Genomic DNA, 71,773 nt, shown 5'->3' with positions numbered 1-71,773 from the left:
TGAACCCGTACGCAACCTAGGCATCAGGTTCAACACCCAATTATCCTTCCTCCCCCACATCCGGTCCCTCACCAGCACCACTTTCTTCCACCTCCGACGTATCGCCCGTCTCTGCCAATACCTAACTCCAAAAGCCGCTGAAACTCTGGTCCAGGCCTTTGTCACCTCTCGGCTGGACTACTCTAATGCTCTCCTTGACCGACCTCCCCTCCACTACCATCCATAAAATCCAGATCATTCAAAACTCTGCCGCCCGCATTCTCACCCGCACCAAACTCCGCTCCCCGATCCCCCCAGTCCTGGCCCTCCCCCCCACACCCAAACCCCACTCCCTGATCCCCCCAGTCCTGGCCAGACTGCACTGGTTCCTGTCCCAGAGAGGATCCACTTCAAGATCCTCACCCTTGTCTTCAAATCCCTGCACTCCTCTGCACCTCTCTGACCTCCTCTCTCTTCAGCTCAGTACCCGTTGCCTTCGCTCCACCGGGTCTGGCCTCCTCCTCGTCCCCCGAGTCCTCCGCTCCCCCCTCAGTGGCTGTGCCTTCAGCCACTATGCCCCGAGGCTCTGGAACTCCCTTCCTCATCCCGTCGCCTCGCTCCCTCGCTTCCCACTTTCAGGTCTCTGCTGAAGACATTTCTTTTCGACCGCACCTTTGGTCACCTTCCTCCCCCTCCCCCTGGCTCCCCCCCTCCCCCTGGCTCAGTCCCGGGATCCGTTACTGTGAAGCTCTGAGATGCCGTCCGACATGGAGGGCGCTATATACATCCAAGTTGTTGTTGTTGTTGTTGTTGAAAGCGGTTTCTTCCTAAGGAAAAAGCACAGGCTTCGTTTCAGCCGCTGGACATTAATGTGCAGGACGCGGTAGAGTGTTACTGTGGAGTGAGATATAATATCTGGAAGCCCAGCTTGTCAATGGTCTAACTCACAGCTCATTGTCCGCAGCAATACTGACCATCAAAAACAACAACAGAAGCCACTGGGAACACTCAGCAGGTCAGGCAGCATCTATGGAGAACGGAAAGTGAGTCAATGTTTCGGGTCCACGACCCTTCGTCAGAACTGAGGTATGTTGGGAGCTATCAAGCTACCGGCCCATCTCCAACCTCCCCTTCCTATCCAAGGTCCTGGAACGAGTTGTGGCCTCCCAGCTGCGCTCTTTCCTCTCCAACCATTCACTATTCGAACCCCTTCAGTCGGGTTTCCGTGCTGCCCATAGCACAGAAACCACCCTGGTCAAGGTCACCAATGACATCCTGACCATCTGTGACCAGGGCTCCTTGTGCCTCCTCGTCCTCCTCGACCTATCGGCAGCATTCGATACAGTCGACCACGCTATCCTCCTCCACCGCTTGTCCTCCCACCTAAACCTTCAAGGCACTGTCCTTGAGTGGTTTCGGTTGTACCTCTCCCACCATCTTCACTTTGTCTCCACAAATAGTTTTTCCTCCACCCCCCGCACTGTCTCGTGCGGTGCCCCTCAAGGCTCTGTCCTCCGTCCCCTCCTCTTCACCCTCTATATGCTTCCCCTGTGGTGACATCATCCGCAGACATGAGGTTCACTCCCACATGTATGCAGATGACACCCAACTCTACCTTTCCTCCTCTACCCTCAACTCCACGACCCCCGATGTCCTGACAGCTGTCTGTCCGTCATCGAGTCCTGGACGAGAGACAACTTTCTTCAGCTCAACGTGCGCAAAACTGAGGCCCTCCTGATTGGCTCATGTCAGCGTCTCCGCACCTCAGGCGCTGACAGCATCAGCTCCGCACTCTCCACCTCTCAAAGCCAGTCAGGAACTTGGGGTTCTGTTCGACCCTGAGCTGTCCTTTCTCCCCCATATCCGCGCCACAACTGGCACCGCCTTCCATCACCTCCGGAATGTCGCCAGACTACGGCACTCCCTCACCCCTCACGCGGCTGAAACTCTGGTCCACGCCTTTATCACCACAAGGCTGGACTATGGGAACTCTCTCCTCGCCGGCCTTCCCGGCCCTCCCTCCACACTGCAGGTCATTCAGAACTCTGCAGCTCGTGTACTGTCCCGCACCAGACACCGCGACCACATCACTCCCACCCTCGCCCTCACCCTCGCTCGCCTCCACTGGCTCCCCATCCCCCAGAGGATCGAATTCAAGATCCTCACCCTCACCTACAAGGCCATTCCCGGCCTCGCTCCCTCCTACCTCTCCGACCTACTATCCCCCCACCTACCTGCCCGTACCCTCCGTTCCTCTGGCTCCGGTCTGCTCCACATCCCCCGCCCCAACCGCCCTACCATCGGTGGCCGGGCCTTCAGCCTCTCAGCCCCGAGGCTCTGGAACTCTATCCCCAGTGCCTTCGCCGCCTCCTCCCTTTCCTCCTTCAAGGCCGGTCTCAAGACCTTTCTCTTTGACCGTGCCTTCAGCTCTCCTCTCGACTCTCTACCCCCTCCTCGCTCCCTCCCTTCCCTCCCCTCACCCTGACCATTTCCCCGTTGCGCGGGTCCTGACCCAATTGTACAGCACCTTGGGACGTCCTCCCGACATGAAAGGCGCTCAATAAATGGAATCTTGTTGTTGTTGTTGTTGTTGTTGTTAACAGGAGCTGAGTGGAAAGACCTGTCTGGTTGAGGAACTGGATTACTGAAACTGCCACAGGACCTTCTTGAGTCCAAAATCGAGGGGATCCATTCAGTTGCCTCTGCCCTTTCTATTATTATCCACTCCCCACCTCCCCCTCATACTCCTGCTCCTAACAATCACTCCCTCCACACCTTTGACCATATTGCCCCCTCTTCTGTCACCTCCATCATGTCCAAAATGAATCCCACCACCTGAAACCTTACCTTACTCTCCTTACCTTCCAGCCCCACCTCCTTGCCGCTCTATTAACAGACATCATCAACCTCTCTTTGTCCACTGGTACCATTCCCACCCCCTTAAGAACAGTCATCCTCAAAAATGTTCCCTGAACTCATTCTTGCTCTCCAACTACCATCTGCATCTTTTCTTTCCAAAGTCCTGGAACTCATGCATGGTTTGATGAAAGGGGTTAGTGCTGGTATGGAAGGCACCAAGGGCAGGAGAACGAACAGCTACGTTTAAAGATAGAGAGACTCAAGTGAAAATTGAAGGAGGCTAAGGCAGTCTTGTGCATGTAGTGTAAAATGATGAAACAAGAACAGGAAGGTCGCACTGACCATTCCCAGTGTAGATAAACGATCAAACCGGCATTGATGACCGCCCCTGCTTTATTAAATCCGGATACATCACAACCATTGCAACTGCAGGTGCCGACACTGGGCAGCAGCACTGACGCAGACCCACCACAGTACTCCAATACTGGTGGCTTTCTCCTCTCGTAAATTGCAATACATTGAAAATGATTTCACCTATTCCCCGTGTGAAAAACATCTGCTTGTGGAATTTTGGGCCATAAAACACTATGCATACTTGGTGAGATTTAACCCTATCATATTACTCACTGACCACCTGTGGAGTTTCTTCTTTCAGGAAGAATTAAAGATGGAGCCCTTTCTAACCCCTGGATTGCCCACTAGTTAATGTTGTTGGCACATTGTGATATTCACATCACCACGTCAGGGCCATCAGCAGCGGCTCATGGATTGTTGTATGAGGGGGAATCACCATGAATGCCAGACTCCCATCATTCAGAGAGGGGAGTGCCTGGGCATACTGTCCAGTCTCGTGTTGATTTGGGAATGATTTATTAAAGAACCAAACACACCTTGTCCAGAATAGTAAAACCAGAGGACACGGCCTGCGATTGAAGGCAGGAAGGCAGGCAGCATCACCATCCATGGATGCACTCTACATCTGACTGAGGCAGTCTGATACCTTGGTGTCTTGTTTGACCCTCAACTGTTCTTTTGCAAGTTTCCTTATTCCATAACTAGCAGTAAGCAGGAACCAGGTACCAGTCAATTGGCGGATCACTTTTCCGGGGTAATAATCCCTTTAAAAAAAATGTAGTCACACAATATATTCTGTGAAATGCTGTGAGACATCTCAAGAAAGTGATAAAGCGCTATATCAAATGCAGGATTATTATTATATTATTATTCACGGAAAGAGTTCCTGAGAGTTAGGGATGAAGAAAAACCCATTCATCAGGGAACAAAAGATGGAGATGTGAAGCATGTATACTGGATACATTGGAGGTGTGTGGCTTGATCAGGAAGGATCGTGTTCTCATGAGGTGTATGTGGGGCATGTTGTATGAGATAATGGTTACATCGTAAGGGTCATGGAAAACCCACCTTACTGAATTCATCAATTGCTGAATTCATCAATTCAGTAAAGCTTGGTGTCTCGTGAAGCCCTCAGGATGAAATTGGAAACCATGAGAATACATGGCCAAAAGTTAGAGTTGCTCCAAGACGTATATCCGAGTTCCAAGATCCATATAAGGGTTGAGCATTTCAGTGTTCAGAAGTATAATAATGTGTTACTTAAAATGTTGGATAGTGTTTTCCAAAAATGTAATGTATTTCAGAATTCGCAACAAACAGCCTTGTCATCATTAATTTAGCCAAATAATTTGATCTCATAGTGATTAATAAAATTATACATTATTTAATAAACTTAAAATTTTACATAATTGTGAGAAAACTCATCTTCTTTAATCATACATTAAAATGGTGAAAATATGAAATGTGATTCAGTACTAATTAGTGATTTTAGCCACAACGCCCTAACTCTCTGCCTCGCCCTCTTCATCTATTTTAAAATCCACTTTAAGGCCTTCTCTTCAGCCCTCCCTCTCCCCAGCTCCCCCCACCCCCGGCACTGTGCAGGACTCCAAGACCCCATACAGTGTGAAGGGCGCTGTATCAATGCAACGTGTTATAACCTGACAGACCCGTACTCTTTCTTACAATAACTTTGTTATTGTTCAGTTTATATACAGATAAAGAATGGGATTACAATTGTAATTTGCATTTGCTTTTTGAGTTTACTGCTGTAATAAAGTGTATATTCCGTACTAAATTAATACACGACATATTAATCTTACTATAAGAATTGCAATTACATTAGCTATCAAATACATGAAAGCGTTTTTGAGTATCTGTCCGAGTACTTTCTGTTGTAGGATTCATCGATTTGCTTTTCTGCTGTAATTTACAATGTAATTTGCGGAGGCTGCAAGCTCTATGTACCTCGGTCCATAACTTGATCCGACATCAATAAATAGGCGGAGAAACTCTGGAAATCTGGGAATTTATAATTTTCTGCATCGCAATTATCTCTGCGGAAACTGGGACATTACGAGAGATCGAAGCCAAGATGACACTGGATCTATTTCTTGGGAGCGAAAATAACTATTTTTATAAGTTAAGGCAACCAAGAGCGCCTGTTGGTTACCTTGGATATACAGCAAGCAAATAAATAACTTATCATGGCCAACGGGCTTTTGCTTTTTTTAAAACTTAAAAGGAACATTTTTAAAAAATATCTAATTTAAGTTTGCAGATTAATGAAGTTCACCCTTGTGATTATCGCTTTGTCCATTTCAAATCTGACTGAAGTGATGGACATCTTGGCTTTGTCACAAGCTGCAGGGAGCCACAGTGTCCAGAGATGTCCTGGTTTGTATGGAGGGTGTCTACCTGCTCCTGACACTTTCTATTCTGATAGCGGTGCATAAAGAGACCAGAGTAATATTGTCGACGTGCACATACACCCGCGTGTTTCACCGTTCTTTACTTTAACAAAGTGAATGTGCAGCTAAACACACATTGTTTTAACGCAGCATGAAATTAAATATAAGCCTTTGTTACATGAGCAGAGAAAATATCCAAATTTTATTGTGATTCCATTTATTTCTGATCTATACTAAATGGATACAAATTAATTAATTTGATTGCACCAAAACACTGCCAATGATTTATTGTCAATCAGCAGCTCAGGTCCTTTTCCTTTTCCATACATATCATTTTCCTTCTGTTCAAATAATAGTCCCTTCCAGGATTTTTTGTCCCCATCTGTCTTTACATTTCTCCCTATTGAATTTCATCTGCCACCGATCTGTCCAATTCCCAAATATGTTCAAATCCTCCTGTAACCTATCTTGTTCAGCTTCACAATCTACCTCCTTCATTAGCTTGGTGTCATCTGCAAACTTAGTCACTGTGCTTGCGATTCCTGGTTCCAGATCATTTATAAAAATATCAAACAAAAGAGGTCCCAAAACAGACTCCACTGGTAAAATTTTCCCAGTGTCATGACATTCCCTGTAACACCACCCTCTGGGTTCTTCCAGTCAACCAATTGCGTATCCATTGATTCCCGCTTTCTTTACTTTCAGTAAAGAAGAAGAACTGTATCAGAGGCCTTACTGAAATCCAAATATACAACATCCACTGAAGGAGAATTTGATGGAGGTATTTAAGATTATGAAGGTTTTAGGAAATTTCAATTGAGATAATTTTTCTGTCATGGACAAAATTCAAAATAGCTTTAAAATAAAAACAAAAAATCGGAAATGTGTTTTATTTAACAAAAAAGATGGTAGTATGGAAAAAAGTTCAACAAAGGAGGTAGAACTACAACAACAACAACAACAACAACAAGATTAAATTTGCATAGTGCCTTTCACGTCTGGAGGACATCCCAAGGCGCTCAAATAGGAATAGGGGATAGACCAAATGAGCTTGGGAAATGAGGGCCACCCCGCTGTTGGTTGGGGTGGGAGATGTGGTCAAATGGGTAGCCAGGAGGGGAGGCTTCAACAGGCGGATGGGGTCACTGGGGAGAGCCAGGTTTCTGTAAGACCAAGAATATCAATGTGCTCATCGAGGATGAGGTTGTGGATAGTAAGGGCTTTATTGGAAAGGGAGTGGACATTTTGGAGGAAAATGCTGATAGGTTTGCTGGTGGGGGAGAGAGTGGCATAGAGAGGATTTGGGGTCGTGGAGAGAAACGACCGAGGAGTTTGAGGAGCAGGCACTGTTGTAGAGAGTATGGGTGAGGGAGAGGGAAGGGGGTGTTTGCCTTTCGGAGGCGGTTGGTGTGGAGAATGAGCGATGGGACAGTTGTAGTCAATGTTATTTAACATTTCATATAACAAGAAGATCACAAAAAAAAGATAATATCCCATTTTAAATTTACTACAAGGAACTTCAATGGGTCTCGAAAGGAAACTGAACAGGTTCTTGTGAACAAATGACTGCAGTTCATTAGATATAAAGATGGATATATGGAAGGAAGCATGCAGGGTTAGGCATAATTGTTTTTTCAGGCTTCCACCTTGGCACTGGGCTGGAGTGGCGCAGCAAAACGGCATCTTTCTATATTTACGTTTCCTACATTTACGGAGTTCCATCCAAATTAATTTCTGTCATGTTTAGATACAATCACATTTCCAGTCAGTACAAATTCCACACTATCTGTTCTCGTACCAACATCATAACTTAACACTTTATTAAACTGTAAGGTATTAAACTGCATCTGCCACCTTTTGTGGCATCCCATTTTCTCCAAAATACTTCTGTACATAGTTTTGTTTCCCATTTACCTGTTTCAGTTTCAATTTAGTCACTCAATTCACGACTGTTTGTGGGACACTGCTGTGCACAATTGGCTGCCACGTTTCGCCCAAATATACAGTCACTACACTGTATGTGTATGTTGTGAAGCACTTTGAGACGTCTCAAAGAGGTGAGAAGATGCTATGTCAAATGTAAGGAGTGTCAATCTTTGTAACACACCACCAGCAACTCAATACATCCCCAATATGTTGTGCCAAGAATACTCAAACACTTAACTCATTAAATAGGTTATAAATATATTTCCGAACTGACTGTAACAAATTATAACCTTAAGATTGCACATGTTTTATCATACTGCAGGTGACTTTGCTCCACAACAGCGTTACCTGTCAGTGAATGGACCCACTCCGGTTTCTGCATTAAGAGCCAAGCTCAATTACTAAATTATTAAATAATTGGTATTCTGATATTTTTCTGGTGTTTTTCTGATTTTTTTCGGATATTTAATTCTCCTATCCAATTGCGATCAGCTATCCTGCAATAAACTGTCTAAACATTCAGGGTTCTTTTCAATATGTATTCATGAAGTAAGTTACAAAACATTTAAGTTAATTCGAATCAATATTGATGTAATTTTATAATCTGAGTTTCCACAATGAAGCGGTACAGCCTTTGTGCAATGTTAAGTATCGGAATGTAAGTACAGTATTGTTGGCTGAAAACATCAAAGTATATATTGCCAAACTGTGTTCTCGGTCAGCAGCGCTCACACTGCAAACGGACCACCGTCCGCTGCTGACCGAGAACACAGTTTGGCAATATATACTTTGATGTTTTCAGCCAAGAATAAAGATAACCGGGTGTTTTAAAATAACGTTTGTGAAAAGATATACCGGACAGAGCATTGGTCAGTGGTTGTGGTTTAGACACCGTTTCACATCGCTGTGGTGTTGTCCGTGTGATGGCGTCACATTAAACAGCAGATCCTGAGACCAGTGTTGGCACTTGTCATGAGCGGCGACGTCACCTCCTCACCGCCCATCACCCGAACAGCAGCAGCGGAGCTCTGCGATGGATCGCAGTAGTTGTGGGCGTTCCTGTGAGTTCCTCGGTGTGGGGGGTCTCGGTGTGGGGGGGTCTCGGTGTGGGGGGTCTCGGTGTGGGGTGTCTCGGTGTGGGGGGTCTCGGTGTGGGGGGTCTCGGTGTGGGGAGTCTCGGTGTGGGGAGGTCTCGGTGTGGGGGGGTTTCGGTGTGGGGGGTCTCGGTGTGGGGGGGATCTCGGTGTGGGGGGGTCTCGGTGTGGGGGGTCTCGGTGTGGGGGTTCTCGGTGTGGGGAGTCTCGTTGTGGGGGGGTCTCGGTGTGAGGGTTCTCGGTGTGGGGGGGTCTCGGTGTGGGGGGTTTTCGGTGTGGGGGGGCCTCGGTGTTGGGAGGTCTCGGTGTGGGGGGGGCCTCGGTGCTGTGTTTTGCTGATGGGGACTATTGTATTAGTAACTGATGTGATGTTGAGATGTTTGGATGGATATTCCTCTTCCGTTTTCCTTTTTTACATTTTTATAAATTATTGTGCATTTTGGCGCTTTCACAATGTCTTCTCCTGATCCCATGTCCCCGGGAGGGGAGCGCTGTCTGGGGGAATATTCCCTTTCACAGGTGTGATCTTTGTCAGTGACTCCTGTGTCCCTGGAGGTGTGCAACGGTACGAAGGCAACTCTTGACTGCGCAGATGGCATTCTGGATGCCCCACGGGGCCGGGGGGGCCGGGGGGGCCGGGGGGGGGGGGGGGCCGGGGGGGGGAGATGGAGACGGCACAATCTTAGATGCAAACGCAGACACCAGGAAACAGTTTGACCTGGGGGGTGTGTGTTTGACCTGGGGGGGGTGTTTGACCTGGGGGGTGTGTGTTTGACCTGGGGGGGGGTGTTTGACCTGGGGGGTGTGTGTTTGACCTGGGGGAGTGTGTTTGAACTGGGGATGTGTGTTTGACCTGGGGGGTGTGTGTTTGACCTGGGGGGGGGGTGTTTGACCTGGGGGGGGTGTTTGACCTGGGGGGGGGGGGTGTTTGACCTGGGGGGTGTGTTTGACCTGGGGGGGGGTGTTTGACCTGGGGGGTGTGTGTTTGACCTGGTGGGGGTGTGTTTGACCTGGGGGGGGGGTGTTTGACCTGGGGGGTGTGTTTGACCTGGGGGGGGGGTGTTTGACCTGGGGGGTGTGTGTTTGACCTGGGGGGGTGTGTTTGACCTGGGGGTGTGTGTTTGACCTGGGGGGGTGTGTTTGACCTGGGGGGGTGTGTTTGACCTGGGGGGTGTGTGTTTGACCTGGTGAGGTGTGTTTGACCTGGGGGTGTGTGTTTGACCTGGGGGGGGTGTGTTTGACCTGGGGGGTGTGTGTTTGACCTGGTGGGGTGTGTTTGACCTGGGGGGTGTGTTTGACCTGGGGGGGTGTGTGTTTGACCTGGGGGGGGGGGTGTTTGACCTGGGGGGTGTGTGTTTGACCTGGGGGGGGGTGTTTGACCTGGGGGGGTGTGTTTGACCTGGGGGGGGGGTGTTTGACCTGGGGGGGGTGTGTTTGACCTGGGGGGGTGTGTGTTTGACCTGGGGGGTGTGTGTTTGACCTGGGGGGTGTGTGTTTGACCTGGAGGTGCCAGAGTGGCACTCGGGAGGGGGGCACTGACCGGTTCCCAGGCGGCAGTGCCGGTGAGTGGCGGAGTGCGGGTCTGGACGGCATTAGTTCAATCTATCAAAACAAAAGCTACCCCGAAGTTTATATTGAAATATATCTGAACTGTAATTTTGTGAAATTACATTGTGCTCTTGTATGTTAGACTCACAATAATTGTATAAGAATAATCTTTGCATTTGAAACGTAGTGATAAGTGTTTGGATGGTGTAGTGTCCACAGGACCCCCTGAGCTGCCGCAGGGACGAGGGTGTGCTGTGTTCCCGCCCATATCCGAGGTGGTTGTTTATCTGACACTCTGTATAACCAGCAAATCCGGATTAGTCACAATTCAGTTTAAAGTAGCAACACTTGTAATTATTTAGAGTTTGTATTCTTCAGCGAGTACTAACGAGAACTACATGGTTGTATGTTACCCCTAACCTTTGTGATTGACATAAAATTGCCATTGTCATTTTATTTTGAAACAACTGAAATCAATCTGTAAATTACACACATCCACAACCACTGAGTTGCTGTTCAGCAGAGAGGCGCCGCTGTGCTTTTCTGATGTTCAGATGACACCGGTTTCCAGGTGTCCCCCACACCGGCGGTGTGTGGAGCTGATCGCCCCCCGTGACGGGACCAGGCCCTGCGTTGTGGGGAGTCACCGGGTTTGGTTCTGTCACTTTCTCCTGAACTTGGGAACATTATTTGTGGCTTTTCATAATTGTTGCTGGATGTTGAGGGAACATGTCTTAGTGAACATTTTCAAATAATTATTTTTTAATCAGCCATCATATGACGTGATATTTAGAGGCAGAAATCTTTGAAATACACATCTCAATCAACACCTGGAACAGAAAGGGTGGGGGCGATATCCAGCTCCCCAGCTTCAGCTTCTCAGACTATTTATCTTAAATCTTAAAATCCCACAGAATTGTGAAAATTCTTAAACTTAGCTTTAATCTTAAAGTGTGCTTTAGAAAGCATACAGACCAGCCCCAGCAGCCTGGCCGGGCTTGAGAATGTTCACAATTCAATCTGATGTTAAATGTTTAAAGGGATGGTTTAACTGTGTGCCACTCCTGGGGACAGAGAGAAGATCGGAGGGACCTTCATCAGAGACTACACTGAACACTGAATTTCCAGCCATCATAAAGTCTCCAACAATAACATTTCTTTCCCCCTTATGTGTGGAGTGCAAGTAATGCCGCATTCATAACCGCCTGTCCAGTGCAGTGCTGCCCTGCGTGAGTGGCGCCGGGTAAATCACACTTGGTGTGATGGTACGTTGTCCCCCGAGTCCTCCGCTCCCCCCCCCCAGAGGCCGCGCCTTCAGCCCCTGCGCCCCGAGGCTCTGGACCTGACTTCCTCACTCCCCTCCCCTCGCCCCTCCCTTCCTATTCTCAGGTCTCTGCCGAAGACCTTTCTTTTCAACCGCGCCTTTGGTCACCTTCCCCCTCCCCCTGGTTCCCACCATTATTATTATTGTTGTTCATATATTATTAATACTATTAATTAATTACTATTATTATTAATATTATTAATAGTAATTAATCATAATTAATGCACTGTCCCTGGCACTGAGACAGGTAAATGCCAATTGCTTGCTTTTCCCATTTTAAGGTGTGTGTGAGATCCCCGAATAAAAAATCAGAGCAAACCCTTCATTGTCCATTGAGTCGTGGTGTCCTCCCGACGTGAAAGGCGCTTTATAAATGTATTCTGTTGTTGTTGACTGGGTAGCTCAGGGAAGAGGGAACTAACTCACACTGACATAGGCACTGACTCTGTATCTGTAATGTGTGTGACTCTAAACCAGAGCAGCTTCAATATTAATTGTATCTACAACTTGTTCCTTTTTCTTCAAACTCCGTTCTTGTATTTAGACTGCTTTATTAAAATCGTTTAGAAAGAACTAAAGAACACAAAAATGGCTGAATAATTATTCTGAATTACCAGCTCTGAGATTAAAACAATCTTTATTTTAAAGTGATTGTAAAGTATAATTTCTTGATATCATCAGATATGATTCAATCAAAGCAAAAAATTGTTTCCTTCTAACCAGCTCTGGGAAATAGTTAATCCGTTACTGAACAGTGTATCACCATTTCAGTTCAAATGGATTGTCATGAATTAATATGCATTAATTATGATTAATTACTATTAATAATATATGAACAATAATGCATAATAATGCATTATCAACAATAATTAATTAATAAACTATTATTGTTATGTATTATTGTTTATTAATTTAATGATGTTCATAAAAGCAAATATAAATGCCATTTCACTGATTTGAAAACCCTGCATTATTGTCACTGCATAATATTGGCACCTTTCGAAATGATTATCTTTCATCAACATTATCTTTGATCATCATAAAGTTATTGATGTTGATAAATTATTTTCTCTTTCCAGTTTGAGTTTATCACAAAATAATCCTTGAATTTCAAAACACCTCAGTGTTTAGAACCACAGGAGTAAGAAATTTATCGAACAGAAGGAGGACATTCGTCCCATTGAGTCTGCATCAGCTTTCAGAGCAAAATGTCTGTTCAATCCCAATGCCCCGCTCTAATTTAAGGCTAACCGGCCTGTCGTTCCCCAACTTGTCCTTTATACCCTTTTTGAACACCTCTGCCTCCCCCCAATTATCTAGAAACCTACGAGTTCCAATGATGATTGGAAAATCATGTCCAATGGTTTCCCTCAAGAATCTTGGATGAATCTTATCATGGCACTGTGACTTCTCAATTTTTCTGTTCTCCTAACTAACTGTAGTTTCAGTTTGAATCTTTATCCCAAATAGTTGTTCCATATTCTCTTCCTTTAATTCTACCTTGCTTCACCAAGTTTTTCTGTAAAGTGTAGTAACTGTTTATTTGGCAGTGGTGTATTTGTAGGTGATGACTAAAGCATTCATTGACCTTGCCTCAATGTGTATTTATATATTAAATATACCAAGTTTATGGATTAATAATTTATCTTTCAGGGGTTCATTACATCTTTGGTAATCTCTTCCGATTTTGGTTTCGGCTGTTCTTGTGTTTACCAATAATCCCGATGCTAGTGCTAATTAATGTGGATCATTTCTTCAGAGGTGAGATAATATACACTCCCAACACTTTTACCATACCATTTTATATACTTGTCTACTTCCCTCTTGGAAACTTTCAGGTGTAAGTCACAGTGCTCATATAAACTATCATGAGATGAAAGGCCTTTCTTGTAATTTATCATCATATTTGGGTCTAACTTGTACTATTTCACAAGAAATATAGAACACAAAAGAATGGAGTTTCCACAAGTCAGTGTGACCTACAATCCTTATAATAGATGTGTTGATAAATCACGTTAGCCAATAAAAGAAACATTCACAAATATTAATTATTATTTTCTGTTATCATGTTGTTACATGACATGATCTATTCACAATATACTTGTTGAAGATAATAGAACCCATAATATTCCACTATTTTGAAGTCAAACCTATCATCATTCACCTGCACAATACCTTCACTTCAGTTTACAGAAATCTTCTCAGTATTGTACGCACTGCATCAAATGTAAGGATAATTATTATCAGAAATTTACCTCACTTTCTTCCATGTGTCAGATGTCCCTTCCACTTACAAATCTTAAAAAACTCAAGCTTAATGTGCTCTAACCAATAACTTATTGATTTCTCTCCATTCTTCTACCCTTTAACCTTTAGCAGAGGTGCATTGTGGTCTTTCATATAGAATATTCAACTAAAAAACAAAGGGGTTAGAAAAAGCTGGATAGCTCACTTTTACTCATGTGTGAATTAAACCTACAACACACCCTCTATGAATACAACTTCCTGGAACATCTAAATACTAATTTTCAAATAACTCATGAGAATTATATTTATATTGTCCTGAATTCACATAATTTGATCCTTTCTCACCTTTCTCTTTTTGAATAGTGCCATGGGATCTTTAATATTCACCTGAACAGGTAGAAGGGGCCTCAGTTTTACATCTCCATCCAAACCACTGCACCTCCAAAATGCGAAGCTCCGCTATCACTGCATTTGAGTGTCAGCCTTTAGTTTAATTATCCTTCTGCCTCCTTCCATTAATGTGCTGATATGGAACAAAAGTCCTGATGGAATGATACATCTGTATTTTGAGTTGCTTTATTGAGTTTTATTTTCAATTTAATTGTCCATCGTCATGAATTCACCTCCATGGAACATGTTCCTGAAAATCTTTCCTGAGATGAATGTTATCAGCTTTACATTGAATTATGTTGTGCTCCGTCAAAGACAAGTGGCCTGGGATGCTATCCTATATAAATGCAAGTTGTTATTGTTGAATTACACAGAATCTACAGCGTTAAAACAGAAGGAATGGGTGTTAGTGTTGAAGAAATTTGTTACAGTTAAAGTTCCTAATGATTCTAAAACATCTAAACTATTATTGTGTTAAAGTTTGTGGTCCAGAGAGAACATCCACTGTGCTCAAACATGAGGAAGGTAGAGGTCATGGGGTATTATAAGCTCTTGTTATGATTTAAATTAACCCTAACTAAATGTTGAAAAATATTTTACCAACTTTTTAAAATCAAGAGCAGCCAAAATCCATAATAAAAATAGAAAACAACAATAAATTGAAGTAGTGGCCATCTGACATTCTGCTGGATGTTCCAAGTTAATTGAATCATCAACAACAATAACAATTTATATTAGTGTAGAGTATTCCACAACTGTTTGGCTCAAAGGGTGGCTGGAAATATGGGAGAAGTGATAGGTCCTAAGCAGGGCCAAAATAAACGTGAAGTGGGCCCAAATTATTATAATTTTGGGGCCCCTCTTTGCACGTTCAATTCCTTCCCCATAAGGTATACCACCACCAATGCCCATGGTGATGCCAAACACTTGTTAATTTACCTTGGTTATTTCACTTCTGTGTTTTTAAGTGTGACATAACAATTGTGTAGCAGAATCAAAATTAAAACGAACAAAATCATATTAATTTCAGCACAAACTTGTAGTACTACTCCACTTAGTGATGGTAAAGGTAAAATCAAACAAGGGCATTAAATTAGAACAGCTATTAATCCAGTTTCTTCCTATTCTTCATGGATGAAACATCTTCAACAATGTCACTGAAATCCAGCTGGCCTAGCAAGTCACACTCAATTGACATTAATGTCAAATTACTCAATCTTGGCTGATCCATGGTTGAGCTGAGTCGATGATTGATCAGTGCCAGTTTTGAAAATGAGCGTTGGCCTCCAACATGAATTACTGTCAGTGTGAAAAACATTTGTAAAGCAATGTCTACATACAAATAGCTGACTTTTTTGGCGTAAAAGGTGAAGCAGACTCCTCGTCTGCTGCCCCTTCTCTCTGTCTCACACTCACACACTCTTCACTCTGTTACGCTCTGTTTTCTGTGCCTGTCTGTTGTTTAGAATGTGCTCTGTAGGGTTTGTGTGTTCACTGGGAGCACTGGCCAGTCTGAGTGGCCCTTTTGTGTATTTAAAGTTGTTTGTGATGCTTCGTGTGCCATCAAGTCTGACTATCTATAACTGCCATAAATGGATAGGAAGGTGCACTGTTTCCCTATTGGGCTGCTTACATCTTTTTCGCATTTAAAGTGGTTTGTGATACTTGTGTATCACCAATTACTTGATGTAATTGGTGCAATACAATTACGATTTGGTACCCTAATTCAGAAAAGAACAAGTGCCATGTGCTTGTGGTCACCATTTTCTACCTGATAACATCAAAAGGTATGTGCCCTGACTGTTGATGAGTAGCAGTCAGAGATTAGTGTTTTGTGCACTTTACATTGACTTAATTACAAGTGGCTGCTAGTGTATTTAGTTTAAGTGTGATTAGAGTTTGTTATTTCATACTTGTGTTTGTTGATATTTATTGTGTCATTTAAGATTTAATGCCGAGGGTTGTGGATTTCATAAAAACTACAATAAAATTCCATTGAGTTTACTTAACCATGCTTTCAAGAGCTTTCTGTATAAATCAAAGAAAGAGGGAATACAACAAAAACAACAAAATAATAATAATTGTTATTATTAAAAACAACAAAATGACATTTATAGAGCGCCTTTCACATCGGGAGGACGTCCCAAAGTGCTAACAGTCAGATGTTGGGGCCTGAGCATGGGGGAGGGGTGGTTTAGGGGTGAGGGAAAGCAGAGAGGTGAGAGGGAGACCAAAGGCACAGTTGAAAAGAAAGGTCTTGAGACTGGCCTTGAAGGAGGCAAGGGAGGAAGCGAGGCGAAGGGACCATGGGATGGAGTTCCAGAGTGTAGGGACAGAGAGGCTGAAGGCCCAGCCACCGATGGTAGGGTGGGTCGGGCGGGAGACATGGAGCAGGCCAGAGCCCGCTGAACGAAGGGAGTGGGCAGGTTGGTAGGGAGTCAACAGGTCAGAGAGGTAGGAGGGGGCGAGGCCATGGATGGCCTTGAAAGTGAGGATGAAGATCTTAAATTCGATCCTCTGGGGGATGGGGAGCCAGTGGAGTCGGGCGAGGGTGGGGGTGATGGGGTCATGGAGCCTGGTGCGTGAGAGGACACAAGCTGCAGAGTGAAGATGATCTTCAGCTTGTGAAGGGAAGAGTTAGGAAGGCCGATGAGGCCGATGAACACACAAATAAGTTGAGCCTGCATCACAGTCTATTTAGAATAAAAGACTCAGCATGGAAGCTTCCCAATTCGCTTTAATTTAAATAGCAATTGGTAGTACCTGTTCTCGAGGAAGAACTCATTAGTCAAGTTACACCTTGTTATAGGGACTTGGATTCATCAGTGAGGATTGAACACAGAAGCCACCCAGTACACTCTGCAAGGGGTAACGAGCCATATCATGGGTGTTCATATAGGGGTGTAGAACCTTCTCAGCTCCTTGTTGCCAGAACCAACAGAAATTTGGGAAATATTTCCCCAAAATTGGGCGTAGTTGACTGGTGCTATTGAGAGGAACAGTTTACTGCTGACTTACATTTTTTCACTTTATTGACAAAAATAAACATAAAGAAATAACATTTCATAGATTGGTCCATAAAAAGACTATTTACTAATGTATTCTTTAACAAAAACTGTATGGCGCATTTGGGGAAAAAAGCACCAGTGCAGGCCCAAAGAGCCAAATTTCCATGCTGCCCTACATTTGAAGGCCTGGAGAACAGCATTTGTCACAAAGCTCGCCAGTGTCCAACCTACGGGACTCCAAGAGATCACCACCTCCTGCCTCTCGGGGTTTCCACGGCACACAGATATCCAGAGACACAAAGACACACAGAGAGAAACACACACACTCAGACACATATATGCACAGGCCGCCATGGGGGTCCTCCGGTCATGGTCACGCATCAGGAGCGAAGCCCATTTCCCGCTCATGCCCCACTGCCACTATCCCAGCACCCCCCGTGCCGTGATTGTCTGTTGGCACAGCCTGTCAGTGTTACTCATACGTGGGAAGTGAAACTGAGGCTTCGTCGGCATGCTATCTCTCTGGAGGTCAAAGGTTACAGAGCCTGTGCGGAGCTTGAGTGGCTCCCGGTACTGAAGGCTATCAACCATATATACTGTACAATTATTGAGGGCACTGTCCTGAGGTATGTTAATGTGTCAGCATGGCTCAATTTAGAGCGTCAGACTCGCTCAATGGGTAATCTAGCCTCTGAGTCAGAAGGTTTGGGTTCAAGCAGCACATCTAAACTTTGAACTCATGTAATCTCATTTGTTAATACTCCAATTCAGCACTTCTTAAACCCCTACATTAATCCAGCCCTGCTCCTAAGGCAGGTTTTGAGGCAGAAATGGGGGATTGCAAGATGGAGGGACTCAGAAACATTTTATAGAGAGGGCAGAATGGTTGAAGGTTTGCAAACCCGTAGTTGAGAAGCAGGCTGGGATTTGCTGAGCAGTGAGCTGGGAAGGCAATAGAGTCATAGAAGGTCACAGAATGAAATGGGGCAAGACCAAGGAGGCATTTGAAAGTGAGATGTAGGATGATAGAATTGGTTCAGGAGAGAATCCTATTAGTCATAACAAAAGCTTGAAACAAATAATGTGATCTTGCCTGGCAGGTATGTTGGAGAGGAATGTCAATGAAGGAGAATAGAATTTTGCCGCATCAAACACATAGGTTTGACGAGGCACAGAGAGATCCAGTCATAGAATGATTCCACTTATATAATGCCCTCCATGCAAGGTAGCGTCTCAGAGCACTTAACAGTGGCGGAGCCTGACTCAGCTATGGGGGGTTGGGGGTAAGGTGGCCGTAGATACGGCCGAAGAGGAAGGTTTTCAGGTGGGACAACAGCTCGCGGAACTGCCACAATCCATCACTACTCCCACTGGAGAAAGCCCTCCCTCCTTACAGTCCTCAATACTCCTCCTCTTTCATTTTTAATGGTCACTTTCTTACTGGAGATAAATTCCCTCACCCCTGTATATATAAATATAGTAGAATTGATATCGATCCCACTGGGAAGCTGACCCTCTGCACAACTCCAACTATTTCAAAGTTACATTTTTTTTCGCGTGTTTCTAACTCCACCTCCCCTGGTCACAGAGATAGCCCCCACCCTTCGCAGCTGCTTTGCAGAGAGAGAGAGATATGGACAACTTCCGGGCAGCCCTCCACAGCTGCTTGTTTCTCAGCCTTGAGATAGGCAGGGGTCTGGGGCTGTAGCCTTTTCTTTCTGTGGTCCATTGTTCTTATATCTAAGCTCAAGGATAATGCTCATTATCTCAGAGGAGTGCACATCTTCCCAGAAAAATATGAAATGTAATCAGAAGCTAACCTCAGCCCATCCAGCAAAACTACTTCTAACCATTATCAAACCTTCTGGAACATTTGGTTGCTATTTGAAATATACCAAGGCACCCTGAGTTGATTGTCAGTACATTTCAACAAGGGGCTTGAGGGAGTGCACAGAGGAGGTGATGGACGGTGGAAAACAGTGTCTTTGGACTGTTGTTTGCCTCCGGGATTACTTTGGAGTAAAGTCAGTTGTGGCTTGTGAAAGAGAGAGGTGGTGGGTGTGGAGGTGCTCGAGCCACGGTTGGTGGTGAATCGCGAGGCTGGATTTCTGCCATCTGTGCTCGAGCGTCTGTGTTTGTGTTTTGAGTGAGCGGAGATGACTGTTGTACCAGGGGAAGTGGACGGGTTTCAAAACAACCCTGGATTTCAGGGGAGCCGGGAATTGAAGGTTGTGGAGAGATGATCATGGAGGAGGGCTTGGAAGAGGGGAGAGGGGTGCGGAAGAAAAGGCAGGTGAGGAAGTGGTCTGAGATGGCTTTGTCTGTGCTAGGCAGGTCAGAAATGTCAAGGCCACATGTGATGGTCGAGGGAGCGGCCATGATTGTGGGTCGGCAAGTTGATGTGGAGGGTGAAGTTTAGGGAGGAGGAGGGCAGTGAAATCCGAGGAGGTGGTGCACAGAGAGTTTAGGTGGAGGGGCGGTGACGGGGAGAGAGGTATAGAGAGGATTTGGGGTCGTGGGGGAGAAGTGACCATGGAGTTTGAGGAGCAAACAGAGTTGAGGATGATATGGATGAGGGAGGGGGAAGGGATGTTTGCCATTCGGAGGTGGTTGGTGAGGAGAGTGTGAGCGGTGGGACAGTTGGAGTGACTGCTCTGGGACAACCAATGCCGGGAGCCATGATGGGCCTGGCAGAGGATGCCCAGGCTGAGAAGAGGGAGATAATGGTGGAAGTCCAAGAGCGAGAGAAGGCAAGGAGGGCGATAGGAGAGAAGGACAGAGTAGGAGTAGCGGAATGTGAGAGGTGGGAGCAGGAACATTTTCAGAGGGAGCAGCCTTTTTTCTTGAGTGATTATTATCAGGGTGTGAAGTAAGGAAACTTGCCCAAGGGTTTGGGAATCAAACCCAGGTCTGTTGCTTGCGAGGCGAATGCTCTAACCACTGAGCTACAGGACTCCACAAAATGGAGCTACAGGAAATGGCATCTCCGCGACTGGAGCAGCCGAACCTTCACCACCGCTCGTTCGCTCACCCGTGGCCTCGGCGGTTCCTCGCATTCGTTATACAGGCGGGGGTTTGAAATTTCTCCCCCTGACAGTGCCCTCCCACGGCCAACCTCGCCCGGCTTTCGGCAACCAAAACCTTCAAGCCTCGCTGCTCGCGTCTCCCCCTTGGTTTAGGTTTCCCGAGGCCCCCGCCGATCGCTGACTTGCCAATTAATGATCAGGGGTGTCTACATGCTGTGGGTATTTTAGAGGATTTAGGGTGTCAAAGGGAGAGGTGAAAGCCTAGTTACACGGTTGACAAAACGCTACAGTATCTAAAGAGAGAATAAGTTAGAAATAGAACGATAGTTTGAGTAGGTGAAAAGTGGATTTGTTTTAGGGAGGAGAAAAATTGAGGAGGAAAAGAGGTTGAGGATATCGGTTGGTATGGCCCAAAAGAGGTGGTAGAAGTTCAAGGGAGGAGATGGTTGGCTTCATTTGAGAGATGAACTTAATGACAAATGAGGAAGAAAAAAATATGTTTTTGCAGGGTTGGGGCAGAGGAAGTTGAAGGGGTATTGTGGAGACGATAAGTGGAGGATGAAGAGGTAAGTGAAAGGTGTCACCCACCAACATGTCCCACCAGTTGGCCCAGTGTTCAAGATGGAGGGTCCGGTGCATTTTTTTCACAGTAACATGATAATACAGCTAATTAATTTTTTATGGTTCGCAACAATACCGGTGCCATCAAATTGGTAACATTTTCACCTGTTGAAACATTGTCCCATGGCCTACTGTTGCTGTGACAAATGCCAAAGTAGTCACCTGGAGCTAGTCCGGAATCCTATTTGAAATTACCTATCAATCTAGGAAAACATAACAACAACAAGATTACATTTGTATAGCGTCTTTCATGTCGGGAGGACGTCCCAAGGCGCTGGATAGTGTACAGCATTTCAGACCCGAGCTGGGGTCAAGGAGGGAGAAGGGAGGGGGGGGAAGGGGCATGGCCAATGGCATGGTTGAAGAGGAGGGTTTTGAGGCGGGACTTGGAGGAGGCTAAGGAGGGGTCGTGGCGGAGTGATTGAGGGATGGAATTCCAGAGGTTGGGGGCAGAGTGGCTGAAGGCTCTCACGCCAGTGATGGGGCGAGTGGGTCGTGGGACGTGGAGCAGGCCAGAGACGGCTGAGCGGAGGGAGCAGGCGGGTTGGTAGTGGCCTAGGAGGTGACAGAGATAGGGTGGGGCGAGGCCATGGAGGACTTTGTAGGTGAGGACTAGGATCTTTAACTGGATCCTCTGAAGAGGCAATGGAGCCAATGGAGTCGGGCGAGAATGGGGGAGATGGGGTCATTTAATATATATTAAAGTTTCACATGAGAATCCCTGGTTCAACGTGTTATTATGTAAGTGACATATAATTGGTCACCCAGAGTCTGACACACCCAGAAACTCAGCCTATGTTGTACCTGGTTCAGTTGGTAGCGCTTGACAGGGGAGGAGTCTGACATGGAACCAGGGGGAAAGGGAGTGACCATAAGCACAATCAAAAAGGAAGGTCTTTTGGCGGGATTTGAAAGTGAAAGGGGAGCAAGGTGGAGGGATTGAGGTAGAGAGTTCCAGAGTTTCAGGGCCTAGCGGCTGAAGGCATGGCCACTGACGGTGGAGCAAAGGGGATGAGGGACAAACAGGAGGCTGGAATTAGCCGAATGGAGGCAGCAGGTGGTGGAGTAGAGGGTAAGCGAATTGGATAGATGGGAGTTACAAGGGCAATGAAGGGATTTGAAAATCAGTGAGAGGATCTTGAAATCAATCCATTCAGTAATAGGGAGCCAGTGGAGCTTGGCAAGGACTAGCGTGATGGGGGTATGGAGTTTTGTGCGGGTGAGTATCTTGTCAATGGAATTTGGGATTAATTGGATTTTGTGTATGGTGGAGCTGGGGAGACCAATGATGAGGGCCTGGAATAGTCCAATGAAGTGATGAACGCGTGGATGAGGATTTTGACTGCATTAGTTGTGTGGTACGGATAAAGGCAGGCAATGTTACAAAAGTGGAAAAATGTGGCCCTGATCAGGGACCAGATGTGGAGTAGAAAAGAAAGCTGGAAACTGAACCTGACGCCTAAATTGTGCACAGGTTGGGTGAGTCTGAGGGAGAGTCCCCGGGAGGCTAAGGAGTTCACATCCACAGGAGAGAAGAATATGGCTTCCGTCTTACTAATATTCAACTGCAGGAAATTTGTGCTCATCCAAGTCTTGATGTCTGTCAAACAAGCTGACATGACATCAGCAGACTGGGAGTCACAGCTGGAGGAGTAGAGGTAGATTTGGGTGTCATCTGCATATATGTGAAAGTTGTCCCTATGTAAAGCTCCTTTCATGTCGGGAGGATGTCCCAAGGCGGGGAAAGGAATCAGGACAGAGCGGAGGCTGAGGTAAGCTACTGTCAGAGCGACAAAAAAAAGAAAAAGTTTTTCAACAGCAGAACCAGGGACAAACATCGACAAACAAGGAACTGTCAGAAACTACAACACTGACGGCAAATTAAAACAAAAAAACAAAAAGAAAAAATATATATATTGAAAACACTGTGTGAGAAGATGATGGCAAGTGAAATGCAAGGACTGTGACATGTGGGAGTTAATGAGGGCCCTGAGCCCGGGCAACTTCATCTGCAGCGAGTGTATCCAAATCAAGTGTACTCACCTGCCTCAAATCTGGCCTAACGGTCCACCGACAAATCTGGCTGGACCTCCTCAAAACCTACCGCTCCACTCTAGCCTCGGCCAAGTCGTCCTTCTACTCCAGGATAATCCTGGAGGCGAAGAACAACCCCAGGCTTCTGTTTTCTACCACGTCCCGACTCCTCCGTCCCCCCCGCCACCCCGCGCAGGTCATCTCCTCCAACCTTCACTGCGAGGAGATGCTGGATTTCCTTGAATCCCAAATCAAGGGAATCCGCTCCGCGGTCACTGCCCCTCCAACTTCCACCCACCCCCCACCCCCTCCCTCCCACACTCCGACTCCTACCCATCCTCCCCTGCACACCTTTGTACCCATTTCCCCACCCTCTGTCACCAAATCATCCTGTCCCTGAAGCCCACCACCTGCTCCCTGGACGCCAGCCCCACTCCACTCCTTATCTCCCAGCTCCACCTCCTTGCCCCACATATCACAGACATCATCAACCTGTCCCTCTCCTCTGGCTCTGTTCCCATTCCCCTCAAAACTGCCACCATCACTCCCTTGATGCGTCGCAGCTATCAATCTCCGGCCCATCTCCAACCTCCCCTTCCTGTCCAAGGTCCTTGAAAGAGTTGTCGCCTCCCAGCTGCACTCTTTCCTCTCCACTCATTCATTATTCGAACCCCTTCGTGGAGTCCTGTAGCTCAGTGGTTAGAGCACTCGCTTTGCAAGTGAGAGACCTGAGTTCAATTCCAGGCAGAGGGCGAAACCTTGGGCAAGTTTCCTTACTCCACACAGAGCCTAATAATAATCCCTCCAAAACCAAAAACAATAATAAATTGGTCATTTTCAATCTACGACTGTTTGTGGGACATTGTTGTGCGCAATTGGCTGCCGCGTTCGCCCACAAATATACAGTCAATTCACTTTACAGTGTGTTCTGTGAAGCGCTTTGGGATGTCCTCCCGACATGAAAAGCGCTATATCAAATGCGAGGATTATTATTATTATTATTCAGTCGGGTTTCCGTGCTGCCCATAGCACAGAAACCGCCCTCGTCAAGGTCACCAATGACATCCTGACCATAAGGGACCAGGGATCCCTCTGCCTCCTCGTTCTCCTCGACCTATCGGCAGCATTTGATATGGTCGACCACGCTATCCTCCTCCACCGCTTGTCCTCCCACCTCAACCTTCAAGGCCCTGTCCTTGGGTGGTTTAGGTCGTACCTCTCCCACTTGCCATGTGTCTGCCCATTCGACTGTCTGCCACGTTCGACCCTGAGCTGTCCTTTCTTCCTCACATCCGCGCCACAACTGGCACCACCTTCCATCACCTCCGGAACATCGCCAGACTACAGCACTACCTCAGCCCACACTCTGCTGAAACTCTGGTCCACGTCTTTATCACCTCGAGGCTGGACTAAAGGAATTCTCTCCTCGCCGGCCTTCCCGGCATCTCCCTCCACAAGCTGTAGGTCACTCAGAACTCTGCAGCTCGTGTACTGTCCCGCACCAGGCTTCACGACCACATCACTCCCACCCTCGCTCGACTCCACTGGCTCCCCATCCCCCAGAGGATCGAATTCAAGATCCTCATCCTCACCTACAAGGCCATTCACGGCCTCGCTCCCTCCTACCTCTCCAACCTACTATCCCCCTACTTACCTGCCCGAACCCTTCGTTCCTCTGGCTCTGGTCTGATCCACATCCCCCGCCCCAACGGCCCTACCATCGGTGGCCTTCAGCCTCTCAGCCCCGAGGCTCTGGAACTCCATCCCCCAGTGCTTTCGCCACCTCCTCCCTTTCCTCCTTCAAGGCCGGTCTCAAGACCTTTCTCTTTGACCGTGCCTTCAGCTCCCCTCTCAACTCTCCACCCCCTCCTCGCCCCCTCCCTTCCCTCCCCTCACCCTGACAATTTCCCCCCTCCTCGCTCCCTCCCTTTCCTCCCCTCACCCTGACCATTTCCCCCCTGTTCAACGCTTTGGGACGTCCTCCCGACGTGAAAGGTGCTCTATAAATGAAATGTTGTTGTTGTTGTTGATACTCAACTGGAAGAGGGCTAATTTCAGTGAGTTAAAATGGGCCTAGTCAAGGTGGACTGGAAAGAAAGATTGGCAGGTAAACTAAAGAGCAGTAAGAAGTCTTCAAGGATGAGAGAGCTCGGGGACAGAATAAATACATTCCCACAAAAGGGAAAAGTATGGCTTCCAAACCTCCCCGGATGACGAAGGTAATTGTATCTAGAATGAAGCAGAAAAAGGAGGCGTATGACAAATGTCAAACCCAAGATACAGAAGACAACCAAATAGAATATAGGAAGTGCAGAACAGGTTTGAAAAAGGAAATAAGAGGCGTTAAAAGATTATATGAAAAAAGGTTAGCGGGTAACATTAAAGGGAATTCTAAAATATTTTACAAACATATCAAGAAAAAAAGGTTAGTCAAAGGTAGGGTGGGGCTGATTAAGGACCAAGGGGGCAATCTTATTGTGGAGGCAGAGGCCATGGCTGATGTGCTGAATGAGGACTTTGCATCTGTCTTCACAAAAGAAGTGGATGCACCAAATGCCGCAGTATCGGAGGAGAGGGCAGAGGAAATGGATAGGATAAGTATAAACAGAGAGGAAGTACTGAAAAGGTTGACTGGGCTGAAGGTGATAAGTCGCCCGGTCCGGACGGGATGCAGCCAAGGTTACCAGGGGAGGGACGGGTACAAATAGCAGAGGCTTTGGCCACAATTTTTCAATCTTCGTTGGACACAGGAGTGGTGCTCGAGGACTGGAGAGTGGCCAATGTGACTCCTTGTACAAAACGGGGCAGAAGGACAAACCTGGGAACTCCAGGCCAGAAAGCAGAGAGTTGTGGTGAACGGCTGCTTTTCTGACTGGAGAGAAGTGTACAGTGGCATTCCCCAGGGATCGGTATAAGGACCACTGTTAAGGCATTGAAAAGGGTACAGAGGGGATTTACGAGGATGGTACCAGGAATGAGGGGCCGTGATGATGAGGAAAGGCTGGAGAGGTTAGGATTATTCTCATTGGAGCAGAGAAGGTGACGAGGACCTAATAGAGCTCTTCAAAATCATGAGAGGATTTGATAGGTTAGAAAGGGAAAAACTGTTCCCACTGGTGGGTGCGTCGGTGACTCGAGGTCACAGATTCCAAATAGTCTCTAAAAGAAGCCGAGGGGAGGGGAGAAGAAATTTTTTCACGCAGCGAGTTGTTGGAATCTGGAACGCATTGTCTGAAAGGGCGGTCGAGGCCGATTCGATAACTACTTTTAAAAACGCGGTGGACGGGTATTTGAGGAGGACGGGTTTGCAGGTTATGGGGAAAGGGCCGGGGAGTGGGATTGACATTACATTGCTCTATTCAAAGAGCCGCACAGACTTGATGGGCCGAATGGCCTCTTTTTGTGCTGTACGATTCTATGATTCTATGTCTGCAGATGACATCACTGAGAGTGAGCATGTAGATGAGGAAACCAAGGTGGCCAAAGATGGCGCCTTGGGCTACCCTACAGGTGATTGGGCGGGGGCGGGAGGAAACACCATTTGCCAAGATGTATTGTTGGTGGTTTGTTAAATAGGACTCGAACCATGCAAGTGCGGTCCCACTAAGGTGAATCAGGGAGTAGAGGCAGTGGAGGAGGATGGCGTGACATGGTGGAGAAGGTCCAAGAGAACAAGGAAGCAGATGGAGCCCTGGTCGCAGAGAGAGTGGAAGTAATTTGTTATTTGATGAGCGCTGTCTCTGTGCTGTGAGCAGGGCGACTGGAAGGGTTCAAGTAGGCAGTGGAGGGCAAGGTGTGAAAGAAGTTGATTTGCAACCATGCATTTCAAAACTTTGGCCAGGAAGGGCAGGTGAGATAGGTCTGAAGTTTGTGAAGTTGGAGGCATCAAGGGTAGGTTCTTTTAGGAGAGGACTGATGACAGCAGTTTTGATGGGGAGTGGGACAGAGCCTGAGGAGAGGGACTGGTTGTTTGTTTCAACAGTGGGCAGAGGAGGGGGAGTTAAGTCAACAGAAGATGGGTGGGGAGGAAATCGAGGCAGCACGGGGGTAAAGGAACATAGGGTGGGGGCCGTGCTAGTAGCCGCGTTGGAGGAGAGGTTGATGAAGGATGCATGGAGGGTAGCCAAGGGAGGAGACAGCCAGGCGGATGTTGTATCACCTCTGAGGCAGAAGGTTGTGGATTCAAGAACACATTCTGTTGACCAAAAATAAGTTTCAAAACCTTATCCAAACATATACACTGTAGCATTGCAGAATTGGTTTATTACTTGTACATCAATGCAGTTTGTTAATTAATAATACAGTAGTAAAACTCGCAGGAGTCTGATCCGGATAAATCATATAATGGCCTAACTTATACATCCACGAAGTCGCATTGAATTTCCTATTAAATCCACTTTAATTTATCTGTGCTAGTCATATTAACAATCATATTAACAAGTTGTGTATATATATATATATATATATATATATGGAGTCCTGTAGCTCAGTGGTTAGAGCACTCACTTTGCAAGTGAGAGACCTAGGTTTGATTTCTAGCAGGGCGAAACCTTGGGCAAGTTTCCTAACTCCACACACCTGATAATAAACCCTCAAAAAAACATAATAATTTGGTCATTTCAATCCACGACTGTTTGTGGGACACTGCTGTGCGCAATTGGCTGCCGCAGTTTGCCGACAAATATACAGTCAATTCACTTTACTTTGTAAACCATGCCATCGGCCAACCCCCTTCCCCTCCGCTCCCTTACCCCCCCATTTCAGCTCGGGTCTGAAATCTTGTTGTTGCTGTTGTTTACAGTCTATTCTGTGAAGCGCTTGGAGATGTCTAGAAGATGTGAAAAGCGCTATATCAAATACAAGGATTATTATTATTATTAATCGCACAACTCGTAACGCCTCTGCCACACTTGTTAATCCAGAATTTACCGGCTGCCAGGTCAAAACTTTGTTTCTCACATCTACCGCCCATGGAACACCACACATACGCGCCCCCTCCCCACTGCGTCCCGCGTCCCGGCTCTGGGCGCAGAATATCAATGTACAGCAGACGAGGTTTTCAGCAGTCATGGCCTCAAGCAATGCCATCGTATATCGTTTTATGATTAAAAATCCCAACAAAGCAATCAAGGACTATTACATAATAATATAATAATAATCGTGACATTTGATACTGTCTTATGTAAACTATATGATATATTTATTAAAAAAATTTCACCGAAGGAAAACTCTTACCTCAGGGTAGTTAATGGTAGGTTTGTAATTCTCCACTGAGACACACAAATACACACAGAGGAAATGATAATAATAATAATAATAATCCTTGCATTTGATATAGCGCTTTTCGCCTCGGGAGGACGTCCCAAAGCGCTTTACAGAACACACTGTAAATTTAAAGTGGGTTGACTGTATATGTGTGGGCGAACGCGGCGGCCGATTGCGCACAGCAATGTCCCACAAACAGTCGCAGATTGAAAATGACCAATTTATTATTGTTTTTGGTTTTGGAGGGATTATTATGGGCGCCACATGTACACCAAGGCGAGCACCGAGCACAGGCGTGTAACATTGTTTAGTCACAACTCGATAAGAGATTTCTGTTTAAACTTCTTGTTTGAGTAAACTTTGGAACTCGCTGTCATCTTATGCTTCAAATGAAAATATTAGTATATATTTTTGCTCCATAGTATCAAAAACATTTGCTTTGAATCCTTGTATTTAACTTGGTATTTAAATTGGTTTTGCTTTGCATATTGTCCCCGTAGGTGACGCTGTGGAAACTCACCCTGTTATTTAGACTGCGATTTGTATTTATATTCAGATCAGTTTACTTGCACATTGGTCTTTTGGAAACTGTCATGAGCTCTCTGTTTGCCTAATGCAGCTGCCAATCACTATGTTGTCCCCTTTAACTGGTATCAGATCAGATATTCTTCACCTGAAGTTGTGAAGATGTTCAGGCAAAATGAGAAACCCAGCAATTTCGTACCATTCAATATATTTAAAGACAATCGCAACTGCACGTTGACACCGCACTGCACATTGCCAATGCACAGAAAGTGACCACAGATGCGTAATCTTTGAATCTCACTAAATCTCTGAACCCGCGACTGTGGGGTTTGCAAACCAACCACCGGCGCAGCACTGTGGGGAATGGGTTCAATTTACAAACTAGATTTTCGAAAAATACTGCGGGGAAGTCATTTGCCCCAAATCTCACACATTTACACGATAGCAGAACAATTTAATTCCCATTTGGCACCAGGAAATCTGGTTATACTTTCCCAGCAGCGGCCTGAAGATTATTTATGTCCGAATCAGTAGGAACCTCGGGAGCACAGGGGGAGCTGCGGGTGGCAATGAGCACAGCTCAGTCACACTCAATATGTGAGGCGCAGTGCGAGGAGCCCCGACCCTGAGAGGGTACCTGGTGGGCAAACAGCGCGGGGGGTGGGGGCACTGACAGGGAATACAGCAGTGCAGGGAATCGTTCAGTAACACGATGTGTATGTGCCCCGAGTGCCGCTGTGGCAATTTAACCCAAACACTCCCAATAGATCGAGAGGAAAATAGTCTCAAAGAAATAAACGAGAGGGGTTTGTGGGAGAGGGTTGAGAATGAGACTTCAGAAGCTTTTGGTTTCCTGAGTCCAGTTACCAACTCAGCACTCAAACACAGTCCCAGTTTCTGAGCTAACACACAACACGGGACATATGTGACATTTATAATGTCAGAGTTTACTATCAACATCATCCTCACATGAACTCCACAACTAACAGAGCAGTATAGCGAGTGGGTCCATCCACACAGCAGCACACCAGGCGCTCCTCAGCCACACAGTTGGGAAGTGTGAGCTCCTATTGCCCATCGCTGCTGAGTTGGCTGTTTCTGGTCGGGATTTGGGGGGAGAAGAAAATGAGCCTCAGTTCCCGCTCTGGTCAGGTTTGAAATGTTTGAAATGTGCTTTCCACTTGGGAGAAAGTCTCCGAGGCGTCAGAGTGTGTTTGCTGTTTGTGGAGTGAGGGCGCGCTGTGGGCGAGGTGAAGGCAGATCAATGTGGCAGCACATGGCTCCTGGTCACACACCAGCCATTGGCCTTGGGCCGGCGGCCAAGGCTTGGGAACCCTCCCGTCAATGGGGAACACGTTGTCTTCGCTCTAATTCATGTGAGTCTTTCCAACAATGTCAATGTGCAGCACACGAGGCGCCGTTACACACTGTCACAGCACAGCTTGAGATACCCATAGCCCACTCCACACTGTAGCTGTGTTTGTGGCTGTAGCGGACGGTACCAGCGCTCAGTGTGGTGTGAGCTCTTACAGTAAGTGCTCCCATCAGTTCAGAAGAGTTAGATTAGCGACTGACCACAGACATTGTGGTTGGATTTTCGAAGATTGAATAGGCACAACGAAAGTGCAAATTGACACCAACAGTTAGTCCAAAGATTCGGCAGGATTTCTCCCTATTTCAGGAAGCCTCATCTCTGCCTCTGTCTCTGAGCTGTCCATTCCCCAATTTTTATCCTGGGCACATCCAACAGGCCTGATCTGTCCCCACTGCAGCTCCCTGTCCTGTCCAGCCGGGCAGGTCCTTCCCACATCTCACTTCTCCGTATCTGCTGAAAGATAACCTCAGCAAATCATATCTTCTCACACGGACATGTAATAAGACCACCATCGGTTATGGAATCATAGAATTATACAGCACAGAAGGATGCCATCCTCTTCTGATCATCCTCTCTGTGTAAAGGTCTATCCCATGTGCTGTTATACACAACTCTGCAGCTAGTATCCTCTCCCACACTGAGCTCCGTGACCCCATCATTCCCCATTCTCGCCCGGCTCCACTGGCTCCCCGTTCCCCAGAGGGTAGCGTTTAAGATTCTCATCCTCACCTCTAAAGCCTTCCACGGTCTTTCTCCTTCCAACCTCTGTGACCTACTAAACATTACTGACCTGTCTGCTCCCTCCGCTCGGTGGTCTCTGACCGGACCACCCCATCATCAGTGGTCAGGCCTTGAGACATTCTGCCCCTGCACTTTAACCCACCCACCCTCTCCCTCCCTCCCTTACCTCCTTCAAAGTCCGTCTCAAGAGCTTCCTCTTCGACAGCACCTTCAGTCATCTTTCCACCCCCTTGCCCTCCACCGCACTTGACTTCAACCCCCAGCTTGGACTGTCCAACGCTGTGGGACATCCTCGCAATGTGAAAGGCGCTGTATAACCGCAATGTGTTGTTGCGCTCTCATATGAAAGTAAGTTGTTGTTGTTGAAACTCAAGTGTCGGCACGTGATGCTGAACGTCATTGTCCGTTTCCAATTGCTCTGGTGCTAACTCCAATCCCTAATCTGCCCCCAGGTCCCTGACACAGCTCCCCATGGCTGCCACATGTGTCCCTCACTGCCTGTTGCTGCTGGGGGCTATTCACACAGGTAATCTGCTCATTCCTCACTCACACCATTGCTGCTCATTTCTCCCCAGCCCTGTAGTCGGTGTTGAATGTCGCTCTCTGTTTCCCGCACGTGTTTGGTTGAGCTTATAGCAGTTGTTTGGTCTTTGGTCGCTTGTGTTGCACACACATGGTTTTCTGTTTTGGCAACGGCTGGCGGGACCTCACTGACTGTGGGTCAAAACCCTCGGGTCGCCACAGTGAGCAGAGGCGGAGAAGTTACCATTTACTGCTTTTGGCCACTCTATAAAGATCAGAAACCAGCAAAGGTGGACTGGTGGCGAGAAGGAGAAAATCGTTCCCTGGAGGACGGCAGAGATGGAAGGATCCAGATTTATTTCCTAAACAGAGCAAGTTGTGCATTGCAGCTGTTCTCAGCCAGACTGCAGGACGCGGGAGTGTACCGCTGCCGAGTGAGACACAGAAGCGGAGCGCAGGGCCCTGGCACACGGCTGCTGGTGTTCGGTGAGTAGCCGCAGTGACAGTCGAGGCGGCGGGTTAGGTTTTTTTCGGGTTTTAATAAAGTTATAATAAAATATATTTTGTATTTTGCAACTTTCACCCAAACAATGTTCTTATATTTGGTTACAATTGTCCGTTATACATTTTGCTACATACAAACAATTATTATTGCGAAGTAAAATGGGACCAAATTCCCGTTTAAACACTATGGAAATGTTACAGAAATAAGTATGTTTCAATGGACACCAATCACACAGCTCATGCAATCCTCTAACATGAACTTTAAATGACTGAGAGCCTATCGCTGTGTGACCAGAGAGCCAGCTTCGGGTGGTGAGCCAGCTTTGTATGAGTCTCATCGTAAAAGAAAGAACTAATATAGTTTATATTGCTGGTTAATGTGAATAACTGTTCTGTCTGTCTTACACATCTTCTTTGTAAGGGGTTGGTTCCAAAATAATGAGAGCCCTGTTGTCGATTCATATTTAGATATGCTTAACATGTAAATACTTTATTGACTGTGACATATCATGAAGCAATAACCATAAGCTTTTCTGAAGGCTTGTTCTCACCCTCAATTGTTTTATCAATTCAGTACGTGACCAACGTGGTTCACATTCAAACAGTAAGAGATGAAGACAACGAGCATAGTTGTGGGTTTAGATAATTACTGGCCGGCAATACTCCAAATAAAATTGCTCTTTCGTGGCTGTTTGTGGAACATTGCTGGGGCGATTAGTTGCCACTTTCACCTACAAAACACAGTCACTGCACTTTAAAGTGAATCGTGTGAAGCACTTTGAGGCGTTCTCCCAATGCCAAAGATGCTTTATCAGATACAAGGATTACTATTTATTATAAATTATTTAGTTATAGATTCTCTATTATTGGAATGCAGTAAATAGAGGATATACTGTAGAATGCAGTGTTGCTCATACATTGACCAAACGAATGACCTATTTGGGGGGATTGTTGGCCAGGACACCAGAGAGAGAAACTCTCGTCTCATTTTGATGGGATCTTTAACATCCACCCGAAAGTCCGATAGGACCTTGGTTTAATGTCTCATCTGAAGGACAGTCCTCCGACCGTGTAGCACTCCCCCAGCGCTTCATTTGAGTGTCAGTTTAGACGATGTGAGTTCAAGACGTGGGGCTTGAACCCACAACCTTCAGAGGCGAGAGCGCTACCACTGGGCTAGGCTGACATGACGGACTTGGGTCCTGGACGGATGCCTTGGAATCCTCACATTCCTCCAAAGTAAATCGAAGGAGTCGATTAGTATTAATGAATGTCTGAGAAAATAAAAATGTAATTTAGCCAGAAGTTAATGTTCATTGGTGTCGAGCTTTCATTAAAATTTCCAGTATTTGGTTGTTTTAATCTTAGAGGGAAGGGAAGTGTGTCAGCCTGTATCAGCAAACTGGTAGCACTGCTGTATAATATTAATCCTTGCACTTGTTGTAGCACGTTTCATGACGGGAAGAAATCCCAAAGTGCTTCTCAGGGTATAATGATAACAATATTGCATTTGATATAGCTCCTGATCACGTCGTTGAGACGTCTCAACGCACTTCATTGTAAAGTGGGGTAACTTTGTGTTTTTTAGGCAAACGTGGCAGTCAGTTTGCACACAGCAATGTCTCACAAACAGTACGAAGTGGGGGGCAATTTTTATGAAGTGATTGTTGTCCAGGACACCGGGAGAGATAAAACACCCTCTCCTTTTCGAGTTGTGCCGCGGGATCGATCAGAGCATTAATGAGCGTCTGTAACAAACAGTCAGTGTCCAGGTTCCGCTCTGATCTTTCCTTTGGCGGTGATGAAGGAACACATGTCAATGTTGCACGTGGCTTGTTCTCCCCCCAATGTACTACTGTTCCCCGGGTTTGAATGTTGCATCTTGTAAATTCTGCACAAAGTGATGTTGAGAATTGCTGATGAATATCTAACATTTTGAACATTTTTAATCGTATAAAATTGGACGGTAAATTGGCGACAGTTTAAAACAATGAAATCCAAGGTTCTTTATGTGGGCCATTCAATAAAAAACAAATAGGTAATTCTAAAATAATGTAAATCATTTATTAGGCCACAGGTATGTGTCCAGTTAGGAACTATGTCAGGGTATAGAGAAGTATAGGACAGACCAGGGAAGTAATGTTCAACTGGAACAGGAAGCTGAGAGAAGCTGTTCAGAACTCTTAAGGTGTTTGAGAAGTTAAATAGGGAGAAACTATTTCCACTGGTTATTTCTATTAATTCTTCCAAATGAACGCTGCCTCCCCCCACCCCTGCCCTCGGAAATCCATCCTGGAGTCCTCTGTTCTCCCTCGGTGCACTGCATTTTGCCCAGCCGGGTGTCTGACACATGCAGAAACCCATAACTAAGCTTAAAAGTGTCCAAACCAAACGGAGAATTCCGTGCATCCCACCTACATATGGAGATTTACACGTATTGGTGTCGAAAGCTCTCTCTCTCTTTGTGGGATGTAACCTGTTTACCAACTTGCAGTAGTATTTTGTCAGGTGTGGGCTGATTAAAGCCAATGTCGGAATCTTGATTGTGAGTTGCGATGCTGCTGGAGTCTAACCAGCTAAACCCACACAGCTCGCCATTGATATCACTGTCTGACAAGCTTTCCTGCTGCTTATCCAGCTAGAACCACCCTACCTACCCGTTAGGGCTTTGGCTGCAGCATTAACGGGCTGAGTGGGATAACTTCCTGCCCCCAGTGACTATTTGGCCCTTCCAAGCCGTGCCAATGAGCCAGGCCGGGCTGTGCTGTCATCACCAATGCCCTGGAATACTGCAGACCCGCCTGGCTCAGGAACAGGACTACAGCCCTCCACGGAGGTTTGGCTTGAATTTGACATTTCGCTGCCAAACATGTCACCTTGGAGCCAGTTCAGCCCCAGGAAGACCCCGCTTACCCCTGCTTCAGAACAGCCTATATCAATAGATATATTGTTGGATTTGTAAAATACAGTGTTTACTTTCCAGGGTGAACAGAGTATTTCCCTTTATCCGTTATTTAGGGCGGCAACAAATATACCAAGTACAAGAGGGTGAAGTTGCACAATAATAGTTGCAGATATTTACAGGGATTTACTGAGTGGATCTGAGCCCTGGGATGGGGAGGGGGGAGAACATGGGGCCTGATACTGATAAGCAATGCTGATATTTCAAGATGAAACATATAACATAATTTTAGGAGTTTTTCATTTAAAACGCACACATTGTGCAAACGTTTAAAGTATATTCAGGATTGAGGGTAACAATATCACCTGGTTTGCAGCAGTAACTAGTTCGATGTGATTATTAAATCACAGGAGGCTGGGTTTACTCTGCTTTTACAGAGTCAATCTTATCTAACTTTCAGGACTCGCATTATAAACTTGGGTTATATTTATATATTGCCACCTGTGTAAATGCAACATGTGTTTCTGTTTCTATCCCAAGTGCCCCCGACCCCCCTGGAGATGGTGGTCTCACGGTCCGGGAGCGGAGCTGCGGCTTCTCTGACCCTCGTGTGTAAAACGGCGGCCTTTTACCCGGAGGATGTGAATATCACTTGGTGTAAAAATGGATCAGAAATTGTAAGTGGAACAAATACAAACAGGAACCTCGCGGGGCTGTATGAAGCTTCCAGTTTATTGATCGAGACAGAGGCGGTGCAGAGCGGAGCTGTTTATACCTGTCACGTATCTCACCTGTCCCTCCCCACTGCCGCCAACATCAGCTACACTGTCCCTGGCACTGAGACAGGTAAGATAACTGCGGACACAGCTTTGAGGACGGATGATATATTAAACAAATATGGCCTGGTAGCTATTGTAACTTTGGTTTCATTTACACCAAACATAAGCTAAAAATAAGTTAGCTTATTATTAATAAGTTAGCAAACATAAGTTAAAAATAAGAATTTAACAATTATGTTAAATTCGATGGAATAGAAAATGATGAAGATTATAAAGATGAGATTAAACATGTGTAATAATAATATAACACATAGTGCAATGTTATAATTCTTCAAAGTATGCTTTATCCCATTAGAATTAGTCATTTGGAACATTGTTTGAAAATGTATTCTTGTTCATTTTTTTAAAAATCTTGAAAGAGCTGTAAATGTACCATAATGTATCAAATGCCAAGATTATTGTTATCAATTGTTAGTAGAATTACAGCTGATGATCATGTCGGATCCTTGGCTGAAAAGGAACCTTTATCCTCGGAGCTTAGTTTGGGGATTTTCAAAGTGTATACTCTACTAGTCAATGTTTCATTTCCATTTACATTGGAGGGACTTCCCTCTTATATTCACTTGTGACAATCTTTAAATTCTGTCTGATATTGTCATGTTACCGAGAAGCTGATACACAACACACAACCAATACACACAAACACACATTCAAACACAACACACAGAGCACTTATATACACAACAGAACCAACACATAGTACACAAATGGATACCTTCTAACCCATATATCCAATACAAATACAATACAAAGTAGACACATACACACAACCAACACACACAACACGCGAACAAATATACGCACCCATATACAGAATACACACACATATACATAGTCATTATATTATTTGATGCCTGACTACATCTTATTCTCTGAATTTTAAACTTAAGTCACAGTCACTGTGTCATATTGTGTGTAAATGGACAGTGAACCTTTATTTGTGATAATTTTGCAGATCACTTAGTGCTCATCTGTTCGGTTGTGGGACTGATCAATTCACTGGGGATAATTATCATCATGTTATGTGTTAAAGTAAAACAATCAAAAGGTGAAATTTACCCGTATTTGTAATAGAACCTTCATTTAAAAAGTTTATATTCTGGTACTGGTTTTTAAGTCTAAAATGTTCACAATATTGAGGTTCCTCATTTCCATCATTTTGAAGCTAGTTTGCTTAACAATTTGATTACATGATTGTTGGCAGACCTGATCCAGTTTCAGTATTCATAAATTACCTAACATTCTTTAAGTAACCAACTGAGAATAACTGAATAATATACAATTTGTGGTTTGTTAGTGTAAATCTACACCTTTGAATAACTCATATCTTATTTATATGTAAATAAATGGGGATGAAATGACTGACCAAATTGATTGAGGGAAGTCACATAACGTAGCAAGTGGGGGCTTCCAAAAGTATCTTAACAGATTCCTTCACAATCTGATGCCACATGGTATCAACAACAACAACAACAAGATTGCATTTATAGAGTGCCTTTCACGTCGGGAGGACGTCCCAAGGCGCTTGACAGTTGGGTCGGGACCCAGGGGATGCAACAGGACAGTGGAACAAGATAACACAGGTTTAGTGTTGCAAAAGGCAATTATGTGACCAACAGCAAGAAGTTCTCCTTTTAGCCAGAGGGGAATTAACGACTGGAATTAATAGTTTTTCCAAGAAGGGTGTTGAGGTCAGGACGCTGGACTCATATAAAAAACCTTGATGCTATGGTGGGTGTAAGCTATAATGAATGTGTTTCAAAATAACATTTCAGATTTCTATTCAATTACAAGTGAGATACTTGGGATTTGGAATGTCATTACACTGTAATTGTTGACCTGGTCAAAGAGAGAATAGTTCCCAGGAACATTCTGACTATTTATTGCTGTGCTTCTCTGCAGCTACCGAAGGGAATATTCAGGGCGAACAGCAGGTATACGCTTTATCGTACTGCACAATTTAACAGACACATTATTTGATTGTAAAATGAGAACAGTTTGATATGTATAAATCTATTTAACTCCATTGTTGAAGTTGGATTATGATGGGATGGAATATATGGTAATTGGCTTAGTTAGTAAACCCTGTAAACATGGGATTAACTTTCACATAATAATATTTGCATTTGAGATAACACCTGTCACATCAGGAGGGCATCACAAAGTGCTTCACAGAATTTACTGTAAAGTGTGGCAACTGTGTATTTTGCAGGCGAATGTGGTAGTCAATTTGAATACAGCAATGTCCCAAAGATAGCCATGACATGAATAACCAATCCTATTTGGGAATTGTTAGACAGGACACCAGTTTTCAAAAATTGCCATGGGATCTTTAATATCTGCCTGAACAGGTGCAAAAGATGAAAGTTTCATCCAAGGAACATCAACTCCACAATGCAGTGCTACCTTAGCTCTGGTTGGAGCATCAGCCTTTATCTCAAGTGGTTCCATTCTGTTATCACATTTCCATGTTTTTTAAAAATTGGGTCCTTTTTTTAATTCTACATCTTGAGGGAAGGCAGAGAGGTGGGAGGGAGACCAAGGACATGGTCAAAGAGAAGGGTCTTGAGACCGGCCTTGAAGGAGGTGAGGGAGGAAGCGAGGTGAAGAGACGGTGGGATGGAGTTCCAGAGTATGGGGGCAGAGAGGCTGAAAGCCCGGCCACCGATGGTAGGTGGGGGTCGGGCGGGAGACATGGAGCAGGTCAGAGCCCGATGAATGGAGGGAGTGGGCAGTTGGTAGGGAGTCAACAGGTCAGAGAGGTAGGAGGGGGCAAGGCTATGGATGGCCTCAGGAGCTGGCAGTATTAGCCTCCACAACTGCATATTCAACCTCACCAAGGCAGTCAGGAACCCGGGTGTCTTGTTCGACCCCGAACTGTCCTTTCTCCCCCACATCCGCGCCATGACCGGCACTGCCTACCACCATCTCCGCAATATTGCCAGAGTCCACCACTGCCTCACCCCTCAGGCTGCGAGAGACCTGGATTCGAATCCCGGCAGGGAGAAACACAGGGCAAGTTTCCTTACTCCACGCACCTATGTTTACCAAGCAGTAAGTAGGAACCAGGTTGTTAGTCGATTGCTGGACGCTATTCCGGGGATAATAATTCCTTAAGAGAGTGGGAAGTGGGGTTGATCAGGGCTATGGGGAGAGAGTGGGGGAGTGGGGTTGATCAGGGCTATGGGGAGAGCGCGGGGGAGTGGGGTTGATCAACAACAACAACAACAACAAGATTCCATTTATAAAGCGCCTTTCACGTCAGGAGGACGTCCCAAGGCGCTGCACAGTTGGGTCATGAGCAGGGGGAAATGGTTAGGGTGAGGGGAGGGAAGGGAGGGAGCGAGGAGGGGGGAAATGGTCAGGGTGAGGGGAGGGAAGAGAGAGAGCAAGGAGGGGGGGAAAGGTCAGGGTGAGGGGAGGGAAGGGAGGGAGCGAGGAGGGGGTAGAGAGTCGAGAGGGGAGCTGAAGGCTCGGTCAAAGAGAAAGGTTTTGAGACCGGCCTTGAAGGAGGAAAGGGAGGAAGCGGCGAAGGCACTGGGGGATAGAGTTCCAGAGCCTCGGGGCTGAGAGGCTGAAGGCCCGACCACCGATGGTAGGGCGGTTGGGGCGGGGGACGTGGAGCAGACCGGAGCCAGAGGAACGGGCAGGTAGATAGGGGGATAGTAGGTTGGAGAGGTAGGAGGGAGCGAGGCCGTGAATGGTCTTTTAGGTGAGGATGAGGATCTTGAAATCAATCCTCTGGGGGATGGGGAGCCAGTGGAGGCGAGCGAGGGCGAGGGTGGGAGTGATGTGGGCGCGAGGCCTGGTGCGGGACAGTACACGAGCTGCAGAGTTCTGAATGACTTGCAGTGTGGAGGGAGGTGCCGGGAAGGCCGACGAGGAGAGAGTTCCCGTAGTCCAGCCTTGAGGTGACAAAGGCGTGAACCAGGGTTTCAGCAGCGTGAGGGGTGAGGTAATGGCGTAGTCTGGCGATGTTCCGGAGGTGATGGAAGGCGGTGCCAGTTGTGGTGCGGATGTGAGGGAGAAAGGACAGCTCAGGGTCGAACAGAACCCCGAGGTTCCTGACTGGCTTTGAGAGGTGGAGAGTGCAGCCTTGGAGCTGATGGTGTCGGCGCCTGAGGTGCAGAGGCGCTGACGTGAGCCAATCAGGAGGGCCTCGGTTTTTCGCACGTTGAGCTGAAGAAAGTTGTCTCTTGTCCAGGACTCGATGTCGGACAGACAGCTGTCAGGACATCGGTGGTCGTGGAGTTGAGACACATGAGACAGTGCGGGGGGTGGAGGAGAAGCCATTCGTTGAGACAAAGTGAAGACGGTGAGAAAGGTATGACCTAAACCATTCAAGGACAGTGCCTTGAAGGTTGAGGTGGGAGGACAAGCGGTGGAGTAGGATAGCGTGGTCGACCGTATCGAATGCTGCCGATAGGTCGAGGAGGACGAGGAGGCAGAGGGAGCCCTGGTCACAGATGGTCAGGATATCATTGGTGACCTTGACCAGGGCAGTTTCTGTGCTATGGGCAGCACGGAAACCTGACTGAAGGGGTTCGAAAAGTGAATGGGTGGAAAGGAAAGAGCGCAGTTGGGAGGCGACAACTCTTTCCAGGACCTTGGAGAGAAAGGGGAGGTTGGAGATGGGCCGGTAGCTTGATAGCTGCGACGCATCAAGGGAGGGTTTTTTCAGGGTGGGCGTGATGGTGGCAGTTTTTAAGGGAATGGGGACAGAGCCAGAGGAGAGGGACAGGTTGATGATGTCGGTGATATGTGGGGCAAGAAAGTGGAGCTGGGAGATAAGGAGTGGAGTGGGGATGGGGTCAAGGGAGCAGGTGGTTGGTTTTAGGGATAGGATGAGTTTGGTGACAGAGGGTGGGGAAACGGGTACGAAGGTGTGTAGGGGAGGATGGGTAGGAGTCGGAGTGTGGGAGTGAGGGGGTGGGGGGTTGGTGGAAGTTGGAGGGGAAGTGACCGCGGAGCGGATTCCCTTGATCTTGGATTCAAGGAAATCCAGCATCTCCTCGCAGTGAAGGTTGGAGGAGATGACCTGCGCGGGGTGGCGGGGGGGACGGAGGAGTCGGGTTGTGGTGGAAAACAGTAGCCTGGGGTTGTTCTTCGCCTCCAGGATTATCCTGGAGTAGAAGGACGACTTGGCCGAGGCTAGAGTGGAGCGGTAAATTTTGAGGAGGTCCAGCCAGATTTGTCGGTGGACCGTTAGGCCAGATTTGACACAGGTGCGTTCAGCAGCCCGCACCTGGCTTTTCAGTGAGCGGAGGTGGGTGGTGTACCAGGGGGAGGAGCGGGAGTAGGAGACAGTGCGGGAAGTGATGGGGGCAAGAGTATCGAGTGTGGAGGAGAGGGTATTGTGGAGGAGGGAGAGAGGAGAAGAGGGGTCGGTGAGGGTTGAAGGCCAGAGGGAGAGGAGTTCAGAGGACTCCAAGGCATCGGTTAGGGATTGTGGGGGTAACTTCTTCCAAGGGCGGTAGAAGATGGTGGTGGGTCTGGTGGAGGTGGGGAGGGGGGTGGAGGTGGTGAAGGAGATGAAGTAGTGGTCAGAGATGGCCTTGTCGGTAATAGTGACATCCGAGACACTGAGGCCCCGGGTGATCACCAAATCGAGTGGGTGGCCGTGACTGTGAGTGGGGGAGTTTATGTGTAGGGAGAGGTTGAGTGAGGAGAGCAGGGAAGAGAAGTCTGTGGAGATGGAGCAGGAGGGTGTGAAGTGTAGGTTAAAGTCGCCCAGGATGATGAGGCGATCGGAGCAGAGGCAAAGAGATGTGAGGAGTGTTGAAATGTCAGAGATGAAGGTGGGAGAGGTTTTAGGGGGCCGGTAGAGGAGGAGGATTTTAAGGGAGAGGAATGAGGGGTGGGAGAGGGTGAGGTGCTCAAAGGAGGGGAAAGAGCCAGAGGAGTAGGGGGATAGGGCAAGTGGTGTCCTTGAGATAAGGGCAACACCACCGCCACGGCGGTTGGGGCGGGGGATGTGGTGGGAGGTGTAGCCGGGTGGTGTGGCCTCCGTGAGGGGGAAGGTGTCGCCTGGGGTGAGCCAGGTTTCTGTTAAGGCCATGATATCAACGTTCTCATCAAGGATGAGATCGTTGATGACCAGGGCCTTGTTGCAGAGGGAGCGGACATTTTGCAGTCCGATGTGGAGGGAGCGGTTGACAGAAGGGTGTGTGGGAGGGGAGGGGGGTCCAGGTTGTGAGGCAGGGATGAGGGAGGAGAGGTTGACTCCCCGGGTCTGTGTCCGGGGTGGGTGGCGAGTGTGGTGGGGAATGGGGCAGTCGGTGTGGCTGCTGCTGGACAGCCAATGCCGAGTGCCGCGGTGAGCCCGGCGGAGGATTCCCAGACTGGAGCAGAGGGAGGTTGTGGGAGGGTCAAGTGGGGATAGAAGACGAGAGGGACGGAGAGAGAGGAGGAGAGAGCGGGAGAGATGCAGAGGGGGGAGGGTTTGGGGGAGAGAGGAGGGGGGCGGGAGGGAGGGGGTGAGGGGGCTCGGGTCAAAGCGGCAGCCATAGTGCGCACGCGGGGACCGGGAGCGAGCGGTCAGGTGGATGGCATTATCCCGTAGATTGGGGCAGCGAACCCAACAGGACCATAGTGGGCTCTGATTTTTTGTTGCGCGCACACGTACCTGAAAACTAATCTATGACGTCAGCGGTTCCCCCGCTCCGCCCCCCGGGGCTGAACTCGCTCCGGCGTCGAGTTTAAGTACCTGGGTCAGTAGGCCCAGGCTCCTCCCCGCGCTGTCCTGCCGCCGCTCCCCGACTCTGGGGAGCTGGGGAGTGGGGTTGTGGGGAGAGAGTGGGTGAGTGGGGTTGTGGGGAGAGAGTGGGGGAGTGGGGTTGTGGGAGAGAGTGGGGGAGTGGGGTTGTGGGGAGAGAGTGGGGGAGTGGGGTTGTGGGGAGAGAGTGGGGGAGTGGGGTTGTGGGGAGAGAGTGGGGGAGTGGGGTTGTGGGGAGAGAGTGGGGGAGTGGGGTTGTGGGGAGAGAGTGGGGAGTGGGGTTGTGGGGAGAGAGTGGGGGAGTGGGGTTGTGGGGAGAGAGTGGGGGAGTGGGGTTGATCAGGGCTATGGGGAGAGCGCAGTGAGTGAGATTGATTTGGAAGCTCTTTTCAGGGAGCGGCACAGACAGATGGGCCAAATGGCCTCGTTCTGTGCTGTATAATTCTGATTCCATGATTAAATGTCCTGCTCTGTATATCCCAGAGGAAGAGTTTTTCTTGAGCTGCCAAGTGAACCTGGAATTTAATGTTCCTGAGTAGATAAACCTTGAAACAGCATTCCTAACAACAACAACAACTTGGATTTATACAGCTCCCCCCACGCCGGATTGTGTCTCAGAGCTTCACAGTAACGGATCCCGGGGCCGAGCCAGGGGTAGGGGGAGGAGCCAGGGGTAGGGGGAGGAGCCAGGGGCAGGGGGAGGAGCCAGGGGCAGGGGGAGGAGCCGGGGGAGGGGAGGAGCCGGGGGAGGAGCCGTGGGGGGAGGAGCCGGAGGGGGAGGAGCCGGGGGGAGGAGCCGGGAGGAGGAGCCCGGGGGGAGGAGCCCGGGGGGAGGAGCCGGGGGGAGGAGCCGGGGGAGGAGCCGGGGGGGTGGGGGAGGAGCCGGGGGGGTGGGGGGAGGAGCCGGGGGGGAGGAGCCGGGGGGGCGTAGTGGGGGGGAGCGGGGGGGGGAGGAGCCGGGGGGGGGGGGTGGGGGGAGGAGCCGGGGGGGGAGGAGCCGGGGGGGTGGGGGGAGGAGCCGGGGGGGAGGAGCCGGGGGGGGAGGAGCCGGGGGGGGTGGGGGGAGGAGCCGGGGGGGGTGGGGGGAGGAGCCGGGGGGGAGGAGCCGGGGGGGGGGTAGTGGGGGGGAGGAGCGGGGGGGGGAGGAGCCGGGGGGTAGTGGGGGGGAGGAGCCGGGGGGGAGGAGCCGGGGGGGGTTAGTGGGGGGGAGGAGCCAGGGGTAGGGGGAGGAGCCAGGGGCAGGGGGAGGAGCCAGGGGCAGGGGGAGGAGCCGGGGGAGGAGCCGTGGGGGGGAGGAGCCGGAGGGGGAGGAGCCGGGGGGAGGAGCCGGGGGGAGGAGCCCGGGGGGAGGAGCCGGGGGGAGGAGCCGGGGGGGGGTGGGGGGAGGAGCCGGGGGGTGGGGGGAGGAGCCGGGGGGGGAGGAGCCGGGGGGCGTAGTGGGGGGGGGAGCGGGGGGGGGAGGAGCCGGGGGGGGGGGTGGGGGGGAGGAGCCGGGGGGAGGAGCCGGGGGGGTGGGGGGGAGGAGCCGGCGGGGGAGGAGCCGGGGGGAGGAGCCAGGGGGAGGAGCCGGGGGGGGGTGGGGGGAGGAGCCGGGGGGGGTGGGGGGAGGAGCCGGGGGGGAGGAGCCGGGGGGTAGTGGGGGGAGGAGCCGGGGGGGGAGGAGCCGGGGGGGGGTTAGTGGGGGGGAGGAGCGGGGGGGGGGGAGGAGCCGGGGGGGAGGAGCCGGGGGGGGTGGGGGGGAGGAGCCGGGGGGTGGGGGGAGGAGCCGGGGGGGTGGGGGGGAGGAGCCAGGGGGGTGGGGGGAGGAGCCAGGGGGGTGGGGGGGAGGAGCCAGGGGGGTGGGGGGGAGGAGCCAGGGGGGGTGGGGGGGAGGAGCCAGGGGGGTGGGGGGAGGAGCCAGGGGGGGTGGGGGGGAGGAGCCAGGGGGGGGTGGGGGGAAGGAAGGTGACCAAAGGTGCGGTCGAAGAGAAAGGTCTTTAGCTGAGACCTGAAAGTGGGAAGAGAGGGGGTGAGGTGAAAGGAGTGAGGAAGGGAGTTCCAGAGCCTCGGGGCATAGTGGCTGAAGGCACAGCCACTGAGGGTGGAGCGGAGGACTCGGGGGACGAGGAGGAGGCCAGACCCGGAGGAACGAACAATGAGGGCTGGAGGATTCCTTCTCCTTTACCAAGTCTGTCTTTCAGCCTTTGTTATCACTGCTTGTCCCAATGTAGATTGACGTGATTTTCAAACCCAAGAGTTGATTTTGGGTCGGGTACATCGGGAGGGATCAGGAGGTGTTTGGTGTGAGGGTATTTGTATGTGAGGGTGAGTTGGTGAGATTGACCCTTTCGGAAGCAGAGAGCCAGTGGAGCCTGGTCAGGATTGGGATGATGGGAGTGCCAAGTTTGCTGGGGGTGAGAATGCGGGTGGCAGAGTTTGGGGTGAACTGGACTGTGTAATTTGTGGAACTGGGGAGACCGGGGAAAGTTTTGAGATATCAAAGTGGGATTCCAATAGCAACAATGAATGTCGTTGTTGTACAGCGGGGAAAGAACAGACGTGTGTTTGTGTGAGGGGGAGTTAACTTATTTTTACCAATGTTAAATACTTCATATTAATCTTAAGCTTCAATACTCACTTTAATCCATTGGTTTTGCCGCTTTACAGATTATTGGGGGTAACTGTGACATTGTTTTCCAGGTGCAGACGGGAACAGATGAGAACAGGTTAAATTACGCTGTTCTGAATCTGCCTCATTCAAAAAAATAGTGGAAACCCAAAGGGATGGAAGAGACCACCGAATAGGGACAAACAGAGGCCAGATGCTGATGTGATGTAAACAGAGGCAGAAGTTCAGTGACGAACACTCAGTGTACAGATATGTTTGTAGTTTCTGTAACCTTGATAAAACAATGCATCTTATTATATTATACAACTAATGTTTTAGTTATTTTTTTCTTTTTTTTTCCAATTGGAACAAATTGTGGATTATAGTTGGGAAAGATTAACAATGCACATGTGTGGAAAGAATTGCAATATAATGTAATACCTTACTTGTTTATGCACATGTTGATCCATAGGTTTGAAATTGTTTCATGATTTACTTGGTAACTATATTAAGAACAGTTTAGATCACTCAGAGGACAGATCCTTTCAATCCCTTCACTTGGTGACCAATGAAAAAACTTTCATTTGAAAACAATACCTGTCACAGGTGGTGGAGGGGATGATCCGCTCCTGATCGGACATGAAGAGATAAATGGTGCAGTGCCTTACAGGTACAGAGAGGGTCACCGCGATTGTGAATGTCCTGAGTCCAGGACACGTGTATGTTGTGTAACTGTAGTTGGTTTCATTTCAGCAGCACATGGACGTGAACTTTAGGGTCTCTAATGTCTTGGTTTGTGCAGCTGCACATGTCCTGGTTAGACAGGGTGTGTGCACACTGGAGGGTGTGACTGTCACTGGGAATGGGCTTTGCTGGTGGAGGAGCTGAAGACTCTCAGGTCAGTGCTGAGCGGTTTCCACACTGTTGGATGCAGTGGTTGACCGAAGCTGCTCCTGAGTTCATTTACTCCATTTATTTTTTACCGTCAGTGAGGTTCAGCAAAGCTGTAATTCAGACATTCATGTAATTCATGTAATTCATGTGTCCTCCTGACGTGAAAGGCGCTACACAAACAATTTGTTGTTGTTGTTCAGATATTCAGTGTCCAGAGCCTCAGAGAACTGATTTGCCAAGAACACAAGGACAGCACATGTATTTTGTATTGAGGTTCGTCAACCTTCCAAAATTGAACATCGTGGATATTTTTGTTTGTATTGATTTAAATAAAATATTGTTGGATGTAGGACAGAATGTACAATAGTAAGGGGTAACAAAGTAAATTCATAAAGTACTGCTTGGTGGCTTTACTTTACTGTTTAACTGTACATGTCAATTAGCTGTCAATATTTTATCATAACAGGTTTACATTTGTACATGATATCTGTTTATCTGTTTCATGGGATGAGGCATTGTTAATATTTGGTAAATGTTTTTAGATTGTGTAGAGAAAAATGCAACAAAATGTAATAATGTAATCATTTACCCATGTTTATCCATACGTTTGGAATTGTTGAAATTGACTGACAGATTAGGCAGAATAGTCTGCTTCCGAGTCTTATTACCCTGTTAAAATTTTTAAAGGAAATTGGGGATTCTAATCGTATCCAGAATTTGACGGAACTGGATTTAAATATAATCTTTGCATCAGTGTTTCTTGGAATTAAAATGAATTATAAGACTTCCCTTCTCCACCGTGCCTGTTGTCAGCTCCCCTTTCCCCCAGCTCAACCCACACTATTGCTAAACGCTCCGAGATGTTGCCCCGCATGAAGGGCGCCATAGAAATGAAAGTTTTTCTTGTTGATATCACCGGGGCAAGAAGCGATTCGGAATGATTCTGACCGTATAATATACACTGAGACACCAGGAAGCCGGGGTGGGGTCAAACCCTGAGCCCGACCTGGGTTAGCAGCTTTCAGCAACTCGATCGCGAACAATAGAAGAACCTTTCCTCATGCTTTACCCTTCGGGTGTGAGATATCATAATCCCTGTACATCTTTCTGTATCGTACAGCCTCTAATTATAGACATTTCAAAAATGACAGAGGAGGGCAATTAATGTGTACATAAGATCACAAGAATGAAGAAGACCCTTCAGCCCATATGATCTCATTCATCCACCATCGAGAATCTGAGACTACAAATGCACGGTTTATTATTATATGCTGGATTCAAAAAAAGGATAATCACACAATCTACTTCCTTCTTAGCCTCACAGGGCTAGAAGATATTTGGTAAGTAACAGCCTTGACATTTGNAAAAAATATTGTGTTTATAAAAATCAGCGGATTTCGCCTCATGCCCTCACTTCCTTAATAGCGATTGGTTATACAGCGACACGACAGGTTATTGCACAGAAGCTCTAATTACTTGGTAAAAAAGGGAAATTCTAACAGTAACTTTAAATGCCTTTTGTCATTTGGTGTTGCTAAAAAGATATTGATTGTTATCAGCGCAGATTGATGACAGAATCAAAATGTATTCTCTATTTTAACTTTGATGTGAAATGATATCTCCACAAGTCCATAATCACAGAGTGTGATTTAACAATGAACAGCTCTTTGGAGTGATTATAGCAAAGATTGGTGTACAGTTCACACACAGCCGTGATGATCTTTCCCGGATACATGTCTAGATTCTGTTCCAATGTTCTCTTCTTTATCTCTTTGGTTCCTCGTCTTTACCTCAGCGTACTGTGTACATTTTTCATCTTTAAATTTGGCAGTTTTCTGGGAGTTGGTCAAATTCAGAGCCGTGTAAGTCAGTGTGATCTCAGCCGCTGCTCCCTGGGTCTGCGAAGGGGAGAAGAGGGAATGGTTAAAATGCTTGTCCACCGGATGTTAAATATCAAATGGCACTATTAAAAAAAGGGAGTTTCTCCAGGTGATCCATACCAATAAGAAACACTCATTGCATTTGGTTTAGCAGTTAATTATATAGGGAGGCCGTCTCAAAGCGCTTCACAGCATATTCGTGAAATGGAGTGACTGAATTTGTAGGCGAACACAACAGTCCACTTGCGCATAGCAGCGTCCTACAAATATTTGGGGGGATTGTTGGCCAGGACACCGAGAGAGAGAAACTCTCTTCTCATCTTTAACATTCACCCAAACAGGCAGACAGGACCTCGATTTAACAGCTCATCTGAAGGTCAGTATCTCTAATAATGCAACACACCCCAGCACTGCATTGGAGCATCAGTTTAACCTGTGTAAATCGAAGTCCCGATGCAAGATTTAAACACAAAACCTTCTGACTCAGAGTCAAGTCTTTATTCTTATCTTGACCGTGGTTCTCAAACATTCCATTCTTTATTATCCGGAACTGCTTGTTCCCTCAGTCGTCTTCCTTAATCTCCGGTGCCTAGCTCTCCTTTATCCCGTGATCTCTGCGGACCTTGAGATGTCCACAAATAGCTTTTAGGACTGATTAGTTTAGTGTGTTCTTCCTCTTTTACTGTTTCGATCATTGATGTGTTTATTCCTACTGGTGCCATCTGACTGCTCATCCCTGCTGACTCGGCCCGTCTCTGTGACCTTGTGACATTCCCTTGTTTTAACTCTTTCCGCACTTTCACTTCACTCATACCGTAATACAACATTTCCAAAGTTATACACTTTATACAGGAAATTTATACTCATGATTGGGCCATCTTAACACCCTGGGCAACAACAGCAGCAACAAAAATTAACCTCCTTTGTTCTAAGGAGCATAATCCATGACTTCCCACCAAAGCTAAATCTTTAAAACCAGTCTAATAAACAGACACTGAAACATCCACCAAGGCTAATTAATATATTATTCCCAAAATTTGGTGTCCAAAGTGAAAACACTTCAACTGAGGCCAATGCTCTAAATAACTGAATAATCACCTGTACTTCACGTCTGTTGTTAATAAAAGCTCCTGAAGCTGATTTCACTCAATGTCCACTTAAACCAAATTATAAGTAGTTGGGATCAGGACAGCAATAGTCTCCTTTGCCACTCCCTAACTGCCTGCAGAGTCAGCTATCGCAACAAAGACCAGGCAATATGCCTGAAATCCTGAACTCTGGAGAGCTTAGTTAGTAATATGGAGCCTATAGAGTGCTCACCTCACAAACGAGAGGACCCGCGTTTAATTCCCGGACAGGGCAAAACTTTAAATGCATTTGCTTACTTCACAAGCCTATGATTAACTAGCAGTAAGTAGGAACCTGGTTGTTAGTCCATTGGTGGATCACTTTTCCGGGGGTGATAATCCCTCCAAAAAATAATAATAATAATTTGGTCACTCAATCCACAACTGTTTGTGGGACGCTGCTGTGTGCAATTGGATGCCATGATTCGGCCACAAAATATTCAGTCAATTCACTTTACAGTATATCCTGTGAAGAGCTTTGAGACGTCTCGAAGATGTGATAAGGCGCTGTATCAAATGCAAGGATTGTTATATGTTCAGTTATTAAATATTATAAAGTAGAGTTAATTACATACAAATGAAAAACGTTACCTGAATAACAAATAGCCATTTATTGCAATGGCACGAGTTAAGTTTCAGAGAACTCTGTTTTACCTTACCTGTACCTTGCTGTATATTGTACTTTCCTTCTCACGTCTCACTTTTCTATTTTTGTGGGATCCAGTGAAATTTAGAGTTTCATAAGAGAGGCTCCCGTTAGCTGCTCCTTGTATGATCTGAAGGGCCATGGATTTGCACAAAAACGAAACAAATTGAAAACAGTTTTATAAAATGAGAAACATAGTGTCCAAGCATATAAAGTTCTGTTGATATTGTTAGGTTATTAATTTCTCCAAACAAAATAGCCTCTACAGTGTTGGCACTCTGGCATCTGAGTCATAAAGTTGAGGGTTCAAACTCCACATTGGGACTTGGAATCACAGTAGTCTGTCACTCCAGTGCAGTGATGGGGCATGTTGCATTATTGGAGGTATCATCCTTCAGATGAGACATTAAACCCAGACATTAAACTGTCTGTTTAGGTAGATATTAAAGATCCCATGGCACTATTTGAAAAGATGTCCAATATCCTGGCCAACAATCTCCCAAATAAAATTGGTCAGTCATTGCATGTTTGTGGGACATTGCTGTGCACAACTGACTGCCGCATTTTGCCCAGAAAATACAGTCAATCAACTTTATAGTGTACCAACAAGAATAACAAATTACATTTATACTGCGCCTTTCACATCGGAAGAACGTCCCAAAGTGCTGGACAGTTAAAGGGCTGCACCCAAACTGAAGTATGGATTCAAAAGAGTTAGAGGGGAAGGGGAGGGGGATGGGAGTATGACCAAATCTTGTGACGTGCTTTGAGATGTCTCAGCAACGTGATAAGGTGCTATATCAAATGCAAGGATTATTATTACACTAATATTATTGTCCTATATGATTCAATACCATTTAAAACAAACATATTTCACATTCAGTGTTCACTATTAAAGTACATCTTGTGAATCTAACATGAGACACTGTTTACAACTGAAGTGCTCTGAGACGCTATCCTGCGAGAAGGGCATTGTATAAATGCAAGTTGTTGTTATTGAAATAGATGACAAACAATGGGTTACTGAGAAATGAAGCTGCTCTCGACAAAATGGCTCCAATGTGGTGGGATTGGCAAAAGAAGGTCAGAGTTAAGTTCTCTCTGTGACGGTCTCCAGTCAGGTTACTGAGCTGGGCAGATCGGCAGGGCACCGCTGATGACAGAAAAATTTTACAGAAAAATGTGTGAAGCTTGAGGCGACGTATTTAAGCACTATAGGAAATGTGAGAGTTATTATGTCAGTGTCAGGACACTCCGAGTTAACTATCTACTGTTGGCATTTTGAATGTATAAATTACACTAACCTCGGATTGAATTGTTTTTGTTTCCTTTTTCTCTGCGCCTGGTAGAAACAATTATTTAAAGAATGTTCCAAGTTATCGTGAAATGTGAAATAATAGTTTTCTTAAGAACAAAGTAAAAAATATATCTGGAAAGTGGTGTGTGAGGCACTGCAGCAGAGGGCGGCTGGTGTGGCTATGGTTCAAGGTGAGACCGGTTATTCTATGGCTTTTCTCTCCTGATCAGAGACCGGGAGATGTGATGCAGTTATGTAAGATTATAAATGCTCCAGGAAATGTAATTATTTTTCTAGTGTGCACACAATTCCAGAATAAGTGTCATCTTCTTCAAATGTTGGACAAAAAGAGGGAATTAGGAAAAGAGGAGAGGAGGTTAGGTGTGTGGCATGTCAGGTAGAATCGTCACCTACAAGACGTGAAAAGCGCTATATCAAATGCAAGGATAATTAATATTATTATAATTATTATCATTACAATGGTTTCAAAATAACTTTGAATGGGAACTCGTCAAGCACCTGTTAGCTAAACGATTCAAAGTTATTCACTTTAGAGGTGGATGCACTATATGGAGCAAGCTTGTTTGGGAAGTGGATAGTAATTGGATATAAATGTCAACCATGTCGCTAATAATATAAATATTAATTTATGATTTAATTTAATAATGGGCTTCAATCAACTCTGTACACTGTCGTTCAAATGTACACTTCAATTTGTCATATACGTTTGATTCTGTAAGAGGTTAAATCAGCATTAGACAGACAGGATATTAATAAAAACTGAAGGATGTAACACGTTATTCTTTCTCTGTGGGAGTCCCCGAGAAACTTATTCACTTCGCAGTGTTGTTGCCCCGAGTCCCTGGGAACACAACAGGTGGGATCCAGACCCAGTCCTCACAGCCACTCGGGTCCGGGTGTCGCTGTGACTCGGTATCATTGGAGATTTATCATTTATTGCATCATAAACATTAAATTGTAAAAATGATTTCGCTTCTTACCTTTGCGACAGATGAGAAAAATGACCGTCAGTACAATTAGCAAAACAGCGGCACCGCCTGAGATCAGAGCGTATCTGAGGTCGGAGTCAACTGCGGGTTCAACAACAACAACAACAGCACCGCGACATTACAGCACAAACTCACAGCGGATCCCTCGGAGCTGCAGCGGAGCTCTCAAATACTGTAAAGGTCAGTTCAACAATTTCTTTCTCCCTCCAATCGCAACCAATCCACAGAGTGACGGCAATAACCCTTTATATTTAACCGTATATAACGTTGAATAAGCGCTCGCGGTTCGCTCAATGAGGTAATCTGTGGGCGGACCTCAGCCCTTCAGCCCTTCCCGGTCCCTCGGCACATGGGAATGGGCTCTGAGCCGCACATCAACTTTCAATACCGATTTTGTTATCATGATTTTATGATTAGGAAAATGAACGAATTTAGAAACTGTCATAATTTTTTAGAGACCAAAAACCATTCAATTTATCAAAGATGTAGACTGTCTCACGGTGGTGACCCCGAAAGCTGAGGCTACGCTGAGCTTCATTGATAAAGGACGTCACTGATGTGGGGGATGGGGGGGAGAGACAACCCGGGTCTCCTGGGGGGAGACAACCCGGGTCTCCTGGGGGGAGACAACCCGGGTCTCCTGGGGGGAGACAACCCGGGTCTCCTGGGGAGAGACAACCCGGGTCTCCTGGGGGGAGACAACCCGGGTCTCCTGGGGGGAGACAACCCGGGTCTCCTGGGGGGAGACAACCCGGGTCTCCTGGGGGGAGACAACCCGGGTCTCCTGGGGGAGACAACCCGGGTCTCCTGGGGGGAGACAACCCGGGTCTCCTGGGGGGAGACAACCCGGGTCTCCTGGGGGGAGACAACCCGGGTCTCCTGGGGGGAGACAACCCGGGTCTCCTGGGGGGAGACAACCCGGGTCTCCTGGGGGAGACAACCCGGGTCTCCTGGGGGGAGACAACCCGGGTCTCCTGGGGGGAGACAACCCGGGTCTCCTGGGGGGAGACAACCCGGGTCTCCTGGGGTTAAACACAGACAGGGTTTCTTCCCTTAGAATATTCAAATAAGACATGTTGACCTTAGCCCCTGTAACAACATTTAGAACTTGGTTAAGAAAAAAAATACAAACAACATGACACGATAAATATTTTTCACTTGGAAATACAACAACAACAAGATTCCATTTATAGAGCGCCTTTCACGTCTGGAGGACGTCCCAAATAAAATAAAAAGAGAATCATCATCTACATTCTGGTTTGGAGCTCGGCCTGAGCTGAGCAGCGGGAAACCCGCCCAACACACATCAACACTTATACACTTTGTGGAGTCCTGTAGCTCAGTGGTTAGAGCACTCGCTTTGCAAGTGAGAGACCTGAGTTCAATCCCAGGCAGAGGGCGAAACCTTGGGCAAGTTTCCTTACTCCACACAGAGCCTAATAATAATCCCTCCAAAACCAAAAACAATAATAAATTGGTCATTTTCAATCTACGACTGTTTGTGGGACATTGCTGTGCGCAATTGGCTGCTGCGTTCGCCCACAAATATACAGTCAATTCCCTTTACAGTGTGTTCTGTGAAGCGCTTTGGGACGTCCTCCCGACGTGAAAAGCGCTATATCAAATGCGAGGATTATTATTATTATTATTATAATAATAACTCGGGCATTTGTCACAGCACCTGCAGTGTGGACACTTTCACGGGCAAATGCTCTAAAGTCCAGTAACTATTTACAGGGAGAATAACAACTTAAGATCGAAGTCCATTTCAGCTCCAAATCTAAACACTTAAATTGCTTTTGTACATAGCGCCCCTCCTGCAGGGGGAGCGGCTCAGAGGGCACCACATCTTGGAAGAGGAACCAGTGTCTTTGGACATGAGTGAGGAGCGAGGCTCTGGCTGATCTCCTCCCCCACTGCAAGGCCTTCTACATAAGAACATAAGAACATAAAAATTAGGAGCAGGAGTCGGCCATTCGGCCCTTCGTGCCTGTGCTCCGCCATTCAATAAGATCATGGCTGATCTTCTGACCTAACTCTGATTACCTGCCCTCTCCCCATATCCCCTAATCACTCTATTTTTCAAGAATCTATCAGTCTCAGCCTTGAAAATGTTCAAGGACTGAGAATCTACAGCCTTCTGGGGAGTGAATTCCATAAGTTCACTACCCTCTGAGTGAAGAAATGTTTCCTCAACTCTGTTCTAAAAGGCTGACCCTTCATTTTAAGACTGACTCCTGGTTATAGATTCTCCCACCGGGGAAACAGTCCCTCTGTGTCTACTTTATCAGCCCTTTAAGAATCTTATAAGTTTCAATAAGATCCCCCTAATTCTTCTGTACTCTATAGAGAATACAGCCCCAGTTTATTCAGCCTATCCTCATAGGTCAGTCCCCTCATCCCAGGCACTAACCGAGTGAATCTACGCTGCACCCCCTCGAGGGCAAGTATGTCCTTTTTTAAATAAGGAAACCAAAACTGCACACAATACTCTCGGTGCGGTCTCACCAAAGCCCTATACAGTTGCAGCAAGACTTCCCTACTCTTATATTCTAAACCTTTGGCAATGAACGCTAACATGCCGTTCGCCTTCTTAGTTCTGCTGCACTGCAAACTAACTTTTTGGGACTGGTGTACAAGGACACCCAAATCCCTTTGAATACCAACACTATCTAACTTCTCCCCTTCCAGAAAATAATCTGTTCTTTTATTCTTGCTGCCGAGGTGAATAATTTCACACTTGCTAACATTGAATTCCATCTGCCACCTACTTGCCCACTCCCCGCGCCTATCTATATCCTGTTGCAATCTTTTTGCATCATCCTGAGAGCTCACTCTGCTACCGAGTTTAGTATCATCCGCGAATTTAGACACATTACATTCAATGTCCTCGTCCAGATCATTGATGTAAATGGTAAATAGCTGAGGCCCAAGCACTGATCCTTGTGGCACTCCACTAGTCACATCTCCTGCCAATTCGAGAATGATCCGTTTATCACTACTCTCTGCTTTCTACCCGATAGCCACTCTTCTATCCATGTTAATATTTTCCCATTAATCCCATGGGCCTTGATCTTGAGTAACAGCCTCTTGTGTGGCACCTTGTCAAATGCCTTCCTAAAATCCAAATATACCACATCTACTGGTTCCCCCTTTTCCAACCTCCTGGATACATCCTCAAAAAATTCTAAAAGGTTAGTCAAGCATGACTTCCGTTTTGTAAAGCCATGTTAACTCTGCCTAATCTTTTTATGGTCTTCCAGGTATCCCATAACTACATCTTTTATTAAGGACTCAAGAATTTTCCCTTCAACTGACGTCAAACTAACTGGTCTATAGTCCTGTAGCTCAGTGGTTAGAGCACTCGCTTTGCAAGTGAGAGACCTGTGTTCATTTCCAGGCAGAGGGCGAAACCTTGGGCAAGTTTCCTAACTCCACACAGAGCCTAATAATAATCCCTCCAAAACAAAAAAAAAACAATAATAAATTGGTCATTTTCAAGCTACGACTGTTTGTGGGACATTGCTGTGCGCAATTGGCTGCCGCGTTCGCCCACAAATATACAGTCAATTCACTTTACAGTCTATTCTGTGAAGCGCTTTGGGACGTCCTCCCGACGTGAAAAGCGCTATATCAAATGCAAGGATTATTATTATAGTTTTCCCTATTTTCTCTCCCATCCTTCTTAAATAGTGGAGTTACGTTTGCAATCTTCCAATCAATGGGAACTTTTCCAGTATCCACAGACTTTTGAAAGATTATAGACATGCCATCCACTATCTCAGTAGCCACCTCCTTTAAAGCTTTCGGATGCAGGCCATCCGGTCCAGGGGATTTATCGGTTTTAAGAGCCGACAATTTACCTAGAACCATCTCTTTACTAACGTTAATCTCCCTAAGTTGCTCGCTAACATTGTCTTCTTGGTCCTCTAGTTTTGGTATGTTTCCAGTGTCTTCTACAGTGAAGACTGGAGAAAAATACTTGTTTAATGACTCTGCCATGTCTTTGTCCCCCATAATAATTCCTCCAGGTCTCTGCCTGTAATGGACCCACATTCACCCTCGCTCGCCTTTTCCTCTTTATATATTTGTAAAAACTCTTGTTGGAGTCTGTATTTATGTTCTTTGCCAGTTTGCCCTCGTAATCTATTTTCTCCCTCTTGATCAATTTTTTGGTCCTCCTCTGTTGTTCCCTAAAGTTCTCCCAATCCTCGGGTTTACTACTCATTTTCGCTGTTTTATAGGCTTTTTCTTTTGATTAGATACTGTCCCTAACTGCTCCAGTTAGCCACGGCTGCACCACCTTTCCCGTGGCATTTTTATTCCTCAAAGGAATATGTGCTCATTGGGAATTTTGCACTACCTCCTTGAATGTCTGCCATTGCTGGTCTACCGTCAAATCTTTAAGTTTAGTCTCCCAGTTTATTCTGGCTAAATCCTCTCTCATACCAATAAAGTTGGCTCGATTTAAATTGAAGACTTTTGCTTCAGACTTAACTACTTCCCTCTCTAACTTAACGCTAAATTCGATCAAATTATGATTGCTTTGCCCTGGAGGAGCCTTAAGTTCCAGTTTGCTGATCAGCCCTGTTTCATTACACAAAACAAGGTCTAATATGGCTTGTTCCCTGGTCGGCTCCTCAGCATATTGATCTAGAAAATTATCTCTAATACATTCTATAAACCTTGTCCCCTTGTGACCCGCATCTTCCCCAGGCACACATAGTCCCGCATGGTCTAGTTATATACAAATAGAAGTCGCCGGGAAGACTCAGCAGATCTGGTGAGTGCTGAGTGTTCCCGGTGACTTCTGCTTTTGTTTTCAGATTTCAGATTTCTAGCATCTGCAGTATTTTGCGTTTGGTCCAGTTATAAACTGGCCCTGAGCTCTCCAACAGCCTACACTTATACAGCGCTCTTCACATCTCGGTGAGACGTCATCCTGACTTACATATTTGTCTGAGGAGCTGGTAACCTTATAATAAATAAGAACAACTTTCCCAATATTTTCCCTTTTCCTGATTAAATAGGATCAGGTGGTGAGTGACTTGGTGTTTGCTTATACATTGACTATATATTTTGCATTCAATTTGCGAGAACCATAACTAGATATTCCACAGTGTCCGCCAAAGAGCAATGATGTGATTTACTGTGTCACCAATTTAGCGTCATGCTCTGCGCTTGGGTTTGGTATAAATGAAATGTTAAGTTACAGAAACTATCGGGCCAGATTTGTTTCAATATATCATTCCAATCTACACCGTCAGCTGTGTTGTCAGTGACAGTCAGTAAGCTTACCTGTGGAGTTGCCTGTCTCAGTGCCAGGGACAGTGTAGCTGATGTTGGCGGCAGTGGGGAGGGACAGGTGAGATACGTGACAGGTATAAACAGCTCCGCTCTGCACCGCCTCTGTCTCGATCAATAAACTGGAAGCTTCATACAGCCCCGCGAGGTTCCTGTTTGTATTTGTTCCACTTACAATTTCTGATCCATTTTTACACCAAGTGATATTCACATCCTCCGGGTAAAAGGCCGCCGTTTTACACACGAGGGTCAGAGAAGCCGCAGCTCCGCTCCCGGACCGTGAGACCACCATCTCCAGGGGGGTCGGGGGCACTTGGGATAGAAACAGAAACACATGTTGCATTTACACAGGTGGCAATATATAAATATAACCCAAGTTTATAATGCGAGTCCTGAAAGTTAGATAAGATTGACTCTGTAAAAGCAGAGTAAACCCAGCCTCCTGTGATTTAATAATCACATCGAACTAGTTACTGCTGCAAACCAGGTGATATTGTTACCCTCAATCCTGAATATACTTTAAACGTTTGCACAATGTGTGCGTTTTAAATGAAAAACTCCTAAAATTATGTTATATGTTTCATCTTGAAATATCAGCATTGCTTATCAGTATCAGGCCCCATGTTCTCCCCCCTCCCCATCCCAGGGCTCAGATCCACTCAGTAAATCCCTGTAAATATCTGCAACTATTATTGTGCAACTTCACCCTCTTGTACTTGGTATATTTGTTGCCGCCCTAAATAACGGATAAAGGGAAATACTCTGTTCACCCTGGAAAGTAAACACTGTATTTTACAAATCCAACAATATATCTATTGATATAGGCTGTTCTGAAGCAGGGGTAAGCGGGGTCTTCCTGGGGCTGAACTGGCTCCAAGGTGACATGTTTGGCAGCGAAATGTCAAATTCAAGCCAAACCTCCGTGGAGGGCTGTAGTCCTGTTCCTGAGCCAGGCGGGTCTGCAGTATTCCAGGGCATTGGTGATGACAGCACAGCCCGGCCTGGCTCATTGGCACGGCTTGGAAGGGCCAAATAGTCACTGGGGGCAGGAAGTTATCCCACTCAGCCCGTTAATGCTGCAGCCAAAGCCCTAACGGGTAGGTAGGGTGGTTCTAGCTGGATAAGCAGCAGGAAAGCTTGTCAGACAGTGATATCAATGGCGAGCTGTGTGGGTTTAGCTGGTTAGACTCCAGCAGCATCGCAACTCACAATCAAGATTCCGACATTGGCTTTAATCAGCCCACACCTGACAAAATACTACTGCAAGTTGGTAAACAGGTTACATCCCACAAAGAGAGAGAGAGCTTTCGACACCAATACGTGTAAATCTCCATATGTAGGTGGGATGCACGGAATTCTCCGTTTGGTTTGGACACTTTTAAGCTTAGTTATGGGTTTCTGCATGTGTCAGACACCCGGCTGGGCAAAATGCAGTGCACCGAGGGAGAACAGAGGACTCCAGGATGGATTTCCGAGGGCAGGGGTGGGGGGAGGCAGCGTTCATTTGGAAGAATTAATAGAAATAACCAGTGGAAATAGTTTCTCCCTATTTAACTTCTCAAACACCTTAAGAGTTCTGAACAGCTTCTCTCAGCTTCCTGTTCCAGTTGAACATTACTTCCCTGGTCTGTCCTATACTTCTCTATACCCTGACATAGTTCCTAACTGGACACATACCTGTGGCCTAATAAATGATTTACATTATTTTAGAATTACCTATTTGTTTTTTATTGAATGGCCCACATAAAGAACCTTGGATTTCATTGTTTTAAACTGTCGCCAATTTACCGTCCAATTTTATACGATTAAAAATGTTCAAAATGTTAGATATTCATCAGCAATTCTCAACATCACTTTGTGCAGAATTTACAAGATGCAACATTCAAACCCGGGGAACAGTAGTACATTGGGGGAGAACAAGCCACGTGCAACATTGACATGTGTTCCTTCATCACCGCCAAAGGAAAGATCAGAGCGGAACCTGGACACTGACTGTTTGTTACAGACGCTCATTAATGCTCTGATCGATCCCGCGGCACAACTCGAAAAGGAGAGGGTGCTTTATCTCTCCCGGTGTCCTGGACAACAATCACTTCATAAAAATTGCCCCCCACTTCGTACTGTTTGTGAGACATTGCTGTGTGCAAACTGACTGCCACGTTTGCCTAAAAAACACAAAGTTACCCCACTTTACAATGAAGTGCGTTGAGACGTCTCAACGACGTGATCAGGAGCTATATCAAATGCAATATTGTTATCATTATACCCTGAGAAGCACTTTGGGATTTCTTCCCGTCATGAAACGTGCTACAACAAGTGCAAGGATTAATATTATACAGCAGTGCTACCAGTTTGCTGATACAGGCTGACACACTTCCCTTCCCTCTAAGATTAAAACAACCAAATACTGGAAATTTTAATGAAAGCTCGACACCAATGAACATTAACTTCTGGCTAAATTACATTTTTATTTTCTCAGACATTCATTAATACTAATCGACTCCTTCGATTTACTTTGGAGGAATGTGAGGATTCCAAGGCATCCGTCCAGGACCCAAGTCCGTCATGTCAGCCTAGCCCAGTGGTAGCGCTCTCGCCTCTGAAGGTTGTGGGTTCAAGCCCCACGTCTTGAACTCACATCGTCTAAACTGACACTCAAATGAAGCGCTGGGGGAGTGCTACACGGTCGGAGGACTGTCCTTCAGATGAGACATTAAACCAAGGTCCTATCGGACTTTCGGGTGGATGTTAAAGATCCCATCAAAATGAGACGAGAGTTTCTCTCTCTGGTGTCCTGGCCAACAATCCCCCCAAATAGGTCATTCGTTTGGTCAATGTATGAGCAACACTGCATTCTACAGTATATCCTCTATTTACTGCATTCCAATAATAGAGAATCTATAACTAAATAATTTATAATAAATAGTAATCCTTGTATCTGATAAAGCATCTTTGGCATTGGGAGAACGCCTCAAAGTGCTTCACACGATTCACTTTAAAGTGCAGTGACTGTGTTTTGTAGGTGAAAGTGGCAACTAATCGCCCCAGCAATGTTCCACAAACAGCCACGAAAGAGCAATTTTATTTGGAGTATTGCCGGCCAGTAATTATCTAAACCCACAACTATGCTCGTTGTCTTCATCTCTTACTGTTTGAATGTGAACCACGTTGGTCACGTACTGAATTGATAAAACAATTGAGGGTGAGAACAAGCCTTCAGAAAAGCTTATGGTTATTGCTTCATGATATGTCACAGTCAATAAAGTATTTACATGTTAAGCATATCTAAATATGAATCGACAACAGGGCTCTCATTATTTTGGAACCAACCCCTTACAAAGAAGATGTGTAAGACAGACAGAACAGTTATTCACATTAACCAGCAATATAAACTATATTAGTTCTTTCTTTTACGATGAGACTCATACAAAGCTGGCTCACCACCCGAAGCTGGCTCTCTGGTCACACAGCGATAGGCTCTCAGTCATTTAAAGTTCATGTTAGAGGATTGCATGAGCTGTGTGATTGGTGTCCATTGAAACATACTTATTTCTGTAACATTTCCATAGTGTTTAAACGGGAATTTGGTCCCATTTTACTTCGCAATAATAATTGTTTGTATGTAGCAAAATGTATAACGGACAATTGTAACCAAATATAAGAACATTGTTTGGGTGAAAGTTGCAAAATACAAAATATATTTTATTATAACTTTATTAAAACCCGAAAAAAACCTAACCCGCCGCCTCGACTGTCACTGCGGCTACTCACCGAACACCAGCAGCCGTGTGCCAGGGCCCTGCGCTCCGCTTCTGTGTCTCACTCGGCAGCGGTACACTCCCGCGTCCTGCAGTCTGGCTGAGAACAGCTGCAATGCACAACTTGCTCTGTTTAGGAAATAAATCTGGATCCTTCCATCTCTGCCGTCCTCCAGGGAACGATTTTCTCCTTCTCGCCACCAGTCCACCTTTGCTGGTTTCTGATCTTTATAGAGTGGCCAAAAGCAGTAAATGGTAACTTCTCCGCCTCTGCTCACTGTGGCGACCCGAGGGTTTTGACCCACAGTCAGTGAGGTCCCGCCAGCCGCTGCCAAAACAGAAAACCATGTGTGTGCAACACAAGCGACCAAAGACCAAACAACTGCTATAAGCTCAACCAAACACGTGCGGGAAACAGAGAGCGACATTCAACACCGACTACAGGGCTGGGGAGAAATGAGCAGCAATGGTGTGAGTGAGGAATGAGCAGATTACCTGTGTGAATAGCCCCCAGCAGCAACAGGCAGTGAGGGACACATGTGGCAGCCATGGGGAGCTGTGTCAGGGACCTGGGGGCAGATTAGGGATTGGAGTTAGCACCAGAGCAATTGGAAACGGACAATGACGTTCAGCATCACGTGCCGACACTTGAGTTTCAACAACAACAACTTACTTTCATATGAGAGCGCAACAACACATTGCGGTTATACAGCGCCTTTCACATTGCGAGGATGTCCCACAGCGTTGGACAGTCCAAGCTGGGGGTTGAAGTCAAGTGCGGTGGAGGGCAAGGGGGTGGAAAGATGACTGAAGGTGCTGTCGAAGAGGAAGCTCTTGAGACGGACTTTGAAGGAGGTAAGGGAGGGAGGGAGAGGGTGGGTGGGTTAAAGTGCAGGGGCAGAATGTCTCAAGGCCTGACCACTGATGATGGGGTGGTCCGGTCAGAGACCACCGAGCGGAGGGAGCAGACAGGTCAGTAATGTTTAGTAGGTCACAGAGGTTGGAAGGAGAAAGACCGTGGAAGGCTTTAGAGGTGAGGATGAGAATCTTAAACGCTACCCTCTGGGGAACGGGGAGCCAGTGGAGCCGGGCGAGAATGGGGAATGATGGGGTCACGGAGCTCAGTGTGGGAGAGGATACTAGCTGCAGAGTTGTGTATAACAGCACATGGGATAGACCTTTACACAGAGAGGATGATCAGAAGAGGATGGCATCCTTCTGTGCTGTATAATTCTATGATTCCATAACCGATGGTGGTCTTATTACATGTCCGTGTGAGAAGATATGATTTGCTGAGGTTATCTTTCAGCAGATACGGAGAAGTGAGATGTGGGAAGGACCTGCCCGGCTGGACAGGACAGGGAGCTGCAGTGGGGACAGATCAGGCCTGTTGGATGTGCCCAGGATAAAAATTGGGGAATGGACAGCTCAGAGACAGAGGCAGAGATGAGGCTTCCTGAAATAGGGAGAAATCCTGCCGAATCTTTGGACTAACTGTTGGTGTCAATTTGCACTTTCGTTGTGCCTATTCAATCTTCGAAAATCCAACCACAATGTCTGTGGTCAGTCGCTAATCTAACTCTTCTGAACTGATGGGAGCACTTACTGTAAGAGCTCACACCACACTGAGCGCTGGTACCGTCCGCTACAGCCACAAACACAGCTACAGTGTGGAGTGGGCTATGGGTATCTCAAGCTGTGCTGTGACAGTGTGTAACGGCGCCTCGTGTGCTGCACATTGACATTGTTGGAAAGACTCACATGAATTAGAGCGAAGACAACGTGTTCCCCATTGACGGGAGGGTTCCCAAGCCTTGGCCGCCGGCCCAAGGCCAATGGCTGGTGTGTGACCAGGAGCCATGTGCTGCCACATTGATCTGCCTTCACCTCGCCCACAGCGCGCCCTCACTCCACAAACAGCAAACACACTCTGACGCCTCGGAGACTTTCTCCCAAGTGGAAAGCACATTTCAAACATTTCAAACCTGACCAGAGCGGGAACTGAGGCTCATTTTCTTCTCCCCCCAAATCCCGACCAGAAACAGCCAACTCAGCAGCGATGGGCAATAGGAGCTCACACTTCCCAACTGTGTGGCTGAGGAGCGCCTGGTGTGCTGCTGTGTGGATGGACCCACTCGCTATACTGCTCTGTTAGTTGTGGAGTTCATGTGAGGATGATGTTGATAGTAAACTCTGACATTATAAATGTCACATATGTCCCGTGTTGTGTGTTAGCTCAGAAACTGGGACTGTGTTTGAGTGCTGAGTTGGTAACTGGACTCAGGAAACCAAAAGCTTCTGAAGTCTCATTCTCAACCCTCTCCCACAAACCCCTCTCGTTTATTTCTTTGAGACTATTTTCCTCTCGATCTATTGGGAGTGTTTGGGTTAAATTGCCACAGCGGCACTCGGGGCACATACACATCGTGTTACTGAACGATTCCCTGCACTGCTGTATTCCCTGTCAGTGCCCCCACCCCCCGCGCTGTTTGCCCACCAGGTACCCTCTCAGGGTCGGGGCTCCTCGCACTGCGCCTCACATATTGAGTGTGACTGAGCTGTGCTCATTGCCACCCGCAGCTCCCCCTGTGCTCCCGAGGTTCCTACTGATTCGGACATAAATAATCTTCAGGCCGCTGCTGGGAAAGTATAACCAGATTTCCTGGTGCCAAATGGGAATTAAATTGTTCTGCTATCGTGTAAATGTGTGAGATTTGGGGCAAATGACTTCCCCGCAGTATTTTTCGAAAATCTAGTTTGTAAATTGAACCCATTCCCCACAGTGCTGCGCCGGTGGTTGGTTTGCAAACCCCACAGTCGCGGGTTCAGAGATTTAGTGAGATTCAAAGATTACGCATCTGTGGTCACTTTCTGTGCATTGGCAATGTGCAGTGCGGTGTCAACGTGCAGTTGCGATTGTCTTTAAATATATTGAATGGTACGAAATTGCTGGGTTTCTCATTTTGCCTGAACATCTTCACAACTTCAGGTGAAGAATATCTGATCTGATACCAGTTAAAGGGGACAACATAGTGATTGGCAGCTGCATTAGGCAAACAGAGAGCTCATGACAGTTTCCAAAAGACCAATGTGCAAGTAAACTGATCTGAATATAAATACAAATCGCAGTCTAAATAACAGGGTGAGTTTCCACAGCGTCACCTACGGGGACAATATGCAAAGCAAAACCAATTTAAATACCAAGTTAAATACAAGGATTCAAAGCAAATGTTTTTGATACTATGGAGCAAAAATATATACTAATATTTTCATTTGAAGCATAAGATGACAGCGAGTTCCAAAGTTTACTCAAACAAGAAGTTTAAACAGAAATCTCTTATCGAGTTGTGACTAAACAATGTTACACGCCTGTGCTCGGTGCTCGCCTTGGTGTACATGTGGCGCCCATAATAATCCCTCCAAAACCAAAAACAATAATAAATTGGTCATTTTCAATCTGCGACTGTTTGTGGGACATTGCTGTGCGCAATCGGCCGCCGCGTTCGCCCACACATATACAGTCAACCCACTTTAAATTTACAGTGTGTTCTGTAAAGCGCTTTGGGACGTCCTCCCGAGGCGAAAAGCGCTATATCAAATGCAAGGATTATTATTATTATTATTATCATTTCCTCTGTGTGTATTTGTGTGTCTCAGTGGAGAATTACAAACCTACCATTAACTACCCTGAGGTAAGAGTTTTCCTTCGGTGAAATTTTTTTAATAAATATATCATATAGTTTACATAAGACAGTATCAAATGTCACGATTATTATTATATTATTATGTAATAGTCCTTGATTGCTTTGTTGGGATTTTTAATCATAAAACGATATACGATGGCATTGCTTGAGGCCATGACTGCTGAAAACCTCGTCTGCTGTACATTGATATTCTGCGCCCAGAGCCGGGACGCGGGACGCAGTGGGGAGGGGGCGCGTATGTGTGGTGTTCCATGGGCGGTAGATGTGAGAAACAAAGTTTTGACCTGGCAGCCGGTAAATTCTGGATTAACAAGTGTGGCAGAGGCGTTACGAGTTGTGCGATTAATAATAATAATAATCCTTGTATTTGATATAGCGCTTTTCACATCTTCTAGACATCTCCAAGCGCTTCACAGAATAGACTGTAAACAACAGCAACAACAAGATTTCAGACCCGAGCTGAAATGGGGGGGTAAGGGAGCGGAGGGGAAGGGGGTTGGCCGATGGCATGGTTTACAAAGTAAAGTGAATTGACTGTATATTTGTCGGCAAACTGCGGCAGCCAATTGCGCACAGCAGTGTCCCACAAACAGTCGTGGATTGAAATGACCAAATTATTATGTTTTTTTGAGGGTTTATTATCAGGTGTGTGGAGTTAGGAAACTTGCCCAAGGTTTCGCCCTGCTAGAAATCAAACCTAGGTCTCTCACTTGCAAAGTGAGTGCTCTAACCACTGAGCTACAGGACTCCATATATATATATATATATATATATATACACAACTTGTTAATATGATTGTTAATATGACTAGCACAGATAAATTAAAGTGGATTTAATAGGAAATTCAATGCGACTTCGTGGATGTATAAGTTAGGCCATTATATGATTTATCCGGATCAGACTCCTGCGAGTTTTACTACTGTATTATTAATTAACAAACTGCATTGATGTACAAGTAATAAACCAATTCTGCAATGCTACAGTGTATATGTTTGGATAAGGTTTTGAAACTTATTTTTGGTCAACAGAATGTGTTCTTGAATCCACAACCTTCTGCCTCAGAGGTGATACAACATCCGCCTGGCTGTCTCCTCCCTTGGCTACCCTCCATGCATCCTTCATCAACCTCTCCTCCAACGCGGCTACTAGCACGGCCCCCACCCTATGTTCCTTTACCCCCGTGCTGCCTCGATTTCCTCCCCACCCATCTTCTGTTGACTTAACTCCCCCTCCTCTGCCCACTGTTGAAACAAACAACCAGTCCCTCTCCTCAGGCTCTGTCCCACTCCCCATCAAAACTGCTGTCATCAGTCCTCTCCTAAAAGAACCTACCCTTGATGCCTCCAACTTCACAAACTTCAGACCTATCTCACCTGCCCTTCCTGGCCAAAGTTTTGAAATGCATGGTTGCAAATCAACTTCTTTCACACCTTGCCCTCCACTGCCTACTTGAACCCTTCCAGTCGCCCTGCTCACAGCACAGAGACAGCGCTCATCAAATAACAAATTACTTCCACTCTCTCTGCGACCAGGGCTCCATCTGCTTCCTTGTTCTCTTGGACCTTCTCCACCATGTCACGCCATCCTCCTCCACTGCCTCTACTCCCTGATTCACCTTAGTGGGACCGCACTTGCATGGTTCGAGTCCTATTTAACAAACCACCAACAATACATCTTGGCAAATGGTGTTTCCTCCCGCCCCCGCCCAATCACCTGTAGGGTAGCCCAAGGCGCCATCTTTGGCCACCTTGGTTTCCTCATCTACATGCTCACTCTCAGTGATGTCATCTGCAGACATAGAATCATAGAATCGTACAGCACAAAAAGAGGCCATTCGGCCCATCGAGTCTGTGCGGCTCTTTGAATAGAGCAATGTAATGTCAATCCCACTCCCCGGCCCTTTCCCCATAACCTGCAAACCCGTCCTCCTCAAATACCCGTCCACCGCGTTTTTAAAAGTAGTTATCGAATCGGCCTCGACCGCCCTTTCAGACAATGCGTTCCAGATTCCAACAACTCGCTGCGTGAAAAAATTTCTTCTCCCCTCCCCTCGGCTTCTTTTAGAGACTATTTGGAATCTGTGACCTCGAGTCACCGACGCACCCACCAGTGGGAACAGTTTTTCCCTTTCTAACCTATCAAATCCCCTCATGATTTTGAAGAGCTCTATTAGGTCCTCGTCACCTTCTCTGCTCCAATGAGAATAATCCTAACCTCTCCAGCCTTTCCTCATCATCACGGCCCCTCATTCCTGGTACCATCCTCGTAAATCTCCTCTGTACCCTTTCCAATGCCTTAACATCCTTCCTATAGTGCGGTGCCCAGAACTGGGCGCAGTATTCTAACTGAGGCCTAACCAGTGTTTTATATCGGTTAATCATCACCTCCTGACTCTTGTACTCTATGCCACTATTTATAAAACCTAGTATTCCATATGCCCTTTTGACAGCGTTATCTCCCTGTCCTACCACCTGCAAGGATTCATTTACCTGATCCCCCAGGTCTCTCTGTTCCTTCACTCTCCTTAAGGTTGTATTACCGCCTATATTGCCGCCTCTCATTCTTTCTACCAAAATGCATTACTTCGCTTTTCTCCACATTGAAACTCATTTGCCATGTGTCGCCCATTTTATCATTCTGTCTGTGTCCTCCTGCAGTCGGCTCCTCTCCTTCTCACTGTTTACCCCCTCCCTAACTTTGTGTCGTCCGCAAACTTGGAAATGGTACTTGCTATACCCAAGTCCAGATCATTTGTGTATATTAAGAAGAGCAGTGGTCCAAATACCGATCCCTGGGGGACACCACTGTACACTTCCCTCCAGTCAGTAAAGCAGCCGTTCACCACAACTCTATCCATTTCCTCTGCCCTCTCCTCCGATACTGCGGCATTTGGTGCATCCACTTCTTTTGTGAAGACAGATGCAAAGTCCTTATTCAGCACATCAGCCATGGCCTCTGCCTCCATAGTAAGATTTCCCTCTTGGTCCTTAATCGGTCCCACCCTACTTGTCTCCCGGCCCGTTCTGGATCCGCTGCCACTGTCCCTTTTATACCATGGGCTTCTATCTTTCTTACAAGTCTTTCATGTGGCACTTTGTCAAATGCCTTTTGAAAGTCCATATAAACTACATCAACTGGACTACCTTTATCCACCCTCTCCGTTACCTCATCGAAAAATTCGTTAGACATTTGTTAGACAAGATCTGCCTTTAACAAATCGGTGCGGCTGTCCCTAATTAACCCATATTCTTCTAAGTGAAGATTTATTCTGTCCCGGATTATAGTCTCCAGGAGTTTCCCCACTCCTGATGTTTGGCTGACTGGCCTGGAGTTCCCAGGTTTGTCCTTCTGCCCCTTTTTGTATAGGGAGTCACATTGGCCACTCTCCAGTCCTCGGGCACCACTCCTGTGTCCAACGAAGATTGAAAAATTGTGGCCAAAGCCTCCGCTATTTGTACCCGTCCCTCCCATGGTAACCTTGGCTGCATCCCGTCCGGACCGGGCGACTTATCACCTTCAGCCCAGTCAACCTTTTCAGTACTTCCTCTCTGTTTATACTTATCCTATCCATTTCCTCTGCCCTCTCCTCCGATACTGCGGCATTTGGTGCATCCACTTCTTTTGTGAAGACAGATGCAAAGTCCTCAGTCAGCACATCAGCCATGGCCTCTGCCTCCACAATAAGATTGCCCCCTTGGTCCTTAATCAGCCCCACCCTACCTTTGACTAACCTTTTTTTCTTGATGTGTTTGTAAAATATTTTAGAATTCCCTTCAATGTTACCCGCTAACCTTTTTTCATATAATCTTTTGCCGCCTCTTATTTCCTTTTTCAAACCTCTTCTGCACTTCCTATATTCTATTTGGTTGTCTTCTGTATCTTGGGTTTGACATTTGTCATACGCCTCCTTTTTCTGCTTCATTCTAGATACAATTACCTTCGTCATCCAGGGAGGTTTGGAAGCCCTACTTTTCCCTTTTGTGGGAATGTATTTATTCTGTCCCCGAGCTATCTCATCCTTGAAGACTTCCCACTGCTCTTTAGTTGTTTTACCTGCCAATCTTTCTTTCCAGTCCACTTTGGCTAGGTCCTTTTTTAACTCACTGAAATTTGCCCTCTTCCAGTTGAGTATCTTCACCTTAGATGGTTCCTTGTCCTTTCCATATGCACTCTGAATCTAATGATGTTGTGATCACTATTGCCCAGATGTTCTCCCACTGAAACCTGCTCCACTTGCCCTACTTCATTCCCCAGAACTAGATCTAGCACTGCTTCCTTCCTCGTTGGGCTGGAAACGTACTGATCAAGAAAGTTGTCCTGTAGGCATTTTAGGAATCTTTCCCCTCCTTGCCCTTTGCGCTGTTGTTTTGCCAGTCTATGTTGGGATAATTAAAGTCCCCCATTATCATGACTCTATTGGCCTTGTGTCTACCTGTGATCTGCTTGCAGATCTACTCATGTATTTCCTTCCCACTATTTGGTGGTCTATAGTTTACCCCGACCAGCGTAACAGCTCCTTTTTTGTTCCTTAACTCTAACCAGATAGATTCCGTTTTGGGGCCCTCCAGCACCTCGACCCTTTCCACGGCTATAACCGTATCCTTGATTAACATTGCCACAGCCCCTCCTTTTTTTCTTTCCCTATCCCTCCTGAATACATTGTCCCCAGGAATATTCAGCTCCCATTCCTGTCCTTGTTTGAGCCAAGTCTCTGTTACTGCTACTACATCGTATCCCCGTGACCACTTGAGCTGCAGCTCACCAATCTTGTTTGCTAAACTCCGTGCATTTAGGCACATGCACTCCAAGACCGACTTGACCTGTTCTGCACTTCCCCCATTTTATTTCTCTATTTTCTAGCTCTTCATTTTTTGCATTCCCTTCCCCCCTCAAAACTAGTTTAAACCCTCTCCAACAGCATTAGTTATCCTGTCTGCAAGTACATTCGCCCCAGCGCTGTTTAGGTGCAACCCATCCATATGGTACAAGTCCCACCTGCCCCAGAACTGGTCCCAATGATCCAGAAATCTGAAGCCCTCTTTTCTGCACCATTACTCCAGCCAAGCATTCATATGCTTGATCCTGCCATTATGGTAGTTATTTGCCCGAGGCACAGGGAGTAATCCAGAGATCACCACCTTGGATGTTCTATTCTTTAGTTTGTTCCCCAGCTTTTGATATTTTGGATCTCAGCCCTTTTTTTTACCAATATCATGGATCCCAACCTGGAACACCACTTCTGGATGTTCCCCTTCCCCCTGAAGAATTTTATCCACCCGTTCCGTGATGTCTAACAACAACAACAACAACAAGATTCCATTTATAAAGCGCCTTTCACGTCAGGAGGACGTTCCAAGGCGCTGCACAGTTGGGTCATGACCCGAGCAGGGGGGAAATGGTCAGGGTGAGGGGAGGGAAGGGAGGGAGCGAGGAGGGGGGAAATGGTCAGGGTGAGGGGAGGGAAGGGAGGGAGCGAGGAGCGGGGAAATGGTCAGGGTGAGGGGAGGGAAGGGAGGGAGCGAGGAGGGGGAAGAGAGTCGAGAGGGGAGCTGAAGGCACAGTCAAAGAGAAAGGTTTTGAGACCGGCCTTGAAGGAGGAAAGGGAGGAAGCAAGGCGAAGGCACTGGGGGATGGAGTTCCAGAGCCTGGGGGCTGAGAGGCTGAAGGCCCGACCACCGATGGTAGGGCGGTTGGGGCGGGGGACGTGGAGCAGACCGGAGCCAGAGGAACGGAGGGTACGGGCAGGTAGGTAGGGGGATAGTAGATTGGAGAGGTAGGAGGGAGCGAGGCCGTGAATGGCCTTGTAGGTGAGGATGAGGATCTTGAAATCAATCCTCTGGGGGATGGGGAGCCAGTGGAGGCGAGCGAGGGTGGGAGTGATGTGGTCCCGAAGCCTGGTGCGGGACAGTACACGAGCTGCAGAGTTCTGAATGACCTGCAGTGTGGAGGGAGGGCCGGGAAGGCCGGCGAGGAGAGAGTTCCCATAGTCCAGCCTTGAGGTGACAAAGGTGTGAACCAGGGTTTCAGCCGCGTGAGGGGTGAGGTAGTGCCATAGTCTGGTGATGTTCCGGAGGTGATGGAAGGCGGTGCCAGTTGTGGTGCGGATGTGAGGGAGAAAGGACAGCTCAGGGTCGAACAAAACCCCGAGGTTCCTGATGGCTTTGAGAGGTGGAGAGTGCGGAGCTGATGGTGTCAGCGCCTGAGGTGCGGAGGCGCTGACGTGAGCCAATCAGGAGGGCCTCGGTTTTTCGCACGTTGAGCTGAAGAAAGTTGTCTCTCGTCCAGGACTCGATGTCGGACAGACAGCTGTCAGGACATCGGTGGTCGTGGAGTTGAGGGTAGAGGAGGAAAGGTAGAGTTGGGTGTCATCCGCATACATGTGGAAGTTAACTCCATGTCTGCGGATGATGTCACCAAGGGGGGAGCATATAGAGGGTGAAGAGGAGGGGACCGAGGACAGAGCCCTGAGGGACACCACATGAGACAGTGCGGGGGGTGGAGGAGAAGCCATTCGTCGAGACAAAGTGAAGACGGTGAGAAAGGTACGACCTAAACCACTCAAGGACAGTGCCTTGAAGGTTGAGGTGGGAGGACAAGCGGTGGAGTAGGATAGCCTGGTCGACCGTATCGAATGCTGCCGATAGGTCGAGGAGGACGAGGAGGCAGAGGGAGCCCTGGTCACAGATGGTCAGGATATCATTGGTGACCTTGACCAGGGCAGTTTCTGTGCTATGGGCAGCACGGAAACCTGACTGAAGGGGTTCGAAAAGTGAATGGGTGGAAAGGAAAGAGCGCAGTTGGGAGGCGACAAGTCTTTCCAGGACCTTGGAGAGAAAGGGGAGGTTGGAGATGGGCCGGTAGCTTGATAGCTGCGATGCATCAAGGGAGGATTTTTTCAGGGTGGGCGTGATGATGGCAGTGTTTAAAGGAATGGGGACAGAGCCAGAGGAGAAGGACAGGTTGATGATGTCAGTGATATGTGGGGCAAGAAAGTGGAGCTGGGAGATAAGGAGTGGAGTGGGGATGGGGTCAAGGGAGCAGGTTGTTGATTTCAGGGATAGGATGAGTTCAGTGACAGAGGGTGGGGAAACGGGTACGAAGGTGTGTAGGGGTGGATGGGTAGGAGTCGGAGTGTGGGAGGGAAGGGGTGGGTGGTGGGTGGAAGTTGGAGGGGAAGTGACCGCGGAGCGGATTCCCTTGATCTTGGATTCAAGGAAATCCAGCATCTCCTCGCAGTGAAGGTTGGAGGAGATGACCTGCGCGGGGTGGCGGGGGGACGGAGGAGTCGGGTTGTGGTGGAAAACAGTAGCCTGGGGTTGTTCTTCGCCTCCAGGATTATCCTGGAGTAGAAGGACGA

The 71,773-nt window shown here is 47.0% G+C and overlaps 2 protein-coding genes across 3 annotated transcripts; one reads left to right on the top strand and one right to left on the bottom strand.

Annotated features, from left to right (window-relative positions):
• The first annotated feature begins 19,408 nt into the window (after window positions 1–19,408).
• Window positions 19,409–37,458, top strand: LOC121850157 (signal-regulatory protein beta-1-like). Its single transcript, XM_042340435.1, has 6 exons — window positions 19,409–19,433; window positions 20,675–20,732; window positions 31,180–31,253; window positions 31,421–31,735; window positions 35,196–35,501; window positions 37,397–37,458. Exons 2-6 carry the CDS (start codon window positions 20,725–20,727, stop codon window positions 37,456–37,458), a joined length of 765 nt encoding a protein of 254 aa, XP_042196369.1. The 5' UTR covers window positions 19,409–19,433; window positions 20,675–20,724.
• Window positions 37,459–46,091: 8,633 nt separating this feature from the next.
• On the bottom strand, window positions 46,092–62,791 carry LOC103190639 (signal-regulatory protein beta-1-like). 2 transcript variants are annotated; one of them, XM_042340524.1, is made up of 7 exons: window positions 62,474–62,791; window positions 61,208–61,281; window positions 60,726–61,040; window positions 56,949–57,266; window positions 51,642–51,731; window positions 49,357–49,473; window positions 46,092–47,588 (listed from the first exon to the last, which is right to left on the bottom strand). In XM_042340524.1, coding segments are annotated over exons 1-6 (819 nt in total). In that variant the 5' UTR covers window positions 62,476–62,791; the 3' UTR covers window positions 46,092–47,588; window positions 49,357–49,453. The 2 variants fall into 2 exon arrangements, with proteins under 2 accessions (XP_042196458.1, XP_042196457.1); XM_042340523.1 differs by lacking the exons at window positions 46,092–47,588; window positions 49,357–49,473 and adding an exon at window positions 50,139–50,685.
• Between the last annotated feature and the right edge of the window lie 8,982 nt (window positions 62,792–71,773).

The sequence above is a fragment of the Callorhinchus milii genome, unplaced genomic scaffold (genome assembly GCF_018977255.1).
Source record: "Callorhinchus milii isolate IMCB2004 unplaced genomic scaffold, IMCB_Cmil_1.0 Scaffold14, whole genome shotgun sequence".
Classification (NCBI taxonomy): Eukaryota; Metazoa; Chordata; class Chondrichthyes; order Chimaeriformes; family Callorhinchidae; genus Callorhinchus; species Callorhinchus milii.
The sequence above is the reverse complement of the archived record's forward strand: the minus strand, read 5'-3'. Positions and strand labels throughout refer to the sequence as shown.

What these genes read in the sequence shown, in the direction of transcription:
- LOC121850157 (XM_042340435.1), top strand. An exon ending in GCTGGGGGCTATTCACACAG is followed by an intron (nt 31,254 to 31,420) that starts GTAATCTGCTCA and finishes CTGTTTTGGCAA; the next exon opens with CGGCTGGCGGGACCTCACTG. An exon ending in TGTCCCTGGCACTGAGACAG is followed by an intron (nt 35,502 to 37,396) that starts GTAAGATAACTG and finishes GCTTCTCTGCAG; the next exon opens with CTACCGAAGGGAATATTCAG.
- LOC103190639 (XM_042340523.1), bottom strand. An exon ending in GCTGGGGGCTATTCACACAG is followed by an intron (nt 61,041 to 61,207) that starts GTAATCTGCTCA and finishes CTGTTTTGGCAG; the next exon opens with CGGCTGGCGGGACCTCACTG. An exon ending in CACACGGCTGCTGGTGTTCG is followed by an intron (nt 57,267 to 60,725) that starts GTGAGTAGCCGC and finishes TTCTATCCCAAG; the next exon opens with TGCCCCCGACCCCCCTGGAG.